At 33.9% G+C, this 72,089-nt stretch overlaps 2 protein-coding genes across 3 annotated transcripts; one reads left to right on the top strand and one right to left on the bottom strand.

The window, feature by feature from the left end:
* Positions 1 to 2,482: 2,482 nt before the first annotated feature.
* Positions 2,483 to 7,115, bottom strand: LOC132044427 (trihelix transcription factor PTL-like). Of its 2 annotated transcripts, XR_009412182.1 has the most exons (3): positions 6,422 to 7,115; positions 4,504 to 5,419; positions 2,483 to 2,652 (listed from the first exon to the last, which is right to left on the bottom strand). XR_009412182.1 is itself a non-coding variant. In XM_059434904.1 (2 exons), exons 1-2 carry the CDS (start codon positions 6,865 to 6,867, stop codon positions 4,582 to 4,584), a joined length of 1,284 nt encoding a protein of 427 aa, XP_059290887.1. In that variant the 5' UTR covers positions 6,868 to 7,114; the 3' UTR covers positions 4,379 to 4,581. The 2 variants fall into 2 exon arrangements, 1 of the variants encoding a protein (XP_059290887.1); XM_059434904.1 differs by lacking the exon at positions 2,483 to 2,652 and having other exon boundaries at positions 4,379 to 5,419; positions 6,422 to 7,114.
* A 29,480-nt stretch (positions 7,116 to 36,595) lies between these two features.
* On the top strand, positions 36,596 to 37,404 carry LOC132044443 (ethylene-responsive transcription factor ERF024-like). Its single transcript, XM_059434919.1, has one exon. The coding sequence runs from the start codon at positions 36,660 to 36,662 to the stop codon at positions 37,224 to 37,226; it is 567 nt and encodes a 188-aa protein (XP_059290902.1). The 5' UTR covers positions 36,596 to 36,659; the 3' UTR covers positions 37,227 to 37,404.
* The last annotated feature ends 34,685 nt before the right edge of the window (positions 37,405 to 72,089 follow it).

A 72,089-nucleotide genomic window follows, 5' to 3' on the forward strand; every position in this document is an offset into this window, starting at 1 on the left:
CCACAATTTATTCTCTATTTGTTTCTTGTTTCATGAAATATATTATCTTCTTTCAAAGTTTTCTAAATTCTCCAAGACAATTTACCCTCAGTCCAAACAAGTTATTAAACCAGTCTTTACACAAATGTGAAACGATTGAAAAAAAAAAAAAAAAAAAAAAAACAAGAAATTTTATGCATGGTGATGCCATTGATTTGACAAGTAACTGAGAAGACAAAGTACTGGTACATGTCTAGTTTTCACCTCTTTATCCAAATTGGAAAATCTGACCATGTTTATATTTTGAAGGAGGTTTCATCTCTGACCTTAAATATGGCAACACAATTTTCAGACTTTTACAAGCGCTGCACAGCTAGTTCGAAAATTTAAAAAAAAATGAAGGATCCATACTATGAATGTGTAAAAATTTACTGCACTGACTTGAATGTCTAAAAATTTACTGCACTGACTTTTACATCAAACCATATCAACTTATCATAGTTAAGCGATTTAATTGATTGCACTGAATATGTATTAATATTCGTGTTGTATGCATGATCTTTCTACATGAACTCAGACAGTTGTCATGAGATGGATAAGATTCTTTTATCCTTAATCAAAGGTATCAAAATTGAGTCCTGGGTATGAAAATTCTGGTACAGAGTGTCTTTCACTTTAATAGGTTTTACACGACATGAATCCGAATTAGTGGTGGGCCTCAATGCAAGTAGAACACGGGATGAGAAACCCCCAAACATACTTAGACAGTTATTTTGCTCTTACAATTGTTTAAGAAACATATTTAGTTATTGCATAAAAGCTGATTAGAAGATAAGTCTGATCTTTATATATACAGCGAAATACTCAACTCCCAAACCCTCTTTCTGATTGGGAATAAAAGAAGAAAGTAAAATAATTTGAATTCATGTCTGATTTCGTCTTTCTAAAATAAGAAAAATAAAACTGCATAAAGGACAAATGTGAAGAGGACTTAAAGTTTTAGTTCATGCATATGATAGAGTCAGTGTACTCAGATCCTATATATATATATATATATATATATATATATATATATATATCTCGCATTGGTAGGATAATAGAACTACGATTATAAGAAATCATGTTACTCACAAGAAATTAGATATTTTCCAATAGATTATTGTCTCATTTAGTACGTATTGGTCTGTCAAACCAATGTGTAGAAATGTTTATGATCGTTTGCAAAATTAAATAAAATACATATGATATGTGTTTCACCGCTATGAAGTCCACAGAATTAGGGGTAAATTCGTTACCAGAATCACCTCTTACAAAAAAAGGAACCAAATTCTTTCAGCATGTTCAACTTAGCAAACAAAAAGAAATAGTATACAAGACATTGATAAATGAAGAACACATCTGATGATTTAATTATATGATTAGCAAAGCGGCCAATTAGAAGCCAGGAGGAAACGAACAAATTAAAGAGAAGATAATGAAGAAAAATTAAGCACCTCAGACCAACATATGGAGAAAGAAATCTCAAAAGAATATCTGGAAATAATTAAAGATATTAATAGACCCAAATCTAAACTCCTAGGATCAGTTAACTTCAATCCCTCTAAATTCCACACAAAAGTTAGCTAGCATCCTCAATGAAATACTAAAAATACCATAGTCAAATTTAAACCACTTACCTTTCAAGAAACTTTTAATCTCTTGAACTGAATGTCAAAACTACAATAAGTCGTCAACATCTCCCATTAAGTAGACAGCTAAAACAGCCCATCATCAATTGTTTCATGAAAATTTGATACATGTCTTGATGTTTCACAATATGATAATCTCCCTTCTTCATTCTTCTGGAAATTATAATAACAAGAGCTCAATGAATTCATGTCCTTTTCTTCTTGCTGCAAAAGAACATTGAACCATTTTTATCATTGATATTATTACTGCTCTTCATGAGTTTATCTTCTCCATTTAATTTATGCAATGCATTAATTAAAGCAGCGTCACGCGCTTCAATCCCTGCTCTCTCATTAGCCCAAAATTTCTGCTCTTTTTCTATCCTAATCGCCTGTTTTTTCCTCCATTCGTCTTCCCTTAAAATCCTCTCTTGTTCCTTATCTTCAATTATCTTCATCATTTTTTCTAACCGAACTTCTTGTTTTTCCATTAATTTCTTCATTCGTATATCCCCAAAGTCTCTTATCTTAGCTTTCCAACTCCTTTTCCCCCTTCTCTTATTCTTTCTCTTTCCTTTTGAATCACTTTCCATATTACTATCATCGACGAATTAGTTAAAACCAAACAGTAGGATCTAGTAGCTCAGTTAGTTAGCTATCAAACTTTTTTCTTGTTGGTGAGGGTTCGAATCCCACATTTTAATCCCCTTTCCCATTTCCCCTTTAAAAAAAATAAAAATAAAAAATTAAAATAAAAACAATATTGTTCGGGCTTTTCTTTTTAAAATCAAATCAGTAGTCGGTGTTTTTTCTCGATTCGATTCAAATTATCAATTTGATGCGGTTTGTCGGTTTCCTTTGTGCAACCTAGATAAATAGTGAAGGAAACTATTGCGTACAGAGTTTCTGAGTAGTATTAAGACGTGGCAGAATTAGCTCGAACTGTCTTTTAGTATTACTGAATTTACTGATAGCGTTTCTGATCAGTCTTCTTGTGGCCAGCACACTGCCACAATATGCATGGAGAGTAAAAATAAAGAAGCTTCCCCAGGCCACTCACAAGAACCAGAAATGGCAAATCTGATCAACCAGTTTCCACATTTTATTCTCTATATGTTTCTTGTTTCATGAAATATATTATCTTCTTTTAATGTTTTCTAAATTCTCCAAGACAATTTACCCTCAGTCCAAACAAGTTATTAAACCAGTCTATATACAAATTTTAAACGACTAAAATAAATAAAAATAAAAACAAGAAATTTTATGCATGGTGATGCCATTGATTTGACAAGTAACTGAGAAAACAAAGTACTGGTACATGTCTAGTTTTCACCTCTTTATCCAAATTGGAAAATCTGACCATGTTTATATTTTGAAGGAGGTTTCATCTCTGACCTTAAATATGGCAACCCAATTTTCAGACTTTTACAAGCCCTGCACAGCTAGTTCGAAAATTTAAAAAAAATGAAGGATCCATACCATGAATGTGTAAAAATTTACTGCACTGACTTTTACGTCAAGCCATATCAACTTATCATAGTTAAGCGGTTTAATTGATTGAACTGAATATGTATCAATATTCGTGTTGTATGCATGATCTTTCTATATGAACTCAAACAGTTGTCGTGAGATGGATAAGATTCTTTTATCCTTGTCGTGAGATGGATAAGATCTGACGCAGTGTCTTTATCAGACTTTTAAGGCTAGTTCGAAAATTTAAAAAAAATGAAGGATCCATCATGAATGGTTGAGTCAAGCCATATCAACTATCATAGTTAAGCGGTTTAATTGATTGGAATATGTATCAATATTCGTGTTGTATGCATGATCTTTCTTTCACTTTAATAGGTTTTACTTAATCGTATCACGAATCAAAATTAGTGGTTTTGGGCCGAATCAAAATTAATGCAAGTAGAACACGGGATGAGAAACCCCCAAACATACTTAGACAGTCAATTGTTTAAGAAACGTATTTAGTTATTGCATAAAAGCAGATTAGAATATAAGTCTGATCTTTATATATACAGCGAGATACTCAACTCCCAAACCCTCTTTCTGATTGGGAATAAAAGAAGAAAGTAAAATAATTTGAATTCATGTCTTATTTAGTCTTTCTAAAATAAGAAAAATAAAACTGCATAAAGGACTAATGTGAAGAGGGCTTAAAATTTTAGTTCATGCATATGATAGAGTCAGTGTACTCAGATCCCTTGCTAACCACTTAAATAAATAAAAAATTCTCTCTCTCTCTCTCCCTCTCTCTCTCTCTCTCTCTCTCTCTCTATATATATATATATATATATATATATCTGGCATTGGTTGGATAATAGAACTACGATTATAAGAAATCATGGTACTTACAAGAAATTAGATATTTTCCAATAGATTATTGTCTCATTAAGTACGTACTGGTCTGTCAAACCAATGTGTTTCACCGCTATGAAGTCAATAGAATTAGGGCTAAATTCGTTACCAGAATCACCTCGTACAAAAAAGGAACCAAATTCTTTCAGCATGTTCAACTCAGCAAACAAAAAGAAATATTATACAAGACATTGATAAATAGAGAACACATCTGATGATTTAATTAGATGATTAGCAAAGCGGCCAATTAGAAGCCAGGAGGAAACGAACAAATTAAAGAGAAGATAATGAAGAAAAATTAGGCACATCAGACCAACATATGGAGAAATTAAGAAATCTCAAAAGAATATCTGGAAATTATTAAAGATATTAATAGACCCAAATCTAAACTCCAAGGATCAGTTAACTTCAATCCCTCTAAATTCCACACAAAAGTTAGCTAGCATCCTCAATAAAATACTAAAAATACCATAGTCAAATTTAAACCACTTACCTTTCAAGAAACTTTTAATCTCTTGTGCTGAATGTCAAAACTACAATAAGTCGTCAACATCTCCCATTAAGTAGATAGCTAAAACAGCCCATCATCAATTGTTTCATGAACATTTGATACATGTCTTGATGTTTCACAATATGATAATCTCCCTTCTTCATTCTTCTGGAAATTATAATAACATGAGCTCAATGAATTCATGTCCTTTTGCTTCTTGCTGCAAAAGAACATTGAACCATTTTTATCATTGATATTATTACTGCTCTTCATGAGTTTATCTTCTCCATTTAATTTATGCAATGCATCAATTAAAGCAGCATCACGCGCTTCAATCCATGCTCTCTCATTAGCCCAAAATTTCTGCTCTTTTTCTATCCTAATTGCCTGTTTTTTCCTCCATTCGTCTTCCCTTAAAATCCTCTCTTGTTCCTTATCTTCAATTGTCTTCATCATTTTTTCTAACCAAACTTCTTGTTTTTCCATTAATTTCTTCATTTGTATATCCACAAAGTCTCTTATCTTAGCTTTCCAACTCCTTTTCCCCCTTCTCTTATTCTTCCTCTTTCCTTTTGAATCATTTTCCATATTACTATCGTCAGACGAATTAGTAGCATCAGAATCAGAAGAATCGGAGAGACTGTAGATAAGACTGTCGGAGAGCTTAGGACCCTGATGATGATGAAAATTATGACCTTCTTGATGGTAATGTAAGGTGGTATTAACATGGTTGATTTCTGAGATTGTGTTGCTTGTTTTACCATAGAGAGCTTCAAGCTGTCTAAAGTATCTATAATGCTTGCCATCTTGTCTTCCAGCTTTCCCTTCTTTAGTCTTCTTGTAGTATTTGTACAAGTTCTCAAATTTCTCCTTGCACTTCTTTCCTCTCCTTTGATATCCATATTCATCAGACATAATCCTAAGATTGCAAGAAACACAGAAGAAATGAATTAGCAAGATTATAGAGTATTAAGGTACTTAATACTTCTGCATTAGGTAGGTTGTCTACATCACACCTCTTAAGGTGCACCGGTGCACCAGACCCTTTTTTAATGTACTTAATACTTCCTCTGTCTTATCCTATTTGAAGGTGTTTAACTGAACGCAAAGTTTAATTAAGAAATAAATAAAGACTTTTCACACATACTAAAGTAGTATACCCTTAAATGTTATAAACTGGATCATTATATTTCTCTTAGAGGTCTTCACAAAAAATCAAAAATCAAACAAAACCTTAAAAAACTGTTTGATCCGGATTGATTGGTTTCATTCCTTTTAGAACACATTAAAAAAGAAAAAGCACTGTCATATAAAATGAAACACTTATGTGTGTAGTAGGAAAGGAACCCTAGTTTAAATGGCCAAATTGTCCAACTTCAAGTGATATTGATGGAAGCAGCATATAGACACTTGGCCTTCCAAAAGATCCTACCATTTTTTTAAGCCAAAAGGAAATAAAAAATATGGTCTTGAATTAATAGGCCTACTCATTCTCAACTTATGTGCGGATGATCAGAGAGCATAACTGACGAAATAAAGATGAAAATAACACCTGATTCTCCAACTGAACTTCAATGTACTGTCACTTTCTTACACAAAAATAGTAACCAATTAATTCACTGATGAGGTTGCTTACAAATGCTGCCTATCCAGAAAACCCTCACACAAAAGAAACTTATGTTTCTGAACAATTTGAAAATTGGGTATTCCTCATACTTAGTAATATAGGAGTAATTAAGTAATAACTCAAAGCGTACGTAGTCTATAATAACTTAAGCTTTTAGAAATTGTCACACAATTTGTGTATGGAAAGTACATATACACTGGACTCTTTATTAGTGATTAAAAGCCTTAAAAAGATAAACAGACGGATAGATAGAGAGATAGGGGTGAATTAGGTTTAAGCATTTGCGAGAGGTACCTAGAGACTTCATCCCAAAGAGGACCTTTCTGATTAGCTTCCTTGAATTTTGAATCAAGTCTTGATCTAACTTCAAGAAGTGTAAGTGTCTCTTGCCTTGGCCACCGCCCATTTCCACCATCACCGCCATGTGAGCCACCAGCACCCTCCACCTCCAACGCGCTTAACGTGCACCCACCACCACCACCACTACTGACACTAGCTCTAGTAGTGGCAGCTGCCATGGTGCTGGAATCGCAAAGAAACTCGTGATGATGATGAGGAGGAGGAGGAGGAAAGTTGTCATGTTGTGGGACGGTGGTAGTAGTACTAGGCATTACCATCTCGAAGTGTTGGTGCTGACCGCATAAATAATCTGGTGTTAGATGTGGTGGAACGGTAGCAAATAGAGGCCTTCCATTCATGTACTGCGTTAGATCCATCATACCATACTGATGATCATCCATTTCCGAAAAAAATACGTAATTAAAAAGTTGAAGCTTAACAAGACAAGCAAGAGATGGAAGAAAAAGAGTCAAAATTAGTGAACTTTTAAAGTCAATTCTTTTTTTTTTTTTTTTTTTTTAAAAGTTACTTAGGATTTGGAACGGTAGGGAGGAAAAGAGGAGATCGATGATGAAAGAAGCGGCTGACCCGGATCGTGTCCTTATAGGAAAAAAGAAAACTTTGAGTATTTGAGTTTATATAAAAAGAAACTTGTAAGGAATATATATGGACCCGTTTCTCCCTGTTCACGGCAGCTGCAATGTAAAAGCTTCTTCACTCTTTTTTTCTGTCGCTCTCTGGAGACTAGATGTACATGAATATGTATTACTCCATCCGTCCCAATTTATGTGATTAGTGACTGAGCACGGAGTTTAAAAATAAAGAAAGACTTTTGAATCTTAAAGTGTAAAACAAGTCAAATATATTTGTGTGGTTATAGAGCATCTCGTTAAGCGTAAAAGGTACTTCCTCTGTTCACTTTTACTTGTCCACTATGGAATTTGCACACCCCTTAAGAAATAATAAATGAAATGATTCATTTACTATGATACTCATATTAATTGGTGCATATTTTTAATGAATTGGAAAGATGATTTGAAATGAATAATTAATACTATGGGTAAAATGGGAAAAAAGAAATCATCTTTTCTTGATATGCTAAAAGTGACAAGTAAAAGTGAAAAAAATCTATTTTTGAAATACTGAACAAGTAAAAGTGAACGGATGGAGTAAAGTTAAAGTTAAATTGTTGCCAAATAAGGAAATGCGTCATTCTTTTTGGAAATGAGTAAAAAGGAAAATATGTCATATAAATTGGGACAGAGAAAATAATAAATCATAGATAAATTCAGCATTTGTCCATCTCCAATTTTTGTTTTCCTATTATTAATAAAGAAAAAGAAATCCAGGAAAATGGTTAGGGTTTTGGGGCTAGCTGATGATCAAGTGAAGGTAAGTCAAGATCCTTTATTTTATATAGTTAAGCCTTAGGGGGCTGCTTGGACATGATTTGAAATCATGAGATAAAATGATGTTTGAACATGCAATTTAAAAGTCGTTTGGACATGGTTTGAAACCACGTTTGAACATGCAATTTGAATTTCTTAAGTTGTATTTTTTCTTATAGACATAAAAACCCCACAAGTTGTGAAAACTATCAAAATATTCTCAATTCATATACAATCTTACTAAATGAGAAAGTCATAGTTTATAACAAAATTAATACGCTACTAGAAGGCCTTTCTAAAAAATACAACATCAATTGATCAAACTTTAGTTCAATAAAAAAGAAAATTTAACATGAATAGTAATGTAACTACTCTTTAATATAATCCTCCCACACGGTAGACATAAATAAAGGTTGGTAAAATGGTTGGTGGGAGTAATTGTTAAAAGTATCTACCAACTTATGGGTCTTTTTTTACAAAATATAAACTTATGGGTCAAGTTTTATATTTAAAATTTTTGAAATCATGTTTTGAAATCCCAAATCATGCCTTTTTGGATGATTTGGGGTTTCAAACCATGGTGTGAAACCATGAGATGAAATACATGTCCAAACACTGATTTCAACTCATGGTTTCAAACCGTGGTTTCAAATCGCATGCCCAAACGCCTTTTAAGTTGTATCTTTTCTTATGGACATAAAAACCCCACAAGTTGTGAAAACCATCAAAAAAAATTCAATTCTTATACAATCTTACCAAATGAGCAAGTCATAGTTCATAACAAAATTAATACGCTACTAGAAGGCCTTTCTAAAAAATACAACATCAATTGATCAAATTTTAGTTCAATAAAATGGAAAATTGAACATAAGTTGTAATGTAACTACTCTTTAATATAATCCTCCAACATGGTTGGTAAGAGTAACTTTGTTATAAATATACTACCAACTTGTAGATCTTTTAATTTTTGATATAAATGGTATCGGTAAATATATTTACCAACTTATGAATTTTTTTTTACAAAATATAAACTTATGAGTCAACTTTTACATTTAGAAAATTTGAAATCTCAAATCATGCCTTTTTGGATGATTTGAAATTTTATCTTATGAGATGAAATCGCATGTCCAAACGCCTACTTAATTACGTTGGTAGTATCCTTGTAATCTTGTATATTATCACACAAAAGAGGACAACAAAACTAAGGGGAAAAAGCATATGCATGTTACCTTTTACGTATAGTGTCTTTTCAATACCAACATCCTACATGGAATATTTAGAGTCGCGTTATTTAAAGAGTATTTAGTGCATTATACATATTTTAGTTTAAAATCACAAGATTAAAAAGTCTCTTTTATTTTCTTAAACTCTCAATTAAACTGCAACACATAAAATGAATTTGAGGAAAGAATTATATATAGTACCACTATACTTTCCTCCGTCTGATTTTATGTGGTAGAGTTTACCATACAAATAAGATTTTGACGCACAAATTAAGTACGCAAGTAATTAACGAACCAAAATTGTCCATTGAATCGGCAATTAATATAATTTAGTGGTGGAAAAAATTTCACATATTCTTTTATATGATACCAAGTTTCTCACGCCCTAAATCTGGGTACCCGGTGTCTTAGTTGACCCCGAGCTTACCATTTGTAGCTCATGAAGTCTAGGCATACATACCAACAATCTGGTCCGGCAAGGCCAATCCGTAAACTAATCATAACATCTCAGGCCGACAAGGCCGAACTCTGAATAATATGTGAATAGCAATCATCTCAATGAAATGGGATCATCCCAACATATATATATATATATATATCTAAACGGGCCGACAAGGCCACCATGTACGCCTACAAACAACAACCCAAAACAAGATATATATACAAGGGCTGATGAGGACGATATATTTTTTTTGGACGATAAGATTAAATTGTTTACATGGTGATAATCTTGTTGAACTATAAAAACAAGGGCAAAGGTGCAAATATATCCCTCAATTTTACGATTTAGAGCAGATATACCCCTCATACAAAAGTAGTGTATATATATATACCCTTGTTATTACAAAATGGTGCAAATATACCTTTGCCTTACAAAATAGTGCAAATATACCCTTTTCGTTGATGGGATTTTAAAAAAAAAATTATTTAGGTTATTTTTTAATTTAAAAAATGTCACATGGCTTTAAAAAAAAGTCTACCTATTTTCTTTTAGTAGCCATATTTTTCTAAAGCCACATGGTAATTTTTTTCTGGTGTGTCGGGTCTAGTTTGTTTTAAAAAATATTTTCGTGACTTTAAAAAAATAAGTCTACCCATTTTTTTAAAATGAACTAGACTCGACCCACCAGAAAAAAAATTACTATGTGGCTTTAGAAAAGTATCTCTACTAAAAAAAATGGGTAGACTTTTTTTTAAAGTCATGTGGCATTTTTTGTAATTAAAAAATAACCTACATGATTATTTTTTTAAAATTCCGTCTGCGAAAAGGGTATATTTGCGTCATTTTGTAATGGCGGAGATATATATACACCACTTTTATAACGAGAGATATAAATACTTTAAATCGTAAAGTTGAGGGGTATATTTGCACCTTTGCCCTAAAAACAAAAAATATGTCACCTAAATTGAAACAGGGACCACTGGTTAGTACTATGATACTTTGATGTACTTTATTGATCTACATAATGCCCTTCTTTCCCTTTGATTTACACATTTGATGTCGATTACACTTTTAATTTACCTTTTTTTGGGGTATTGCCTTTAATTTACACTGCTGTTACTGTTAGCCGGTCACGTAAAACATCAACAATAAACTTTCTTAACAATATATCTAGTACCTCTATTTTTGTTTTTGCTTACCTTCTAGTAGGAACATACAGGTATGCAGACATAGTACAAACTAATAGATCTAAAGTAAGTCAAGCAAAATAAACGAGAGGCCAATGTTAGGATTTTGCCCTGATTTTCTTACCATATTTGAGTTTTACTTTTCTAGAAGGAAAGTTAAAGTATAACCATAATAGCTTTACCTTTTCTGAAAGGAAAATATAATTCTCTTTCATATTTGACTAGTCCTTTTCTTGGAGAAAAAGGTTTTGGACCTCTATAAATTGAAGAATGCCTCTCATACAACAAAACACAATAGCATCCACAATGTAGTCACTAAATAGTCTTGTTTATGGGGAGATTATTCTCTCCATAGTTTTTAGTGCTTTCTTTTAAATTAGGTCTTTTTAATATGTAGGTCACTTGACCAAACCATCTTATAATATTATGTTTTTTAGTATATTTTCTTTGTTATCCGATTTATCATCGTTCAAGGTTTGCAAACTTTTAGCTTCCGCATGATGCCCTGATTTTTTCGATCTCAACAAATGTTATCAGAGCCAATGGTTGAAAGAGATTGAAGACAGGTTCAATGCAGATTCAAATCAAGCTGCAACGCCAATTTCATGATAATGAAGATTTTATCCGGACAACTACATGTGGAGAAGAAGTTTCAACCATATTTTAACATTCCTCGTGTATCATTAAAAATAAAAACAAAATATTTTTTTAAACCATTTTTAACCAATAATATTTTTAACATATTTTTAACCATGGCAAGCAGCAGTGATGGAGATTATGTGAAGAAGAGGGATCAAGTTTTGTCAAGAAAATCCAGGCCAAAAGGGGAGATTTGTTAGGGTTTTGCCCGGATTTTCTTACCATATTTGAGTTTTACTTTTCTAGAAGGAAAGTTAAAGTATAACCATAATAGCTTTACTTTTCCTGAAAGGAAAATATAATTCTCTTCCATATTTGGCTAGTCCTTTTCTTAGAGAAAAAGGTTTTGGACCTCTATAAATTGAAGAGTCTCTCTCATACAACAAAACACAATAGCATTCACAATGTAGTCACTAAAGAGTCTTGCTTATGGGGAGATTATTCTCTCCATAGTTTTTAATGCTTTCTTTTAAATTAAGTTTTTTAATATGTAGGTTACTTGACCAAACCATATTATAATATTACGCTTTTTAGTATATTTTCTTTGTTGTCTGATTTATCATCGTTCAAGGTTTGCAAACTATTAGCTTCCGCATGACGCCCTGATTTTTTCGATCCCGACAGCCAAATGCTCCCAACGTTTGACCGAAATTCCAACTACACACCAAATAATTTTAAAATGGAATTATTTACTCCCCGGGCACTGATGTGGCAGGGAAAGAATATCACACTCTCTCAAAGAAAGCGAGAAGCCCAAAAAATGTTAAAAAATTATTTTTATAATACTTTTCTATAAACCAAATATATTTTTTGTTATATTTGTTTCTCTCTCTTTATTATCACCTCGCCACCACCTCCTCCGCCACCATTATAACCGGTGACACCACCTCCTTCACCACAGATCTTTTCTCCAAATCTGCTCAGTTTTCGTGCTATACCGGCGTTGCTCCGGCGAAATCCGTTGAATCAATACCGTGACTGTCTTACCATTACTTTATCTCATCTTCTCTGACAAATCTCTTAGCGTTTTCAGACGACAAGCATTAAAATCGATTGTTTCTTGTTTGATGTTGCTCTCACTTGTATATATGTTGTGGTCTTGGTTATTTTCAGGTTTAGCTAAAAAAGTAATCCGACGATTGCCAGAAAATAAGTACTCGGCAACAATTGCTCGTTTCACAGTCGTTCCGGCATTGACTGTTGCTCAGTTTTTGCTACTTTTCTCTCTCTGATTAATTGTTATGGATGATTAATTGATTAAATATTTTCAATTGAACATTGGAATTGCAACTGGAAAATCAATTGAACATTGAAATTGGAGAGGCAAAGAAACAACCGATGGAAAAATCAAACCTTCAACAACTTTAATGCCCGAAATATCAACTATTCTAAAAAAATTCAACCTACTATGTCTCCATTTCCAACTCTTTCTTAATACCCATTTCATCTTCATCGGCAAAATCGATTCTTTTCAAGGTGAATCAGATGGGTTTGTTAGCAGATACACAGAACTTGTCGCTATTTTCCATTTCGCCTCTTTCAAGCTTCCTAAAAGTTTGAATTTTACCATTATTTTAATAGTGGAAAAAAGTTCTGAAATTGTTTTAATGGTGGAAAAACGGTGGAAGATGATGGGAAGAAGAAGAATGAGGGAAAAAGTAATAAAAACTAAATTTAAAGGGAAAATACATGTGTCAAATCTGGGTTGGCGTTGTATGTCACAACATATATTAAATCTAGGTATAGTGTTTCAGGGAGCAAATTATTCCACTTTTAAAATGACTAGGGAGGTCATAGGACGCATGTAAAGGTTTGGTGTGTAGTTGAGATTTCGGTCAAACGTTGGGGGCTCATTTGGCCATTTTCTCCAAAATAAACTATAGCAATATGAGTACCTCTATCAATAAACTTTCTTGTTTTCAAATTTATATTAGGGAAAACGTCAATTTTTCTCTTAAACTACTTGAGATGAGATAGTTATCTTTCTTAGTTTTTAGCACAAAATACATTTATCAGTAATGAAGTAGCTAGCTAAAAATGTCCTCCCACTAACGGTTGCTCCTACTCGAATGGAAAATGACCAATTTTGCTCCTAAACTATTTGAAATGGGACAATTTGAGATTCCTTACAGTTCAGTCAATGTCATTCCCAAAAATTGGGAACTAATTAAAAAATTGGGTCGCTAGTCATATTTAAGAGAATATAAATCAATCCTAACAAGTTCTTTCATTTGTTTTGGGGTTGAGTGATGAATATTGAACTGGTAATAATTATCGTTCTTGATTGAAAATCATCACGAATTAATTCAACTTTCAGCTTGAAAAAGTACTTTTCTTTCTGTTGTCAATTGATAATATGATATATACGATCATCACATTCCACAAAATTAGATCGAATATCCAATGGACGTACGCTAAAAAGCGAATAATAAAATATGAATTTAATGCAAACTCGCACTTATCTAGAATCATAAAAGTTCAAACAGTTATTGTACCAAGGCAACGAGTAAAGGAGAAACAAATAGAGTACCAACTATAGCAAAACAAGTTAAGAATAAGTGAGAGTTACAAAAAGAAGAGCCATTCTTCACTGCTCGAAATATGCGACTACAAATTAAGACCTCCAAATAACATCTCTACAGAAGAATCACAACCAAATATCAAAATTCTACCCGTGGACATTAGCAAGACAAATTAATATATATATATATATGACTTGTGACTGTCGATTAGAAAGTAAAAAAGGCAGTGCCCACTTGCTAGAAGAATCCAAACCGTCCAAAATCCACGGCGGATCAAAAGTACCTACCACCTAAGTTTACTACTCCAAGCTACCTTTGTCTCCCTCTTATCAGACACATGAATGGAAACAGAGATGGATCCAGAATTTTGAATTTATAAATTTAGAATCTAAAAAAAGCAATTTACTAAGTTCTAAATGAGTTATTTCTAATTATTAAGCGAATTTCTTAACATCAATTACAAGTATTGGCTAAAGCTATATGATTTTGCTGAATTTGTAACTAGAATTCTAGCTTCGCAAGTTAAGTACTCCGAGCTACCTTTGCTCATCTATGTGTTTGTGAGTCTGATGTTCAATTTTCAACGATTGTATGCAGATGAGGACAAATGGTAGTACTGGTAGAACAGAGAAACGTCTCTGATGACTTGTGGTTGAAGAGAAAGGGTCTTTACATTACATCCATGCAATTGAATGATGTAGTGATAAATATGTGGATAATGTACTTGCTGATCAGATCCTGCAGCACTCCTCTTATCTTCTTCATGCATGGCATGCATGCCTATGATCAATAACGGTGTCAGAATTTTTATCAAGAGGTATTAAAATATAAAGAAAAAATAACTAAAAAGATAAGAGAAGTCAACATATAGTATATATGCATGCATTTATAAAATATATTGTATTTTTTACCTATCTATGCAGTGTTTCCACTAAGGGATGCCAATTGACACCGCGGGCAAAGAGTGGCTCCTCAACTGCCTACGATATATGACTAGTTTAATATATTACCAAATTATATATTACCAAACGTGAAACAATTTACTTAGTATTATCAACATGTAATTTCAGATTTTGTAACAAATCATTTACCATAATATTTTGCAGGTTATTTCTATCAATCTAGGACGCATGCTATGAAATTATTTATAATTAACTTTTAAATGATCTGATAGTATGTACTATGTATATATTTTTTAAACTCTTTCCGAAAACGTTTGTCAGTCAAAGACGGTTTTTGGGACACTTATACGTCCATTCTTTTGTATGCATGCCCAAAAGCCCGTGTGCCTAGTTTTCGAGGCCCTTCATCTTGTAAGAAGTTATAAGTCGAAATTGATAACGTTTTCAGGTTATCCATAACCCTACGAGTCCAAATATATCATTGCCTTTCAGATTTGCCGTCAAATTGTCCTTCAAAGTTTCAAATTTTCACTAAACAATACTATCACTAAACTTTTTTTTTTTTTAGACAAGAGTAAAAAACACACCTCAACTATCACTTTTTTTTTTTTTTTTTTTTTTTGTGTTTCATACCTCAACTATCCGAAGTGAGATTTTCCTATCTAAACTATCACCAGATAGTTAGCAAAACACACCTGAACGCTAACTAGACTAAATATTTGACCTCAAACACCAAAATGCGCATGAAGCATAATTTTCTCAAAAAATTTCGTCTATTTGGCATATGTAACAGCTATATATAAGCTGACTCATTATTTTTTTTTATTTTTCAACTAATTCTTTAAAACCCTAAGCTCTCCCCCTACTTCTTCATGATTTCTCAACCATTTTTCTTCATTTCTTCTTCTCTTGTGCAGATTTTCTCATTTATTTCTTCTTCATTATCAGCCTTGTTCTTCATTTTCATCTTCTGTAAGAGCTAATCAGATTTCTCCATTTTGTTTAATTTCATCTTCTTCATTGGTCATATTTTCTGGTCAAAATGAGGAAGAACATTGTCTTTTGCAAATGTGGGCAGATTATCCACGTGAAATTAACTTTTAACCTGACAATTAGTTTTGCCAAGGTAGAATTATTTATTCACCTGAAGTGCCACGTGGCACGATTTTTAAACAAAAAAAGAGAGTGTAGTACACGCACCATCATATATAAGTCGAGGTGTGTTTTGCTAACTCTTTGGTGATAATTTAGATAGGAAAGTCTCACTTTGGATAGTTCAAATATGAAACACAAAAAAAAGTAGGGGTGGGTGTTCGGTTCTTCGGTTCGGTTTTATCAGACTTTGGTTCAGCTATTTCGATTTCGATTTTTTGAAGGTGGACACCGAACATCGAACCAAACTAGTGTGGTTCGATTTTTTCGGTTTCAGTTTTTTGAAGTTCAGTTCGGTTCGGTTTCGATTTTTTCAATTCGTTTTTTTTTTATATGATATTAGAAGCAATTCCATTTACACTAATTCATATTCTCAAAAGCAACATAAAACTGATAAATTGAAATCAAAATCAAACAAACAGGATACACAAGAACAAAAAATTATAACCATGATATAGGATTACTAGGTGTTATATACATACAGTAAGAATAACTAAGAAAACACATAAAGGACATACATTAATCCTAAAGACACATCCTAGTCACCTTCCTTTGTTAAGGATATTTGATTTTCTCAACTGAAGTGGAAAATTAGGGATACAAAAGCAAAAGAGGGCTTGTTACAATTGGGTCTTTTTTGGGCTTAAACTTAATGGGCCTGGACTATTTTAATTTTTTTGGATAATGTATTAAATTTTGATTCAAACCGAAACACCGAAGAACCGAACTCTAAAAACCGAACACCAAAGTTTTTGAAAACGTAACCCATAAAGTGTTCGAGTTTGTTGAAATATTCCGATAGACCTCCGCTCGAAAATTTTTATTAACTAATATTATACCACTGAGCAGCGAGCTTAGCGAATTTTTTATTAATAATGAAAATAATGAAATCAATTACAAAATGAATAACTACGCTTTGCAAGAGTAAAAAACTATAATCAACCTAAGAGTATGTCAACTCTAAGTTCATTTCACAGAATATAGTCCTACCAAGTAATGGCAACATAATTAAAATGACTAAGAAAAAATTAGTTCGAGTAGCTTTTACATCAATACAACTCCTAATTTCTCCAAGCTCTCACCAAATGTGAGAGAATATACTTGTCAAGAAGAGAATAAACTACGGTGGGCGTTCGGTTCTTCGGTTCGATTTTATCAAACTTTGGTTCGGCTATTTCGGTTTTAATTTTTTGAAGGTAGACACCGAACACGGAACCCAACTAGTTCAGTTCGATTCTTTCGGTTTCGATTTTTTGAAGTTCAGTTCGATTTTCGATTTTTGATATTTATGCCAGCCCTAAAAAGAAGTGATTGTTGAAGTGTGTTTTTAATCCTTATCTCTTTTTTTTCTTTTTTTTTTCTCATAAAGCTTTTTCAATAAAATCAAATCCCACAACCGCGGGCAGCCCAACCCTCACTCAGTCCTCCCCTCCTCCCTCACCTTTTCTCCATATTTATGAGTTGAAGTTGAAATGAAATTTAAAATATTATAGTACAGAGATGGTGCTCTGAAAATAACAATAAAGTTGCATAATTGAGGGCCCACTACCTGACATTGAAAGTCGATATATAGATCAAAAAGGGTAAGACTTTTGAAAGCAGTGGGAGGTGGCTATGTTGTTTTTGCATAATAGGAAAGTATACCCTACTCACTTAGCTGGCTATTATCGCGTCCTCGTTTTCTATATTATTTAATTCAACGGAACAATGGATCGTTTTCTCCTTCAACTTTCGAGCAATTTTTTTTTTTTTTTAGGTTGTTGTAATCCTAACGTACATGTTATTCAGAAACTCACTTGACCAGTACTTTCAAAGGTTTAACATCATTGTTAAATTTTAAGGTTCGGATATACAGTGACTGCCATGGTAAGCGCGGGTTTTTGTAAAGAAAAATGTTTGGCTTAGGGGAAGTACAATTTGAAAAAATTCAGAGAGATTGAACCGGTTGTGTCTATAAATAGTGGTGAAGTAAAGCAGTTTAAAGAAGAATTATATACAGCTCAGTAAAAGGGGAGATAATATCTTAACTAATTAACTAATTATGTGAAGCTAATAACTAATTACATGACTCATTAACTAACTTGTACAAAGACTGTTTTGGCCTCTATACTTAAGTGACTCCTTCTTTATTATTCTCAACATTCCCCCTCCAGCTAGGAACTGAAAAAATGTTTTGAATTCCTAGCTTGGAGCATAGATAGTGATGTTGTAGTGGACTGAGACCTTTGGCCAACAAATTAGCAGGTTGATCTTGTGTTGGAATATACTTGGTACTCACCAAGCCTTGTGTTATTTTCTCCCTTATAAAGTGACAGTCGATCTCAATATGCTTAGTCCTTTCGCGTTAAACTGGATTTGCTGCAATCTGTATATATTGCAGACTTGCTATCAGTGAAGATGTTGATTGGCAATTTGACTTCAACTCCCAATTCCTTCACAGTCCTAGCACCAGATGATCTCAGTAACTGTTATTGCTGCACTTCTATATTCAAACTCGGCTGAGCTTCTGGATATAGTTGGTTGTTTCTTTGATTTCTATGACACCAATGAATCTCCTAGCTTTACTAAGTAGCCTCACACAGATTTCCTTGAGTAAGGGAATGATGCCCAATCAGCATCACAGTATGCAGATATAATTGTGTTTGGACTGCTTGACAACAATATGCCTTGTCCAGGCTGATTTTTAATGTACTTTACTATCCTTAAAGCAGCCTCCATATGAGATGCTTTTGGTTGTTGTAGAAACTGTCTTAGATTTAACTCCAAATGCTATATCTGGTCTTGTCATTGTAAGATAGAGTAACTTACCAATTAGCCTCTGATAGGCTCCTTGATCAGTCAAGGGATCATGAATTTTTTCAGACTCTGCTTTGTAGTTAACTTGCTGTTGGTGTCTATTGGAGTAACTGCTAGTTTTGCACCACTTAGCCCAGCTTCAGATATCAACTCCAAAGTATACTTCCTCTGATGCATCAATATTTTTTTTCTGACCTTGCAAACTCAGTCCCTAAGAAGTACTTAAGTTCTCCTAGGTACTTCATTTTAAATGCTAGTTGTAAGTTTCTTTTGGTTTCTTTAATGACCTTCAGAGAACCACCAGTAATGAGCATGTCATCCACGTAAATCAACACAACAACCATACCATCTGCAGTCTTCTTGATAAACAAGGAGTGATCCAGTTCACTTTGATTGAACTGTAATTTCATCAGTGCTTCAAATAATTTTGCATTGCACTGTCTTGGGGCTTGTTTCAGCCCATATAGAGATTTAATGAGACTGCATACATGATTCACCCCTTGGCTCTTAAATCCCAGTGGAAGCTCCATATAAATCTCATCATAAAGATCTCCTTGGAGAAAAGCATTATACACATCCATTTGGTGTATATGCCATTATTTCTGAGCAGCTAAGGAAAGAACAATTCTCACGCGCTTTTCATTTTGACAACTGGTGAGAAGGTTTCTTGGTAATCTATCCCTTCTTGTTGACTATACCCCTTAGCAACTAGTCTTGCTTTGAGTCTCTCAATTTCCCCTGTAGATTTGTACTTAATCTTGTATATCCATTTGCATCCAATTGGTTTCTTCCCATCTGGTAGAGGTACAAATTTACAAGTATTGTATTGCTTTCTAGAGCATCTATCTTATTCTGCATTGCTTTTTTCCATCTTGGATCTGCAACTGCTTCTGAGAAGTTCTTTAGTTCTGTAATAGCTGACATCTTTGTTAAGTAAGCTTGATATTTAGGTGTCAACTTTTCATGGGACAGATATTTTGAAACTGCATATGGGATCTCTTGGATGTTTAAAGAGACAAAATCCTTCATCCAAATTGGTGGCTTTCTTTCCCTGCTTGTTCTTCTATGATCAACCTCATTATGTTGAGTTGGTTAATCTATATGATTATTTATATCAGGTTGAAGAATGACCTCTTGGATGATTGGATCTACAGGTGGATCTGCAGCCATGTGATCATTGTTGTTTTCTTGATCTGCCTGAATATCTTAGAACATTTCTTGAAATTTTTTTAGTTCTGGTTCAATTGCTTGTCCTTCTATCTCATTGGCTGAGTTTTCCACACCTTCATGATTGAGTAAGTGTGGTATATTTATAATTAACTCTGAACTGTACATTTGCTATATTTGTGAATCAACATTGTCCATTTGTAGTTTTGTGATAGGAAAAATAGGTGAGGTTTTTTGCTTCTGCACTTTGAATGGAAATACATCCTCCATGAATACTATATCTCTGTTCACAAAAAACAAATGATTAGTGAGATCATATAAAAGATATCCTTTTGAGTTTCGGCATATCCCATGAGGATAGCTGGTTTGGACCTTGGCTTTAGTTTATCCTGTTATTGCACTATTTTAGCAAAACATGTACATCTATGACTCTTAAGTGAGCTAAGGAAGGTAGTCTATTATACAGTTTTTCATAAGGGGTTTTGTCATTGAGTACAGTACTTGGAAACCTATTAATTATGTAGACATCAGCTTGGACACAAACACCCTAGAACCTTATTGGAATATTAGCCTGAAACCTAATTACTCTTGTAACCTGAAGAATGTGTCTGTGCTTTCTCTCAACAACTCTATTTAGATGAGGGGAATAGGCACAAGACCTTTGATGAATGATTCCTAATTTTTTTGTTACACCTTGTATTTTTGTACGTGAAATCTATTAGGCATTAGTGGTTTAAGTGTAAACCTGGAGGACTTCCTAGGATATGTGAGATGGTATGCACCTATCTCATGGTTACGAGGGTTTAAGTTCATATAATAAGCTATGGAAGACTCTGGGACCAAGCAAATCAAAGAAAATAAGCTTGTCGAAATTTTTTTTTAAAAAAATGGCAGAATCAAGGATAGAATTCTGGGTCAACTTTGGAGGGGTATATCTTCATGTATATTAGGAGTTTTAAGGTGTTTCAAAATTCTAAAATGAAGTTCGTTGAGTCTAGTTTCCAATGCAACAACCTGCTCGTCGATAGGACATAGGAGTAGAGAATTATGGACGTTACAAGTTAGGCTGACATAGCAGAAACAACACTGTTACAGTACTGCCGACTTTTAGCTACTATAAAAGGGTTAAAAACCCTATTTTTCTCCATCATAAACTTCTAAAAATTTCCAGAAAATTCAGCAAGCAAGAGACTCTTATACCACATAAAAGGTGAGGATTTTGAGTAAATTTCAAGTTATGACGTATTAACAAGGTCCGAACAACGTGTAGTCTCGATTATAATTTCATTCTGCGTTGGAGTTGGCTTGAAAACAAAGTAAATATTGAAGATCTTGCTACTCTAGTAAATATAAGGTATGAATCATTGAATCTCTCTCTTTATTAACGTTGATTTAGGAATATTTACGAGAATAAAATTTATAGCTTGTTGTGTTGATGTTGTTGGCTTATGGATTGAGGTTTGAAGAGAGTTTGGATGAAAATATACATATTTATCTTGTAGAATATTGAGGATATTGTTGTTGATGTTGTTGGTATTGTTTGGGAGTTGTGTTGGTATTTGGAGGAAGTAGATGATATAGGGGAGATGCTGCCCAAATTTTTGTAATCCAAATTAGTCTTCAATAATTAGTGCTTATAAGTTGATGGAAATATGATGAAAGTATGATTAAAGATGTATTTCTCGATATATAGGTTCGGGTGAAGGGCAAGCATCGGTGTAAGGAATTCTTTAAGTGGTGGCTTGACGGATAAGGTATGTAAGGTGTTCGTTTCCCTCTTTCTTTGGCACGAATCCATCTAGAATATAAACACAAGCGTTCCATAACAAATCCACTCTGGTCCCATGCTTTGTATTTCAAATCTTAATGTCTTGTTATTTTATTGATTCTTAAAATATTATTTTACTTATCATCATCGATTACTTCTTTGGACTCGATACGAATTCCATAAGCTATTCGGAGGCTACCGACTTTATGTCACTCCGAAAGGCCAAGGTCAGATCATTGACTACTTATACATGGTATATACATATATATAAATGTATTGCACTATTTTACTACACCGTGCCGCACTATAGTCAGCCGGGCATGGCGCGTAAATGCGCACACCACTGCAGTGAGCATGTTATGATATTGCCCCGGACTCGGGAGGCCCGGACGCGGGCTAATGATGATAACACCGAGCCTTAATGGCCGCGCATGATTATACACATATAACACCGAGCCTTACGGCCGGGCATGGATACTATCTGTTACGTGTGTGTGTATATATATATATATATATATATAAGCATACCGATGATTTTATCATGCATTGTATTTTGTGCTACTTCCAGATGTTGCTTTTCTTTTGTCCTTATTAATGTTACATTGTATCTTAATTATGTTGTTACTCTCTCGCCTTACATACTCGGTACTTTTATCGTACCGACGTCCCATTGCACGGACGCCGCATTTCGTGGCCGCAGTGCTCGACGGTAGTTATCGAGGAGCAACCGCAGAGGATTTTCCGCCTTTAGCGGTGTTAGCGGTGCCACTACTCCGGCTTGCTATCTTTTGTACCTTTCTGTTAGTATAATATATGTTCATATGTATACTCTTAGAGGCTCATGGATATAGTGGAATATGTAAATATTATGTATGGCCTTGTCAGCCTTGTTTTTGGTTCTTGATCTTTTTCTAATAGCCTTGCCGGCTTTATGATATACGTTATGTTGTGGCGACCTTGTCGGTCCGCCTATGTACATATGTGCTGAATTATCGGATATTTCTATGTTGGGCCTTTTCTGCGTGCGCAGTGATTTCTGAGTTATGGTATGTGATGTTCAAAGTAACTATTAAGTCCGGTGGTTTTCGACCTACGGGTCGGAGCCCATCATACTCCTCATTAGGGGTGTGACAGTTTTAAACAAATTATTACAGACTAAGTTCACAAACTCAGTGCCATTATCAGACCTTACTATCCTTATTACTCTATCAAACAATGTTTTCACGTATGTTAAAAACTGTTGAATAATAATGTAGGTGTTAGATTTCAATTCAAGTAGAAATATCTAGGTCATTCTTGAATAACCATCTACTACAATTAAAAAATATTTATGACCATCATATGTAGGCACTTTGTAAGGCCCCCAAATATCCATATGGACCAATTTAAATATAGAAGAACTCTTTGTATTGCTAATAGGAAAACCCAATCTTATTTGCTTTGCACATGGACAAATGGTACATTTTTTCAAACTATCATTTATAGCCTCATTGCTTACTTGCAGTATTTTCTTTAGAACAGTAGAGGACATATGTCCATATCTTTTATGCCAAAGAGCTATATCAGACTTAGAAATAGAAACAAATGCATATTTAAATTTTTTGCTATCAAAGAACAAAGAATACTATCTTGATGACTTGGCAGTATGTATAATCCTACTTCTTGTCTACCAATCTCCTTCACCTTCCCAGTGTAGAGATCCTAAAAAATAAAGAAGTCATAAAAGAAGGAAGTTGAGCAAGTTAACTCCTTAGTTAGTTTTGCTATAGAGAGCAAATTGAACTTGAATTGAGGTAAGTGAAAAGTACTGAAGTCAGTTAGTTTGCTAGTACCTATGTGTGTAACTAATGCAACATCACCATTTGGTAAGAAAACTCTTTTAGACAATTTTGGTGTGTTTATAGAATATTTATCTAACAGATTTATGTCAGAAATCATATGATTAGTGGCACCAGTATCCACTATCCATTCTTTATTAGTTTCAGTTGCTATTAAGGCAGCACAGTCTATGTTGGACTTAGCAGCTATTGAACTATAAAAGATACCTTAGCAGTTAGCCAAAATGTACGATTTCGTATCTTGTTCAAATTGCAGACATGTTGATATTGATCCTTAGTGGTGTGTTAAGAATCTAATTGAGCCTTTTGACTGTGACTAAGTTGATTCAAGCTTGGTCCTGCTACATGTCCTGAGCCTTATGCATATGCTTGATTATCCACACCTTTAGTTTGCCCATGTTGTAGGTGACTTTCATGATTAGAATTGTTAGACCAAACATTGTAAGCAGTGCTGTTATTGCTATTATATCTAGGATTGTTTACCATTATTTCCATTGTAGCCATTGTTCTGGCCCACTTTCTTGCTGAACTTAAAGCCTGATGGGTATTCTACAAGCTTGTAACATGTTTCCTTGATATGACCTTTCAATTTTCAGAACTCACATTGTAAATTGTAGTTTTTCTTGAACTTTGGATTACCCCCATTTCTTGAATACAAAGTAGTATCCACTGATCCTTGAACCCCAGTTCTTGTGTACATAGCCTCTTCATAAGAACCTTGTCCAATAGCTGGATTAGCACCTAAAATTTCTAGATTGGGAACCACTGATTTTTGGCTCTCATCACTGACAATCATGGAATATGCTTAGTTAATAGAGGGTAAAGGGATCACTAACAAGATTTGACTCCTAGCTTGCATGTAAGACTCATTCAACTTCTGCAAATGCAACACATAATCTTTGGACTTTGGACAATCACAAGTAGGAGCAGGAATAATGGCTTCAAATTCTTCCCACATAGTCTTCATTTTTGAAAAGTAGGTAGACACAAACGCAGCTTCCTGATCGCAAGTAGCAATTTCTTTTCAGCAAGTTATATGACTTAGAACTATCTATCTTTGTAAACATTTCAAGAAGTTCATTCCACATTACTTGTGCACACGTTGCATACATAATACCACTAAGAATACTACTTGACATTGCATTCATAACCCATGACAACACAATTGCAATTACCCTCTCTCATCTATCCCCTAAAGAAGCAGTAAACTTATTTTTTGCCCCTGAACCATCTACAATTCCTAATTTGTTACGACCTAGCAATGCCATTTTCATGGAATTGTGCCAAATTGCATATTTTTCGATACCTGTTAATTGGAATGAGATTATCTAAATGTCGCTAACATCATCAGGGGAGAGGAACAACATATGATTGTAATCGATTTCCATTATGCTGAAGAACCAGATGCATTTTCTGCAGTTTCTTAATTCCCAGAACTGGCATTCAATCCATTGTCTAGATTTCCTGTCATGTTACAGGTAAGTTTGTAGGTAACAATTCAAGAATTCAAATTTTTCCCAAAAACAGTATGAACCACTGTTAATCAACTAACAACTTGAGTGGAAGATTTAGAAGCACAATTTGAACATGATTGCTAGTTCAAAGTGCTCTGATACCATGAAGTAAAGTGGTTTAAAGAAGAATAAACTCCATATCAGAATGAAGAAGAAAGGAAGAGTTATTGAAGAAGAAGAAAAATGAATGTATAGCATCGGTTTGTTTACAAATGAGGGTGATATACCCTTATATACAGCTAATTTGAAAAATAAATTAACTAATTATGTGAATTTAATAACTAATTACGTGAATTTAATAACTAATTACATGACTCATTAACTAACTTGTACAAAGACTGTTTTGCCCTCTATACTTAAGTGACTCCTTTATTATTCTCAACAAGTTGGAATTCTTTCATCTTTAATCATAAATTTCAAGTTCGAAGGGCTTTAGTCTTCTTAGTGGACTCACTTGGCATGAATTCGAAGTAGATGGGGTAGTGAATTTCAATTACCGGATAATTGAAAGAAGAATTGATCATGTCTATGACGAATGACTTGTTTCAAAAGGATTCACTTCATTCACTTCCTCAACACCAATTAGCTATTGGTTAATCTAATTTGCGATATGAAACATTTACATTGGAAGATCTAGAGAATGAACACTAACTAATTCAGAGGGGCTATTGGTTAATCTAATTTGCGATATGAAACATTTACATTGGAAGATCTAGAGAATGAACACTAACTAATTCAGAGGCAAAAAAGAAAAAAGAATATTGCATTCCTTCATGGAACGTATTATATTGACCTCTTGGATTAAATTTTTGTTGTAAGAAGCTAAGTATCTGGGCGTTTTTTTATTCAAGTTGCAGACTGGAATATCATCGCATATAAATGGATTTTCATGAAAGTTTGTTTGTTCATTATTTTTAGAAGAAATTGGAGGACCTTGTCTGCCATCTACAGCTTAATCAAGAGCCTTATCCTTCTTAATATAATGACAATGATAAGGATCATTGACCAAACATAAAAAGATACCTTCTTAGTACCAGTAGTAACTCTTTATCAACAAACAAACAGTATGTTAAATATTAAAATATTTTAATCTTAAACAAAAGCAGTTATTCAAGATTGTGCTATACAGGCCTAATACTTTGACAGGTGTATATCACACATGTTTGTGGGTCCAAATTCACGTGAGACTAACAATTTCTAAATATGTAGGACCCTCAAAATCAAGACTCCGCTAAACATGCTGCTACCAATCAAACAATGAGTATGTTCATATTTTTTAAAAGGTTTATAGCTAATAAACAATGAAAAAAACTTATAGCTAATAAATAAACCTAGTTCTTATGGATGGATGTGATGATTCGGATTCATCGAGAGATATTTCCTAGGACCCTCTCGTACAAATTACATGATGGATTAAGATTAAGACCCCATCAATTCATAATAAAAGTTGATTCTCTAATTATTTTTTCAGAGGAAGCTGAATAATTACTAAAATTAAAAGATGGTTCACAGTCATTATTATTGAAATGCGAATTTGAAGTGAATCAAAAAATTCTATTATAGTATAAATGCTTTACCAATTTTAGTGAACTTATCCTTTACGAATTCAACATGTGCAACTTCGGTACCAAATGATTTAGAGAAAGAAAAAAATATATGGCCAAAGGAAGATTTGATTGCTGGCCTGAATTAAAGCAGCCGCAACAAAAAGTGGTTGCCTATACCCACCTTTCAAGTGAACTTTCTTGGTGAAGTGTAATTGATTGTATTTTAAAGTTGTCTTATCGTTGATATGGGAATGATCAGTTGTCATCCCAAAGAGGAAAAAAGAGAAAGAAAAAGAAAAAGAAAAAGAAAAAGAGGCTTAATCATGATACTTAAGAACTAATGTTAGGAGATTTTTCTTAATTTTTTAATGCAAGTAGTTGCGAAAATGTAAAGCACCTTTTTTTGAATCAACAAATCGGGGTGATTGCAGAGTAATCTCACGATTAGGGCAAATAATTATTTGGTCTCTTATTTCATGGTATGTATATCAGAGGCGTATGGATAGTATACTTAGCACTTAGCAGGTTGGATTGAACCTAGCGTTTTTAACAGAAAGCACAAATATATATGTGAAAAAATATTAAAATTTTAATAATATTATATTTTGAAGTTTGAACCCATAATTACAAATAGGATATGAGTTCAGTGGTAAGAAAGCAAAGATTAAATCATTAAATTTAAATTCCGGATACGCTTCTATGTAAGTAGGGATCAAACGGAGAGCTCAACTATTCTTCACCTCTAGAAGATGAGTTCTATGAAAGGGAAATGTCAAAGGAGTGAGAGCGGTGCAAGTCGTAAATTAAACCCGTGCATTACAATTTAAATTATTACCTCTTAATTATTGAACCATCTCATTACGGTTTGAAATTGGGGAGAATCAGGATTTAATAATAGGGAAGTTTACAGTTTTAGCCAAGAGGCTAAAACTATTTATTCCCCCTAGTCTTAAGAACTTGGTTTAGCTGGCGCCAGTGTATACTCAGTGGGGTACGTAGGATTTCTGATAAGCGGTGTCGGCATTTAAAGAAGTGGGCAAATGAACAAATCACGGTAACAACATCATATTAAGAAAATAAAAAACACAATTGAAATAATATGAATAAAGCATACTCAAGTACTCCCTCCGTTTGCTTTTACTTGTCCGATATTTTAAAAATGTTTTTTCAATTTATTTGTTCATTTGCTAAAATTAAGAGACATTTTTTTTTTCAATTTTAAACCCTTGTCATGTAATTATTTCTCATAATTTATTAGAATACTAGTAAAAAGTTAGATTTCCAAATCCAAATTAATATGTACAACTTAGTAAAATAAGTACTTAGAAACTTTTCATTGTGGAAGCCCCCAAAGAACTGAAAATATTTAAACAAAAGGACAAAATGTATGCAATCCACGAGGTTTCGAACTCCTGACAACGGTTCAATTAACCGCACACCAGACCAGGCAAACTAGATGTTCTCTTTGTTTAGCTGTGTCAGCTTATATTATTTGTACGGATTTTTTAAATTTTTTCATACTAATTAAATATGCATATTTAGTAAATTTTTCCGGCGAAGTGGTGTCGGATGACACCCCAGAGCCTACGTGCATCCGCCCCTGTGTATACTCAATGTACAATAAGTATATAATTATTATATAATCAGTGTTTATTATATAAATACTGATTAAACACAAATTACACTGTGACTATACTGGGTAAATTTTGTAAAACATAAAGATTGGGTTTATTTTTTAAATGAGCCACTTTGTGTTGTTGTGTAGAGTAAAAAGGACAATTTGCACGAATAAGGGGTGATATTTAATTTTTGCCCTCTCAAATTGCTGGTTTTTTATTTTTGTCCTTCGCCTAAATACCCCAAGGTTATTGGTTTGAACCCTAGCACCGTAAAAAAAAAAATTCCCAAGGTAGAATTTCATATCAAAATTAGGCCTATTAAAAAAAAATCTGCCTTGCAAAATTTTGCAAAGCAAACATCTGTCTTAAGGCTGAGTACTTTTCATGCGCATTCGAACCTTTAACCCGATGATTGCGCGATCTAGATTTAGGGGTAGAGGTTGGTTAGATGATTTGGATTTGTTACTCTGTACTGGTGTTATAGAAATATACGAATGTCAAAAAACAAACTTTTGAAGGCCTGAAATTTTTCCCTAAAGTTACTGTATGGCCCTTCTCGTCAGGACACTTGCAAAGTGCGGAAGAAATTGCACTGTTTGCTCTTCAAATGGACTGGTCTTTGATTTTGGCCGTTGCAACAGAACTTCATGACTAATGAGGCATAAGTTGTTTTAGAAACCGAAGTGGTATGAGGCATAACTTGTGAAATATTAGAATGCAAATTATAAACTTATGTCCGCGATAAGTTTAATTGCTATAAGGGACAAAACTTAAGGATCAACACAAAATAGGGCCAGAAGTGCAAATGACACTCATTCAGTTGGAACCAACCAGACAACTACAAAATGTGAGCCCATTTAGGTGGGCTTTATTGCTAGTCTAGTTAGAAATGGGAAATTTGCACGATTGTGCTTAGGGATAATTATGGGACGTAACTAACTACTACTATCTAATTATATTTAGTAGCTACAATTTCAATTAATTACATTCCATAGCTAATAGTTGTATCTTAATGACACTTAATAACTATTAAAATAAAATAAAGTAAAAAAGAAAAAGGAAGGAAAGAAAAAAGCACTGGATATGTCCATTCTTTGACTCTCTCTCTCTACTTACCCACCTTCTTCTTCTTCTTCTTCAACTATCTTCTCTCTCTAAAAATCTCCATTTTCTTTCTCTGTACTTACTTACCCTCTTCTTCTTCTTCTTCTTCAACTATCTTCTCTCTCTAAAAATCTCTATTTCCTTTATCTCTCCAAAAAAACACACCCGTTTTCTTTCTCTCTCTAAAGACACACACAACAATTCTTTCATTTTTAGTTATTTTTATGTGTATTTTGTTGAATATCTTCTTCCATATTTTAGTTGTTTTTTGATTTTTGATTTCTAACATTGTTAGGGTTCTTGAACAAACTTCGATTTCGTTTTTATGGCGGAATTGTTAGTGATGATGACGATGAAGGATAACAGCGGCGGTTGTTGGTGACGGCGATGTTTTCATAGATCTGGTGGCGTCGGTGTCAGATCTGGGCGGAAATAGTCAGATCTGGTCGGAACTAATGGTTGATGTTGTTGTATTCATGAATAAGACGATTGTATTCACTTTTTCGAGTTTTTTTTGTTAATATTTTAGATTGTATTCATTTTTTTTAGGGTGTGTTTGTTAATTTTTAGAGTATATATGTTTTTATGTATTCAGTTTTACTCGTTGTATTCATGAATACAACGAGCCCGTTTATGAATACAAATAGTCATTTCATGAATACAATGAAAAAAAAAATCGCTCTATTCATGAATACAGCGGAAAGATAAAACGAATACAGCAAAAAAAAAAAAAGTAGCTATTCCATGTAAATATTGAAAATGTACCTATGGCTAATTTTAAACTCCCAAAATGTAGTCATTTATGTAAAATCCCCTTGTGCTTATTCGGGGATGGTCTTTAATATTTGTCCCTCAAATTGCTGGTCTTTGATTTTTGTCCTTGGCCTAAAATACCCCGAAGTTCTAGGTTCGAACCCCGGCTCAGTAAAAAAAAATCCGCAAGGAAAAATTTCGTAGCAAAATTAGGCTTATTCGAGAAAAAGTTAGGCATGAAGGTAGAATTTACCTTAAGGCATAAATACATTCTGCCTTATAAGACAGAATTTTCGCGAAGCCTTGCTTTGCGATATTATTTTTATTTTTGACTAAGCGGGGGTTCGAACCTAGAATCTTGAGATATTTTCGGCCACTTTTTTAAGCGAAGGATAAAAATTAAAGACCAGTGCCTTTGACGGCCACTCCATGCAAAAAAATGGTGAGAAATTTGGACACAATTGCAATTTTTCCACATCATTGCAAGTATATCTAGTAGACCACTACAGGCTAAAGAACGGCCCATATGAACTTAAGGCCCAGCTGCATTCTGAAGTGGGTAATAGACTTTGGGTCATTGGCACTTTAGTCCCTATTTTGTGCTGGTCTTCAATTTTTGTCCCTCATAACAAGTAATTTTTTTGCAGGGCAAAGTTTATATTTTCGTATAATAATATATCACAAGTTATACCCTGCACCCTTGAAAAGCTTATACCCTGCTAGGCATAAATTAAATTTTGAAAGACAAAAATCAAAGACTAGCCCATTTGAAGGGAAAACCGCACAAATTTCTTCAATAGACTTTGCTGCATTTTGATTCTCGAGTCAATCTCACAATTTGGCCTGTTGGAGAATAGCAATTTCAATTTTACTAATCAATTTTAAAAATACTTTTGCCAATATTAGATCAGTAATTTGTGTTTAACCAAGGTTCTAAAAGTGCTTCTGGAAAAAAACTATACTATTATTCAACTTCTGCTACAACTCAAACATACTAATTTTTCCTAAAGGAATTTCAAAACACCCCAACTCTCTAAAATAAACACTTTATTTTATTAAGGAAAACACTTTTCAATTTTAACTTTTCAAAAGCTTGACCAAACATTCTATAAGGTGTTTGATATATTAATCAAACCGAATTGGTTGTGAATAGATACGCTTGATTAAAAAGCTTCAAATTGGTTTTTAAACCACACATATATTCTAAAAACACTGATCATATCTAAACATACCCAGTAGGCGTTTGGACATGCGGTTTGAAACCATGAGATGAAACCAGCATTTGGACATGCATTTTATCTCATGGTTTGAAACCCCAAATCATCCAAAAAGGCATGATTTGGGGTTTCAAACCATGGTTTCAAAAAGCTTAAATATAAAATTTGACCCATAAGTTTATATCTTGTAAAAAGAGACCCATAAGTTGGTAGATATTTTTAACAATTACTCCCACCAACCATTTACCAACCTCATTAACTTCCACCAACCTTTATTTATGTCTACCAACCTTTATTTATGTCTACCAACCTCATTACTATTCATTTTAAATTTTCGTTTTTATTGAATTAAAGTTTGATCGATTGATGTTGTATTTTTTAGAAAGGCCTTCTAGTAGCATATTAATTTTGTTATGAGCTATGACTTGCTCATTTGGTAAGATTGTATAAGAATTGGGAATGTTTTGATAGTTTTCACAACTTGTGGGGTTTTTATGTCTATAAGAGAAGATACAACTTAAGATATCCAAATTGCATGTTCAAACATCATTTGAAACCATGGTTTCAAACCATGTCCAAACGGCTCCCTAGTCTGGGAAGAAAAAAAGGAAAGTAAAAAAGAAAAAGAAGTACAGTTTAGGTTTATAAAAGAAATAGTGACATTTTTAGTAGTTGAGTGAAGGTGTAAAATAAGGTTGAGATGTTACCGTCATCACGTGACTTCTATTAACCTAATAAAAAGGGTGAAAATAGTGCGGTATGCTCTCATTAGTGGTTCTGTATACAATATAAAGATAGATATTGACATGAAGTTTTTTTCATTGCAACTAGTCGGGAAACGTCGCACACGGCAGCGGCAACAGGCCTGCATAAACGTTTAGTACTACTATTATACACGGCATTTTGCTTAGGGTTGGAAAACAGGGGTAATTGTGTGTTCAAAATTCAACACCCATCTCTTTCTTAAGGTTCAAAATTTCTACTACTAGAGTTTTCAGTACTACGATTTGATTAATTTGTTGCATCATGTAATCATGCCACTTTATGAACCTTATTTTTCTCTTTTGTTTCTTGGCTGTTACTTATTGACTGTGACAAAGGTGAAATTTTAGGCTTAATTCATTTACGTGACATATTTTATTTTTTAATCTGTCAAAAAATAATGGTACATTTCTTGATTTAAAATTAATTAATGAATATAGAAAATTCATGTTTTGACAATGTTTGTGACATTTTTAACCACAAGTTTCACATAAATTGATATCAAGAAGGTGTTACAATTTGAGGAATCAAACAGTTTTTTTTTTTCCTAAGATTTTCAAACTGTTATAGTACTTTAACTTGTTATACTTTCTGCGATCCATTTTACTTGTCATGTTTTTTTGTTTACTTTCCTTAAGAAAACATTAACTAGAAGGGGAATTTGACTAAATTATCCTTATGTATTCTTTTGATCTCAATTTAATGTTACTCTCTTTTTCAACACATTAATCTCTGTCACATTTGTTGAGTAAGGATAAAGGTGGATACTGATAGTTAATTATATCTTGATTTTCTAAAATGAAAACTATTTTTATTCATCTATTTTTAGTAAGAATGACAAGTAAAGTAAAACGGATGGAGCAACATGTTAAATTTTTAATATTTGCCAAATTACTTAAAAGTAGTTTTATTGTGTAAATTGTTTTACACTGTCTGAATAGAACTTAAATTTTTATGTTTTTTTTTTTAATTTTATTTTAATCCATCCAACTCTATTAAGAGTGGATGCCATTTTTAGTATAGAATCAAAATGTACAGACCTGAAGAGGAAGGCCTCCCTGCACCTACTATGAGTGGATTATATACATTAATGACAATGCAAAACTTGTTTTATATTGGGCAATTTGCACGATTGCCCTTCTTTGGGGGTGGTCTTTAATTTTTGTCCTTCGCCTAAAATACCTCGAGGTTTTGGGTTCGAACGTCGGCTTAGTCATAAAAATTTAAAAAAAATCGCAAGGCAAGGCTTCGCGAAAAGTCTGCCTTATGCGGCAGACTTTGCCTTAAGGCATAACTAAAAGTCTACTGGATACGGCAGACTTTGCCTTATAAAGCAGACTTTTATTTATGCCTTAAGGCAACATCTGTTGCATAAGGCAGATTTTAATTATGCCTTAAGGCAAAGTCTGTCGCATAAGGTAGACTTTTTGCAAAGCCTTGCCTCACGATTTTTTTTTTTTTTTTTTACTGAGCGATGGTTCAAACCCAGAACCTCGGGGCATTTTCGGCAGAGTTCTGAGTTCGAGCCCCAGCTTAGTCATAAAAATTTAAAAAAAGTTGCAAGGCAAGGTTTCGCGAAAAGCCTGTCTTATTCGCGAAAAGTCTTACCTTATGCGGCAGACTTTGCCTTAAGAGATAACTAAAAGTCTGCCGTATCCTTATAAAGCAGACTTTAGTTATGCCTTAAGGCAACATCTGTCGCATAAGGCAGATTTTAGTTATGCCTCAAGGCAAACTTTGCCGCATAAGGCCGAGCTTTTGCAAAGCCTTGCCTTGCGAAATTATTATTTTTTTGACTGAGCGAGGGTTCGAACCTAGAACCTCGGGGTATTTTCGGCCACCTTTTTAAGCGAAGGACAAAAATTAAAGACCAGTAATTTGAGGGGCAAAAATTAAAGACCGATGCCTTTGAACGGCAATCCACGCAAAAAAATTGTTTTATATTATCAGTGGATTATAACATGTGATAGTTGGTTATTTACCATCTATACCAGATAATCATAATATATTTATAAAGAGATTTATCTATATTTACATATTAAATAATAAATAATTTAATTATAAAGATATCATTTACATAATCAGTACACAAAACTTAAAATCATAACACAAAGTTACAGCCATATGGAATATAAATTAACTCTGTATTTCGAGTACAATATTCACCATCTTGTGAGCACATATTGCAAGTCATTGATGAAGTGAAAACATTTCTTTTTTCAAATGTATCTGTTAAAAGATTTTTTGGACAATATTTGGTTGAAATAAGTAAAAAAGAATTATAAAGTAATTGAGTTTAAAAAATAAAAAGAAAATTTGAACTTTGAAGTGGTGCTCGAACACGCATTTCACTTGAAAAGAAAGCTAATTTTAATAGTAAAATCAATATTATCTCATCATTTTAGATATTGATCATTCTACAGCTCCAAAATTTTCTATTTCAAGTTGATTGCATGCAATATCATTTCAATATTTGTAAATAAGATTTAAAATGTGTATTAGTTTGACAAGACACTAAATTTAATGAGTGAGAATTTTGAATCTTTTAGTTTAAACTAAAAATGTGTATAATGTATCAAACTGTCCTTTGAGAGCCCAAGACTTTTGTAACCCAAAAATAAATTTTTGGAACCAAAATAACCCATTAAAAAAAAAAAAAATAGGCTTCACGCACAGAATATGTGCATAAAAGGACCAAAGTGTACATTTACACTTAAGTTCTTTTACGCACAGATTCTGTGCGTAAAAGCACTGAAATCCAAATTTCTTTGTTCTTTAAAAATCACTCAAAATTAAGTTTTTTTCCGTACTTTGACCGAAGATTAGTCATGTTTCTAAACTCCAGAATATAAATATTTTATATAGAACTTAATATCTTTTTTAGCGTACAATAATGTCGGCTCATTACATCAGGTATACATATATGTTTGGATTGTCGTTTTAGGGGTTGTAAAGTGCTCCGAAGTAAGTTTGGAAACTTGTTATCTTAGGTTTTTTTCGTACTTTTGACCGAAGATTAGTCACGTTTCAAAACGTCGGAATATAAATATTTTATATAGAACTTAATATCTTTTTTAGCGTATAATAATGTCGGCTCATTACATCAGGTATACATATATGTTTGGATCGTCGTTTTAGGGGTTGTAAAGTGCCTCAAAGTAAGTTTGGAAACTTGTTATCTTTAAGTTCTTTTTCGTAACCATATGTCGAAAATAACCATATCAACACCTAAAAAAAATATTAAGTTTTATATAAAATATTTATATTCCGACGTTTTGAAACGTGACTAATCTTCGGTCAAAGTACGAAAAAAATCCTAAAGATAACAAGTTTCTAAACTTACTTCGGAGCACTTTACAACCCCTAAAACGACGATCCAAACATATATGTATACCTGATGTAATGAGTCGCATTATTGTACGCTAAAAAAATATTAAATTCTATATAAAATATTTATATTCCGACATTTTGAAACGTGACTAATCTTCGGTCAAAGTACGAAAAAAACCTAAAGATAACAAGTTTCCAAACTTATTTCGGAGCACTTTACAACCCCTAAAACGACGATCCAAACATATATGTATACCTGATGTAATGAGCCGACATTATTGTACGCTAAAAAAAATATTAAGTTGTATATAAAATATTTATATATCTTCGGTCAAAGTACGAAAAAAAACTTAAAGATAACAAGTTTCCAAACTTACTTCGAGGCACTTTACAACCCCTAAAACGACGATCCAAACATATATGTATACCTGATGTAATGAGCCGACATTATTGTACGCTAAAAAAGATATTAAGTTCTATATAAAATATTTATATTCTGGAGTTTAGAAACGTGACTAATCTTCGGTCAAGGTACGAAAAAAAAACTTAATTTTGAGTGATTTTCAAAGAGCAAAGGGTGGATTTCAGTGCTTTTACGCACAGAATCGTAATGCGTAAAAGAACTTCAGTGTAAATGTACACTTTGGTCCTTTTATGCACATATTCTGTGCGTGAAGCCTATTTTGATTCTAAAAATTTATTTTTGGGTTACAAAAGTCTTGGCCCGTCCTTTGATGACTTTAACCATGACACTTATAAGAATTAACAATTAAAGAGTTAGCACTAAATATAGAAAAACATTCTTTCTTAACGAAGACGCATAAATAGAAAAAGAGGGAGTAGTTACAAATAATGTATGTCCAAACACTTGTAAAATAATCAACTGAGACATCTGATTTGCCTAATTTTGAGTACATGAATGCTATGATTTTGACATCATAGAGAGACAACGTCGTATCAACATCTCACAGTCTATGACATTCTTCCCCCAGCACTATAAGCAATAGTACTGTTACATCTAATCTTTTTCAATTACTTATAAATGGTCACTGTTCTAATTAACACTCCTAATTGTGCGCGGGTTTTTTTTTTTTATCTTTCCAACCCTTATGTCTATCCAGCACATTTCTGGCTTACAACCAAAAATCAAAATCCTCGCAGTTCATTCCCAACTGGTTTGCACTTTTCTCCATTTTTTTGGCTGCTCAAGGCTTATACCCTCTTTCCATAAATGGCTGCCATAATCCGGTGGAATCTTACACTCAAACCGAAGTACCACTACCAAGTACTACTACCATCAACTGATCATCATACAATATCCAGATGTCCAGTTCTGGGGCGAACAGTAGTGGCGGAGCCAGTAATTCTAATTCAGGGAGACACCCAGTGTACAAAGGAATAAGGAAAAGGAAGAGTAGCGGAAAATGGGTGTCCGAAATTCGAGAGCCGCGGTCCCCCAATAGGATTTGGCTTGGCACATTTCCCACCCCGGAAATGGCGGCGGTCGCTTATGACGTGGCAGCACTGGCCCTGAAAGGCCAGGATGCCGAGCTCAACTTCCCGAACTCGGCGTCCTCGTTGCCCGTCCCGGAAACCAACTCGTCCCGGGATATCCAGGCGGCTGCGGCCTGTGCAGCCGCAGCACTTGGGGCAGCCGGGGACGCACTGGCTGCCCGTAATATTAGACCAGTTTCCAGAGAGGCAGAGAATAATCAGTTGATGCCTGGGAATAATAATGATGAGTATTTTATGGATGAAGATTTGATATTTGATATGCCTAATGTGATTATGAATATGGCTGAAGGTATGCTACTTAGTCCTCCACGTCTCAACCTTCCTGATGATGACGACACTACTGGTGCAGATCAAAATCTCTGGAATTATCCCTAGTTCCATGCATCTCAACAAATCTTAGTTTCATATATAATGACAAGTTTTAGTGTTTGCATGATTTTAAATAAGAGGGAAATGACTTAATTAATAACCTCAGCTTCGAAGGCTCCAGAAAAAAGATCAATGGGATGGATTTGTATTTGCATGTTTTTCTAGTACTGTTTGTAAATTAAAGGGTTTTTACTGTTTTAATTTAAGCTTTGCCAATTGCCACTGAAAAGTGCTTTTGCTATATATGGTAACATATATTAGTCTCTGTGTGACGCACTTCTCTTTTTAGTATGTATAAAAAAGAATGTTATAATTTATTTAGAAATAATATAGCTTTAAATTTTACATTACCTTTATGAGATGATTTATGGCTACATGAATGTTATATCTTGCTTTTTAGTTTACACGTTTTAAAAGTATTTCTTGTTTTCTTAAATTTCGTATTCACTCAAATACTACCATATAAATTAGGATAGGGTAAACAATAAACAGTTTCAAAGAAAGCAGCCTTGTCATTAGAACAAATGTTTTTACAATATAGCCTTGCAATTATCCAATAGTACAAACTTCTAATTAGCTTAAAGACGAAGTTCACTATGATATCAATATATCTAGTACTAATTTGAGTAACTTCTTTCTCTAGTTGTTTCCTATTGTTTGTATCCATTGTGTTATTACTATACTATATGGAATATGAACTTATAACTAGCACTTTAAAAGAAAGGCGGTTAACAAGGTTTTATTGGAGTTAGAAAGGGAAAATTCTTTTTAAAGTGGTTTGAAATGTGAACTGATAAGGCATCAAATTAAAAGAATTAGCAGCAAAACAAAATTAAAGATTCTTGATGTTAGGTAGAGCAGGATAATCAAATTGGAAAAGCTAATTAGTCAATTAGAATCATTAAAACGTTGACCTAGCTAGTGTTTCATCCAACCAATCATGTTATATAATCCCCTTTCTAATTAATGAGAGCGATGGTAGGGGAGTAAGACGGACAGGGTCGTTTGAGAAGGGAATCAAATGTTTTTACGCCTTTTTATGAAAAAAGAGTTTAACTTATAGTAGATGATAATTTTTTTTTAATAATATTATGAAGTTACCTGAGGATAACTATATGTATTGCTCATAATATGTAGAATTAATCTATGTTGTTCAGATACTTCGAAAATTATCACTAATTGTGTTTCAGATCCTTTAAAAATTAGGCATTTTTTAAGATCCGATATGAGTGACAATAATTTTTTAAGGATCCGAATAACATAATTAACACATACATAGAAAATAAAACAGACAACCTACTATAACAAAAGTTAAAATTACATTGTTAGTTTGTAATAATTTTTCAAATTAACAGTGTCTATAAGTTAAAAGATACTACTGTAAATTACTGGTAAGGACCGCAACATTTTTCTTTTTCTACAAGACAAGATACTGGAAATATTGTCAAATTTTAATATTCGTATATTGTACTTTTATCTGACGATCAACTTCAAGCTAGATTATGACGCCTTATATCTATAATCTATGCAGTATACGCTAATATAATAAGATCGCCGAATTTGAAAATTAAATACATAAAATCGAGTTTAATTATTTCCCTACTCTTTGTTGACACTTGAATTCTTATAGGATGTAACTTATATATATACCGATAGCGCTCCTTATCATGATTTTTTTCATTCCTACTCTTTGTTGACACGTCAATTCTTATAGGATGTAACTTAAATATACCGACAGCGCTCCTTATCAGGATATTTCCCATTTTCAAGATTTAAACACGAAACTTTTGGTTAAGAATTCAAAATTTACATATAGGATAAAGTGCAAAATTATCAACGCTAATGTCCCAGTACTGTTACATTGAGCAAATACGGAACACATACGAATTGTTTATGGTTGCACAAGTTGTTGAACCTTGATTAGTGGAACTCCTTACAGAAAACGATCGAGGCGAAATCAAAAGAATTAAGCACCAAATATTATATTGGCAAAATATGTACATCTTTAACAAAATTGCAGAAAAGAATTTGGAGAGTGAATCTGGTTCCAATTTGTTACTATGTCAAAGACCACTTTCTGAAGACAGCTTTACAGTTCAAAATTATGTTGTTTCCCACCTGTGTCTGTTTTTCGCTGACATGAAATGTGTACAATTAGTTCAGTTGCTATTCTCTCAAGATATATTAAAAATATTCTAACAGAGAGCATTTCCACCACTGCCAAGTTCTTCTTCTTCTTCTACAAATTAATCACATGCGTTGAAATGAGAAAGATTTCAATGTTGCCAAACTATCAACTTAATAATGTTAAAAAACTTTTACACTGTTAATACAGAAAACATAAATTCAAGAGAAAGGTTAAAGTAATTCCAAGAGCGCTAGCTTGGAGGAGAGTCACACAGACGATTTCAGGATTTTATGTGTACGTGTGTTTGAAATTTTAGCCCTTTTAAATAACCGATTTACACATATTAAATGAATATCTTAGGATACATACCGAATTTACACCTGAGATATTGAATTCAGCCAAACCTGTCGGAACTCTAACTCCGCCGCTAATTAAAGAGAGAGACGTTTTACCTCTTTGTGTTGTTTTCTGAAAAAATCTCTTACACCCCTACTAAAATTTCTCATAATGCTTTTACGGGTAGAAACTATAATTATGACCAATGTGTGTTGTTAGCTTAAAGTAGAGTTGCTAATTTGCCACAAAAGTTCATTATAGCTTATTATTATCAGATTCTTACTGCAGTGCAGTGAAACTGTAAGGCAAAGTCAATGCTTTAACTACTCAAAATGGAAAGACTTAAAAATACAAATTAATGGAGAACAGGTATAAGTTGACAAGAAAGAATACTACTATAGGGAATATACATGACTTCAATTAATTTAGTGCAAAGTCCCAACAAAGTCCATCAGCAAACTATATACTAGTAATAGAAAGAAATAGTGATATTGTCAAGATAGTGATAATTAGGGATTAAGCAAAAGTATTAAGCACGACAAAGGTCTAATAATCACCTTCATTGACTGTGTCTCATCACTTACCAGTGTGTGTTTTATGTAGATGATTCCACTATTCATCCACAATTGTGATATGAGAATATTATAAAATGAATCTGATTAGTAAAACAATTGGGTTTGGAAAAGACACCAATACTGGAAACCTGCAGATAGCGAAAGAAAATAACCACCATCAAAGAGTGTGGTGTAATAAATAAAATTCTTCAATTTTTAATTACTCCCTTCGTTCACTTTTAATTGTCCACTTTTGATTTTGTACGTCCCTTAAGAATTAATAAATAAAGTATGTATTTTACGATATTATCCATATTACTTGATGTATAGTCTCAATAAACTTGGGAGATGATTTGAAAATGAGTAATTAATGTTAAAGGTAAAACAAGAAAAAAAGTTTGTCTTTCTCTTGATATGCTAAAGTGAATAAGTAAAAGTGAAAATTTATTTTTTAGTATAGTGGACAAATAAAAGTGAACGGAGGGAGTATATATTTTGTATTCGAACCTTAGGAATGAAAAAAATCCTTGTACTACTAAAAATAGAGATTTTTCCCACCGACATTCAGTGGGAAATTTGTCTTTATAAAACATGATTTTTCACTGAATCAGCTCAGTGGAAAAATGCATGATGGGAAATAGGTTCCCTTGAAACGCCGGAAAACTTCCTAATCTTTCTGTGTAAAAACACTATTATATAGGTTTTTCCCTCCAACATTCAGTGAAAATAACCACTAAATATTTTTCATTGAGAAAAAAGTTATTTTTAGTAGTGAGGAGTGGTTTCCTCTTTAATAGACTTTATATGACATGACTTTAAATTAATCGAGGATCAAAACGATACCAAATAAGAAATAGAAAAAAAGAAAGAAAATAAACAATAACTAGCAATGAAGGAATGTTAGCCCCCCCATCATTCAGTTGCATTCTTTAGTTTCTTTGGAAATTTGTTCTCTCATCTTTGTCTCCGTACTCTGGGCACATCACTGGCTCACTCGGGAGTGACACGTTCTGCACTCACTTCTAGAGTCTGCAACTTAAATGACTCAAAAAATGGTTTTTGAGACCAAAATAACACAATACAAAAAAAAAGTAACCAAACCACCTTTTGTGCACTAAATTAGTATGTAATAGGACTAAATTGCAATTTTACAGTTTAGTCCTATTGCGCACTAAATTAGTGCGCAGTAGAGTCATCTTTTTTTTTTTCTGCAATCTTAAAGTTCCCAAATTGTAAATTTTTTACATACTTTGATCAAAGATTAGTTATGTTTCAAAACTCCGAAATATCAATATTTTATATAGAACTTGATATCTTTTTTTGCGGACAATAATGTCGGCTCATTACATCAAGTGTACCTAAACGTTAAGATCGTCGTTTTAGGGGTTGTAAAGTGTCTCGAAGTAAGTTTTGTTTGTTTGAATCTTGTTATCTTTAGATTTAAGTGTTTTATTTTATAAGGTGTTAATTTAAGTGTTTTATTATTTAGTCAAGACATTATTTTATTTTGAATGGACAAAAATAAATATTATATTCAAAAATAATTCATCCAATACGAGAGGTTCAAAATAATTCATTGCAATAACCAAATAATACATCATTATTTACAATAACAAAATATTTTAAACAATACATCAAGTACAAGACGCTCTTCCACGACGAGAGGTACTTGCACCACCACGGCCTTGTAGGCTACACAAACACTTATCATGGCCAAACTCCTTACATGTAGAGCACCTGCGAGAGTATGTCCTATCATTGACATCAATTTGATTGTGAATCCGAGTTCATTCTTTAACCTGGATTCTACGGATATATTCCTTATTAGCAACCATTGAAAATGGTTCGTTTGGTCAATAAGCTTGATCACCAAATGGGTAGAAGTGGCTGGCAAACATAGAAGTGGCCAGCATACGCTTTAAGGTAACTTTTAACGCTGTATTCCGATGCCACATAACTTGATACCGTTTTTCCCATTGACTTGAATCACTTGACGGCATGAGAACACGACATGTGGTATGTTTGCCACTTACCACAATTACATGTTCTCGTGCCCTCATAAACGGTATGTAAGTTTCCTCCCCGACCTTCATAATAACCTGTCCTGACTTCATACACACGTTCAGCCAGGTTATACTCGGTCATCTCGTGCAGCTCACATTTTTTCCTGTGATGCTCCATCATTATTTTCGGTTTTGGCATCCATCTCCCCCCCTCTGCTAATATGGCTTTGGCATGCTTTGTTCTTGTCACAAACCGTTCACAACTTGCATGAAAGTCATTTTCACCATTGCAGTAATGGGTAGTCCCCGAGCATATTTTAGCAAACCATTGAATGACTCCGAGCTTTTTGTTGTAAGCATCCCCCATCTCTTGCCTTCATCAGCATGTAGTGTCCATTTTTCAACTTCGATTTTCTTCAACCAAGTATATGCTTTTGGACTCACTACCTTGATCGTCTCTATCCTTGCAAGCCATTTTTTTTTGTTGATGCTCCATCGCAACTGCCCACATCAATTTATTGAGTGTCTTTGTTTCCAAACTTCATTTGAAAATTTACCTTAATATGCCTTAAACAATAGCGATGGTAAGCAAATGGAGGCTGCCACCTCTCCAAAGTAGACATACTGTGCATTATGCCTTGATGTCGATCAGATAGCATGCATATGCCCATACGATCCTTAATAATATGTCAAAAACATTCCCCATGTCTAGTTGTTCTCGTTAGTGGCAATTACGAAAGCAAGAGGGAATATCGACCCATTGGCATCCACTCCTACTGCAATCAGTAGCTTGGTGACGTATACACCATATACATGTGCCATCTATGGATATATTTGTGACGATGAGCAAAACCATCAATACATGGTTTGAATGTCCAAAACACAAAGTTGAATTCGGGCAGAAGCCTCCACTCTACAACAGTACCAGCATTGAATTTTTGTAGAGCTGCCATATACCTCAGGCAATGTCTGGAAAGAGCCCTCCCAATTTCCATAAATCATCTCAAACGCACACCTACTCCCAAGATATCCCTTTCTCATGCTTATCCTTTTATGATATACTGTCTTAACGTTTCTAATGCAGTCTTTGATGGGGATCCTGCACAAGTTTAAACAAACAACATTTAGCAATGATAATTTAATTGATGTAAGAATTATAATGAACTAGGTCGAATAGGTTACCTTGGGGTTTCGGCAACGTCTTTAAGTAGCACTTGAGCAATCATATTTATATCTAAATTAAAATGATCTGCTCGATTCTCTCCCATATTACAAGTGTGATGTTGGTGGAATTTTGTGATAACCCACATACCATCGGGCTTAAAAATTTCCCGAAGCATCCATTGACAGCATTAATACTATCATCTACAAACTAGTCTCCATACTTTTCATACTTTTCTGGTTGAATCATCAACCCTATACTTCCTCATTCCCTTGTAACTATAAATTTTGACTACCCTTTGCAATGCCTTTTTTTATTCGAAGATCATGCCTCTTTCAAAGTAGCAATAATCTTTTATAATATCGGTCGGTTCTTTCCACATTTTTTGGCAACTTTGATCATCTCTTTTGGTGAAGACAAAGGCATCAGTATGACCTTGGAGATTGTCACATATGGAATATTGTCAGTCTGCCACTGCATTGGGCTTTCGGGATTTGGGTTTTCCGGCATCGGACTTGCATCATTTCTATTAAATTTGCTTGCTGCATACCAGATTGAACATCGACCTCTTCATTTTCATCATCATCATCGGTTACTTTTGCATTATTCGGTTTGCTATCACCTGATGATGTCTCACAATAATTTGGACAATCATGCCCATCTAAGAAAGGCATCTTTCTACATGAAAAATAACATATTTTAATACCAACATCAAATATATATGAACTATTTAATATCAAGGTAATCAACCTACCGATATTGATCTATATTGTCATGGTTTGGAGAAAGATCAACTCCACTGAACTGAAAGTTTTGCCCAAAATCAACATTTGGTACCACTGACGAGTTTTGTGAATAATTTTCACTATAAGTTTGATTAAATTGTTGGTTTGGAGAAAGATCAACTCCACCGAACTGAGAGTTTTCCCCAAGATTACTCATATCAGATGTATAACCCCAACAAAGATACCAAAAATGGATGTTTAGCAAAAAATAAAAAAAATAAACACGTGCTACTACACAAAATAATAATTTAAAAATTGATATTTACCAATTTTCAGTAGTGTAAGTTTGATTAAATTGCTGGCTTAGAGTTTCCAGCGGCACTTGACCACGTAAGATGTCTCCATAAGAACTAAATTCCCAATAAGTGTTATCATGAGTGGGCTGGACTTGTGGGACTTCTTGAGGTATCTTCTCAATATACATTTCAAGAACATAAATGGCGACTAAATCCCTATATTCTTCAGGCGCCCTCAAATACTCCCTCAAAGAGTCATCACCATTGATATTCCACAAACCATAAAACACCAAACCTTATGAAACGGTTTGTGGATATCTGCCTATTACAGATAATCCATACTGAATGGGATTAGTTTTCATTTTTTTTTTTAAAGTAACTGACTAATGTTTCGTAGTTCAACGTTGTTGGAAACTTTACATGGGCTTATGGTTTGATACTATAACGAACGGTATTATTGTCATCAAGTATATCTCCATCCCAGAATAGAGAAACATTAACAGTTGAAGATGGAGAAGACATTTTTTCTCTAAAGTTTGGTTTTTCTCAAGAACTTAAAAGACTTAAACTTATGAAATGGATGAGTTTTTACCTCATCCAACATTCATATTAAATAGGAAAAATTTGAGCGCAAAAGTGAACATTTAAAAAACGTGGGATTAACCTCTATTGCGCATGAACCACTGGGTAATACTTTTGTGCATGAAAATGTTGCGCAATAGGATAAGATTCCTGAAATAATGCAGCATTGTGTTATCAAATCAAGCATAATGTGTCATAAAAAGCGATCAAATAATGGAGCATTGTATTGTCAAATCAAGCATAGTGTGTCGTAAATGGCTCATATAGCGTATTTTAAATGTTGTGCAATATAAGAAAGCGTTCAGATAATGCATGGTGTTGTCAAGTCAAGCATAGTGTGTCATAAAATCAAATAATGGAGCATCATGTTAAATCAAGTATAGTGTGTCATCTATGGCTCATATATTGCGCATTTAAATGTTGTGCAATATAAGAAAGCGTTCAGATAATGCAGCATGGTGTTGTCAAGTCAAGCATAGTGTGTCATAAAAAGCGATCAAATAATGCAGCATTGTATTGTCACATCAAGCATAGTGTGTCATAAAAAAAAGGTCAAATAATAGAGCATTGTGTTGTCAAATCAAGCATAGTGTGTCATCTATGGCTCATATATTGCGCATTTAAATGTTGTGCAATATAAGAAAGCGTTCAAATAATGCAGCATGGTGTTGTCAAATCAAGCATATGGTGTTGTCAAATCAAGCATAGTATGTCATAAAAAACGGTCAAATAATGCAGCATTGTGTTGTCACATCAAGTATAGTGTGTCATCTATGGCTCGTATATTGCGCATTTAAACGTTGCGCAATATAAGTTAATGTCATAAAAAGCGGTCAAATAATGCAGCATTGTGTGATCAAATCAAACATAGTGTGCCATAAAAAGAGAACAAATAATCAACCATTGTGTTGTCAAATCAAGCATAGTGTGTCATCTATGGCCCATATATTTTGCATTTAAATGTTGCGCAATATAAGTTAGTGTCATTCTAAAAACTCATATTTTGCGCAATATAAGTTGGTGTTGTCAAATCAAGGAGTAATATATAACATGATTGACGAACAACTAGTATTTACATTAAAACGAGTTATCATGTCATTCTATACCCAATTTGTTGATATTGGTTCTATTACATGTTTTACCCCAGCAGACATATTCGAAGCAATGGGTAGGATATGGGAACTAGATGATGATTTTAAATACTCAAATAACCCGAATAACAGATTCAATCGAGAACAAAATAATACAATAAGAGAGGAGTGGGATTGGCGTGTCAGCGAGGCTGCAGCACTTGAACAAAACTTAAGGTCATTAGGGCTTAAACGCCCAAAAAAATATGCTATATCAATGCATCGTGACACTTCATAAGAGTTGAATTTTGCTCTTAACCGTTTTTGCGAAGAGAACGATCGGATGAAAATGCGTTGCCTAAGGGTAGAATATGATCAACATAGTTACGTAAGATTCAGATCCAAGTGGGATTCAGACTGTGAGATGTCCGATGAAGATTAATATTTTTTAAGAACAAAGTAAGTAGGTAGGGTCATAATGACCATCCCCCGAGGGTACTTGGGGGTTTGCAACTATATAAGTAGCCTTTCATTTGTTAGTAGACTATAACATATTCAATGTCGAGTAGAAGAAATGTAGATTGGTCTTTATTCCTTCCAAATGATTCGAATAGCAGTGGTGTGATAGTTCAAATCATAGCAGTTATTCCAGTGAAACAAGTTTTCTTGATAACAATGATTTTAAACTAGACGATTTGAAACCCCAGCTTCTTATAGAGCGTAATGATGATTTTTGCAGCGTGAAATATTCAGATCCACAAGAATATTTTTGCGGGTTACACCGAGAATGGACATATCGGCATGCCGAATCAGAACGTCTTGTTCGTGACTTGGAAAATCTAATGCTCAAATCCCAACAAGGTACTCAATAACCATGCCTCGAATAGGTCCAGAAACTTGCGAGCTTGCGGTACAAAGGATTAGAAAAGAAAACAACAGAATGCTAGCAAGACGTTATAGATTTTACATGCTAAAGTTGGCCGAAAAACAAGCATCATCAACAAGTAGAGAATTAACATCTACAGAAAAAAGATATGTCTTAAGAAACCCAAAATGTTGTTCTGAGGACGATATTGAGGACTTCTATTCTGATGATGATTAGGGGTTATTTTGGTTCACTCTCTTAGATTTTGGGTCATTTAAGTTTCGGACTTATGCGGTTAATTTGTATTTTTAGTTATGATGAAGTCATCAATTTGAATATTTTTAGTATGTTTTTAATTTGCTTTGATTCTTATAGTCTATTATTAATTTATATAATCTTCTTAGAGTTAATAATACATAAAAATTTCAACAATTCACAATTTAAAAATAAATAAAAAATACAAATAAATTGGTACATAAAGGGTGCGGATTACATAGTAAATGAAAACGTGCAACTAATAAAAACAAAGTACATAAAAATAACAAATTAAATAGAAAATACATAGAAAAACAAAATACATAGAAATATTAAACTTAATAAATAGAATACATAGAAATAATAAACAACAGCAACATAGCAGAAACAATCTTCCAAAATTTCAGTTTTTCTTTCAAAGCATTTTTCTCGTGTTGAGTGTCTCTAAAGTTAGCTTTGAAAAAACTTTGTTTTTCTTTGGATTGTAGCAAGACCTCCAAAAGGTCAATTTTTTCTTGAGCTTCTATAAGCTTAAACCGCAAGTCAAACTTCACGGTATCTCTAGTGATACGTGAGGTCGGGGTATCTCTATCAATAGGAGGCTTTTTAATCTTTGTCGCCATCGTTTTATCCACAGGAATGCTATCTTCCCAACGAAAATTTTGCAACCGCCCATATTCTATAAACATTACAAGAAAATCAGTTTTTAAAGTAAAATATGTAGATAATGTGAAAAAAAATTAAACCCAAAAACAATTGTGAAAGCACTTACTTCGGGCACTTCACAATGCCAAAAACGACGCCTTGGGTTATCTAGAGTCTTTGATGTTCTTAGCTTACAATAATGACCACATTCACAAACATCGAGTTTTATAGCAAAGTTTGACGTTTCAGAGCTTTGAGACATGATTTTAGGAGGGGCTAAAGTATGTTGAAAGAGTGAAAATAGAATAGGTGAAGAAGAGTAACTTGAAAAAATGAAACTGGAAGGGTTTTTATTAAACACCTATTGCACACTAATTTAGTGCGCAAAGGGTAATTTGGTTAGTCTTTTTTTTTACTGGGTTATTTTAGTACCCGAACTCACTTTGTATGTCCCTTAAGAATTAATAAATGAAGTATGTATTTTACCATATTACCCATATTAATTGATGTATAGTCTCAATAAACTTGGGAGATGATTTGAAAATGAGTAATTAATGTTAAGGGCAGTGGCGGAGCCACACTATGCTAAGCGTGTTCATCCGAACCCCCTCGGTGGAAAAAAAAAAAAAAATTATTTTTTTTATATATAAGGTTAAAATTAGGCCTCTTTTTTATGTTATATATAGTAGATGTTGAATGTTGAACCCCCTTAGGGTTCTTCGTATGTTTACTTTTTTATATTTTGAACCCCCTCGGCGGAAATTCTGGCTCCGCCACTGGTTAAGGGTAAAACAAGAAAAAAAGTTTGTCTACCTCTTGATATGCTAAAGCGGATAAGTAAAAGTGAAAATTTATTTTTAGTATAGTGGACAAGTAAAAGTGAACGGAGGGAGTATATATTTTGAATTCAAACCTAAGGAATTAAAAAAATCCTGGTACTACTAAAAATAGAGATTTTTCCCACTGACCTTCAGTGAGAAATTTATGCTATAAAATATGATTTTCCACTGAACCAGCTCAGTGGAAAAACGCATGATGGGAAATAGGTTTCCTTGAAACGCCGGAAAATTTCCTAATTTTTCTGTACAAAAACACTATTATATAAGTTTTTCCTACCGACATTCAGTGAAAGTAACCACTAAATATTTTTTCAGTGAGAAAAAAGTTATTTTTAGTAGTGAGGAGTGGTTTCCTCTTTAATGGACTTGATACGACATGGCTTTAAATTAATCGAGGATCAAAACGATACCAAATAAGAAATAGAAAAAAAAGAAAGAAAATAAACAATAACTAGCAATGAATGAATGTTAGCCCCCCCATCATTCAGTTGCATTCTTTAGTTTCTTTTGGAAATTTGTTGTCTCATCTTTGTCTCGGTACTCTGGGCACATTACTGGCTCACTCGGGAGTGACACGTTCTGTACTCACTTCTAATAGTACTATCTTTCCATTCAAATACTTGTCTTTTTCACTTCGAAAATTCAACCAAATGTTGTCAAAAAGGTCTAGTATCACATGGTGTGGTTCAAGGGTGTCAAATCGATTGGTTACATTGGATTTAGACGGGTCAAAATAGATTGAGATTAATTGTGTCAAGATGAACTAAATAATGAATCAATATTCAACCTATCCAACTTTTACATAATTTTGTTTTTGTTTTTTGTTTTGTAATTTATGTAATTACATAATAAAATTATTTTTTTGTCAAGGTTCCTTGTGAGACAATTGAATTCTAAAAGAAAATGGACTAAATTCAGAAGGTAAAAATGGGGCTAAGCTAAAAATCGACGGGTCATTACTATTACAAACTTAAGCTGGTCGAACAAATCAAGTTGTCACGGGCTAATTTCGTAATTTTGTCACCCTTAATGTGTACTAAAATTTAAGCTATACATGCTGGTACTAGTAGCGTAAAAAGCTTTTTACACTATCAGTAAATTTTAACATGTGTTAGCAAAGTCAGTTACCATTTTTACCAAATTTTTTTTTTTTTTCTTACCTAATATCGACATTCGTATCGTGACCCGACTAAATTTGAATTACCAATTATTGTTTATTGAAAATGATTATCTATAATTATTTAATAAGTGTATATATATATATATATATATATATATATATATATATATATATATATATATATATAAATTAAGCTCGTGTTCTGATCATGCTATTCTTGGTGGGAGACTAATTAAGGGAAAAGGGATGCAAGAGGAAATTACATAACAGAGTTTAGGGTTCTTTTTAGGCCAAACTCATCGACAGATATCTATGGTCGTCCACTTTTTTCAATTGAACACCTCAACTTAGGAATGTTCTATTGAGCACTTAGACTATCCGAATTTTGCTCAAATTGTTTTAAAAAGGACATACTTTTCTTCTTTATTTTCACATGCATATGTCGAATATTCTAATTAGTTTGAGATTAAGGGTTGTTGATTAACATATATTCACTGTATCAAATTATTGCAGATCTAAAATAAATAGTTTTACTATCACGTTTTTTAATAGTTTATTGTATTAAAAGCATGAACTTCCTACTTTAAAAGTTAAATTATGAAATTATCCTTTCTAAATACCCTTTTATATAAGATTTAAACACCTTCGCTACATACTCTTTCACCAAAAGTTACAACCATTCATCACACAGACATTTTATCATCACCATTCATTTCCTTGGTTTCTCTTTTCACCAAAGGTTGCAACCACTGCTACCGTGGCAGTCTTGCAGCAACAAGAAGATGAAACACTATACCCTACTTTTAATAATTAAAAAGTGACGCCTCTTAACAGCCTCTTATTCCCAAGCCAACACTTCAAACTCTATACCCATTTCAACGGTCATCAAATTTCGGCTAACTCCCATTATCAGTCTTCAGCTTCGCCCAGGATGAGAGGAAAGTGAATCCTAATTAATTGTAGTAGTGTTTGACTACCATATCATCTCTTCAGTTTCATATAAATGAAAGTTGTCGTTCTTTCCAAAAACTATTAGAAAATTAATTTTTTTACTCCCTCCGGTTAAAACAGAGTGTCAAATTAGCATTTATTTTTTAGTTAAAAAAGAGTGTCCGCTCATCAAATCAAGAAATAATTAAATTCATTTTTCAAGATTTTTGTCCATATTAAGTCTTTAAGTGACCAAAACTCAATATCTATTTAATTAGGGGTAATTTCATCAATTTATTTATTTTTGCCTTGGAGTTAAATTTCTTAAGGTGTGTGTAATTGGCTAAGTGGACACTCTTTCTCAACCGGAGGGGAGTATTCTAATTAAAGGACAATTTCTAACAGATAGACGTTCCTTTGCGTCTATATTATATATACATATATATAGGTATATATTATAGCCGAGTAGATTTATTGTAAGATTTGAAAAATATACACATGAATCATTTCCTCTGAGATTTACATCTTCTTTGTTATGATAAAGGCATATATCTGTATAATGTTATTTTCTGCTATCAACTTAGCCATGTTGTTAAAGGCTTGTAGCCATGCGTATTATATAATGTTGGCTTTTTGCTATTAAATTTGCCATCAGTTGATGAAAAGTAAGCAATAATGCATGAAATTATACCTTGCCTGTTTGTTTATTTGATATAAACACAATAAATGCGTATGACCAATAGTTAAGAAACGCAATATCCTTTGTGTTGGAAGGTTATATTTAGTAATGGAGTTGCTGTTTAGGTTAAGTTATCCGTATATTTGCGTAATTTAGTATTTGTCTGGAATAAATTTTCAAGTCTTGTTGTTTGTTTGGAAACTTCTAGAATTTGATGTTTGTTTGGAATAAATTTCTTTTGATAATTATCTTTTATTTAAATATTTACTATTGCATGCATCCAATGTAAGTTTGCTTTGCATTCTTTTAACAGGTTACTTTGATTACCCAGACACAATATTAGAAATACTTCTACTTTTGGCTATTAGAATTATTTCAATATAATTGAAATAATAATCGTTACTTCCACTACAAGATGCTGATATTTCTTAACATTATTTTATATTTCAAACAAGAATGTTAATCATAATAGAAAGTACATAACTTATCTTATATTATTAATACTATACTATTTTTTTCGTCTTCCTATCTATTTGAGGTTCAATCAAAGTAGAAATATCAATGTCAGCAATAAGAATCTTGGTCATGATAGAGAAACCGAAAAGATTGAAAGTGACATACGGCAGGATTATCACACATATAAAGAAGTATTAGGTATGTGTGTTTTAAAATTATAAGTAATATAGTTATAAATAGTTTTTAATACCATAATTTAATCGTTTGCCTTTGTCGATGTTTAATTATTTTGAATTCAAGTATTAATTATGTCCCAATGTATGTTATTCTTTTAACAAAAAACGAAGACTATTTTCTATCCTTTTCGAGAACTTGCAACCCTTTAATTTCTATTGTATGTATAACTCAAACATATACTTTGGTATGAGATTAAACTCTTATCATATAATAAAATTGTGATCATAAACGTGAGGTGGTGATCCATGTCATTTTTTCATTAATCCAGGTTTTATAAAATTGAAAATTAGAGGGTACATCGTTTAATTACTAATTTTAAATACCAAATTAATAAAAAATGACCCATACACCTTACCACCAAAATTTAATTTGGAGGTTTCATATATGAACTTGAAAATGCATGGATGAGTCAATTTGGATATTCTTTTACATTCTATATTCGATGGCGCAATTTACAATATATTTGTGGCCATTTACGATAGTTGAATGGCGATAGGTATTGTATAACTCAAACATATACTTTGGTATGAGATTAAACTCTTATCATATAATAAAATTGTGATCATAAACGTGAGGTGGTGACCAAAATTGAAAAAAGGTACTATTACTAAAGAAACAGTTCTTTCTCCCCAAAATTTAACTTTCATGAACTTGAAAATGAGCAATTTACAATATATAAATTTGAAATCTTCAATCAAAGATAAATTTAATCTCAAAGTTAATCCTGAATATCCCATCAAATATATACAAAAATTGATAGCCCATCAAATTTGGTATTATTTTATCCCACCCAGAAGGTGGAATAAGTTAGTCCAATGATTATAATCTCAAAATGACCCCTTAATTAATACTTCTCTACTATTTTAAATGTTGATGTATTAGTTGACATTATTGATTGGATCTTGTGTTGAGTTGTCGTATTGTAGATCCTACATATTAACAAAGGATTGAAGAGGAAATTTCATGAATGCTCAGCGGGTTCACAACAAGATGATGATACCAAAAAAGAAAATTGGCATGTTTTAAACCAGATGGAGACGTTAAAAAATGCCAAAGATAGTAGGACCCTTCTTTCCTTTTTCATTGTCTTCTGTTTCTCTAATAATGCTCAATTTTACGGTTGCATTTTTGAAAGGATGTCAATGTCGACTAGAAGACACCTGCTTATGACAGTTTAAACGAACGAATGAAAAGAACATACACAAGGAATATCATCTATAAGAAAGTATTAGGTGAGATACGTTTAAATAGATATTTGTACCTCACAAAATCAAAATAATAAATCGCATATATCTAATTGAACTTTGATAGTTCTTATTTCTAGGTTCAAACGATATCAAAATCATCTAGATATCGGCAAGCAAATTAGAATACAACAATCCACACTGATCATTTACAGAAACTTGTGCTTTATTCGTTCGTGCATAATTATTTACTCAACTCTATTTTAATAATATTGATTTTATTTTATAAAAATGTATATTACATGAGCTAATATACACGCATGAATATCAATGTTGTTTGACCAAAATATCCTTCACATATTGAACGACCTTTATACCCTTTTAAGTTGAAATTTTATCTAAAAGATAATTTCATATAGAATAATATTGTAATATTAATCTTTGTTGTAATATACTAGGACTTCAAATTCAATTGAAATCCTAGGAATCCTATACCAACGTATTTAATTTGAGTTATTCAGAGACAAGGACTCCTAACTTACTCATTATTCATGTAACTGATTTCAACCAAAACAACTATTTCTTCAATTTTTGTTTCAATAAAAACTTAAATATAATAACTGAAATCAAGAAAACATTATAATTTCTTGGCATTATTCTTCATTTATTAGTAGTACTTTTCCACCCTATCTTCTTACTGGGTATGGTGATCTCATACAATCTTTAAATTACACCAAATAAAATGAATGATATAGAAATGTGTTAGTGGAGTTAATTTAAAAAAATATTTTTCTTAGTAATGATTTTCAATATATAATGAAAATAAATACACTATATGGTCATAAGCTAGCTCAATTCCTAATGTTGGATTATTTTAGTCCTAACATTTTCTCCGGACCCTGCTAAAGCGCGAAATGTTTGTGCACCAGGCTGACTTTTTAAAAAAAAATATATATATATTTTTTCACATAGATAAAAATATAAGGGAAAATGGTTCAAAACACACTCAAACTATGGTCAAAATTGCCATAACACACCTCAACTTTGCGGGGGTCCTATGACCCCCCTAGACTTATTTTTTATGTATTATTTATGCTTTTATGCGGTAACCTGGACAAGCAAGTGAAGCTACTCTCCTTCCGCGCGTAAGAGAAGCTATAAACTAAATGGACCAGTCTATATTTGCCACACGGCCGTCCAAATAACATTTTTAGTTCCCCAAATCCAATATCAAATCCCCACAACGGCTATAACTTGTTCTCTTCTTCCACATTGAGTTCTTCCCCAAATTTTGTGGTAAATTTCTTCTCTTTATGTTTCAATTCTTACCCAAGATTGGATTCTTACAATTTCTTTCGCCAAATTTCTGTTTAAAAATTAGGGTAAGCTATGGAAGAAACAAGATTGGATTTGAATAAGCTTTGTATGGACAATGAAGATCCAATGTTCAATGCCAAGGTGCGATGTAATCATGGTCTCTTGCTCCCATTGAAGACTTCCTGGTCCGACAACAATCCTTGAAGAAGATATTGGTCTTGCCCCTACTATGGTTTGAAGAAGTGTAATTTTTTTCAATGGAGGGATCTTTCCAAAGTTGATGAAAGATTGAAGTACATTATTCCAAAGTTGGTGAACAAAATGAAGGAGATGCACGAAGAATTAGCTTCAAAAGAGAAGAAAATTAAAGAGATGGAAGAAGGATGTGGAAGTTCGAAACTGCTGAGATGTTGAAGGAGATTGTGATGGAAGAACAATCTGCCTCAAGTGATAAGAAAATGAAGGAGATGGAAGAACAATCAAGTGTGATTAATCTGTCCGAAATTGAAAATTCAAAAGAGATAAAATAGAAAAAGAAGGGGATCAACAACTTTAGCTCTAATTTGATTTTCACATTTTGTATCTTGTTTTGTTTTGCTAGTTGGATCAGTTGGTTAATGCGAGGATATGCAAAGACTTGTCATGACCAATTGCCATAGTGGTTCTTGTATGTTTGAATTGAATACTTTAGTTTTGTGCTTAATGTAAGGTAGGAAGAGCTTGGAAAAATGTCTTTTGTGTTGTGATTAATGTTAGTTAGGAACTACTTTTCCCTTTTCTTTTGTCTTGTCGTTAATGTATATTAGGAAGTCCTTTTTAGTTTTCTTTTGTTTTGTGTTTAATGTAAGTTCGAAGTTGATGAATGAAATCCCTTTAATTTAGAAAGCAAAGGTGTTATATGTGCATCAACATAAACTTTACTTAAATTGAAAACACGGAGACCTAATCTAATCTAATCTATTTCTATGATCTCCTGCTTTTTTTCAACAAGGAAGGCTATCCGGTCGCTAGCAGCGTCACAGGCCTTGAAACACAATACATCCCCTGTTCTCAATCCGTTAGCATCTATAAATTCTTTCCATCCTTGATAGAGGCGCGTATGAGCACCAAATTTGTAGTTCATGTTCTACGCACCTCTTTCAAAAATTACAGCAGCTTCACGGTCATCTTCTAGGAGAAATTCAAGAATGCTACTTGGAAGGATCTGCTAAGAAACATGTGATTACTAAAACTAAAATAACAATTGAAAATGACAAATAAATTAGATGAACACTTACGAAATCATCATTTTCGACGTATGATTTGGTCAATTTTTTCTCAAAATAAGCTACCATTTTCGAATTAAGGCTCATGTTAGAGGCTGCCTAGAATGTTATTTGATAGTATTAGAGTGTGAGTGAGAAGTAGATTGGAAGACCTATATGATTTGTGAGTGTGACTTGTGAGTGAAAGCCTATATTTATAATGCGTTTTGCATTAAATTACCCACTAGTTACCCCCCCCCCCCCAACTACCTTAGTTCTTGTTGACCACCTTTAAATCCGGTCAAAAGCTTGAACACATTTAGTGAGCAACATTAATTTCGTTCAATGCTTGACCAGATTTCACTTGGTCCATAAACTGCACATTTTGGACGTTAAACATGTGCACCAACATAGATTGCACATTCTGGACATTAAACATGTGCACCAACAATTTCAAAAAGAAACAGAACTTCCTAATAGAAACAGACCTTGGTATATATAAACAATTGCACTAATATAAGTTTGTACAAAAGTAGTGCATCACATTCATGATGATGCAACATTCAAGTGCGATAGCATAATGTCACAAAACAAGCACCTAAACCACAACTATTTTAGTTTGTTTATCAAAAAACTGCAAAAACTGCCAACTACTTTAGCTTGTTCTAGCAACTACCAACATATTAACACTACTTCCACTACAAAAAAAAAATAGCGTTTAGCGACGGACATATTCCGTCGCTAATCAGCATATATCTGTCGCTAAACATGTGTTGCGACGGATTAGCGACGGAATGTCATCTGTTACGATTTTGCGCGTTGCTAACCTCTTAGCGAAGAAAAAATGAAATCCGTAGCAAACTTAGCGACAGAGTAGCGACGTATGAGATCTGTTCCACATTATAACAACGGAATATTTTGTCGCTATTGTTATGAATTCCGTGACTAATTTCATATTTCATTTCGTCATTTTAGTAAATTAGCGAGGAAAACCTTTGTCGCTAATTCATCACAAAGTATTTGAATTATTTATGCCCTGCATTTAGCGACAATACAATGTTTGTCGCAGTCCGTAGCCTACTGTTTTCCCTCTAGCAACGACCAAAATCCATCGCAAATTTGTCACAAATATTTTTCTTCTAAAATTCTTTTTATTTATTTATTTATTTTAAATACACCTGTTGAAACATACTAAATATAAGTTAATAAATACCCTTAAAAATAACTGACATTCACATAAAATAATATTATAAAAAAGATTCAAAATAGATAGCGAAATCCTAATCATTAAGTCCAAAACACTGACAACACCAAGCTATCAACTACCAAAAGAACCCACATCCATCAAGTATTGTTAGTGTATAATTTTGTTCTTTCCAACAAAAAAATAGATAACATAAAAAACTAATGCATGGGTTAAGGACTACGATCATCATCAGAAACTAAAGGATCAACATCGCCAACGTTAGCAGTAGTAGTAGGAGGCGCTATGGGTGTCACAACTGATGGTTTGTCAATAGGAGTATTTGGATGATGTGATGGTGAAGAAATCACTCTGCGTGCCTTCTCAATAAATAAAGGAAGCAAACGATCAGTCAGTGTAGGAATCAATCGCATCACTAACTCCTCCATATTTTCTGTCGGTGCTAATTGAGAAGTTGAAGGTGATGCTAATGCTGAAGCATTAAAGCCAGAATTGACGCTAAGATTCAGCCCATAATAACTTCGTGCTTGAGATCTAAGACCATATATTCTTCTCTTCCTTGTTCCCCCAGCAGCTTCGTAATATGCTTCACATTGATCAATATTAGAATGAGACAATGATTTTTCCCATAATATTTCTTGATATCTTTCTTGTAATAAGTAGTGAAATTAAAACATCAAGAATACTAACCATTCAATTTTACCAAATAAAAAGAGAAATGAATTCCAAAGATAAGGGAGCAGATATTTATCCATTTTTCGTTGGAAGTCTCATTATGACCAACAAAAAGAGTTTCATACAACTTGGATATAAGTGATCATATATATTTGTCTCATAGTCAAGTAACAAAACATGAAAATAAAGACAATTAGAGTTCCTAAACAACACATAAAAGGACAATTTCAGGCTATTTCTTACTGAGTTAAGTCATTACTGATACTGCTTTTCAGTTCTTCCTATCTACTAGACTCTGTTTATATCAGGCAAAAGTAAATCTTAATTGACCGGCATCAATAGGATGCAAAGGCTATACAAAAACTGGTAGGGGTGGGCATTCGGTATTCGGTTCGGTATTTTAAAAGTTCGAGTTTGGTAAGTCGGTAATCGGTAGTTGAAAGAAGATACCAAATACCGAACCAAAAAACTTTAATTTGGTAATTCGATAAACGGTAAATCAAACTTCGATTCGGTTCGGTATTCGGTAATACCGTTTCGATGTGCAGCTTCATAAATAAAAGTAAAATTGATATACCTAACAAAAAGAAAATTATGCATAAAGCACATTCATAAGGGGACCAAGCAAAGATCCTTATCAACAATTCAACATGCGGAACAAGGCAAGAATAATGAGCCATTCAAGCAGTCCTAACAACTTTGTATAAATAGGCATACAACTTCAAAACTCATTCACTCACTGTCCATTCTCACATGAACAAGCAGTCTACAGTCAAGATTTGCCTAATCCATTGCAGGTTACTCTTTAACTTCTTTACACAATACCATTAAAACACAATAAGGGAATTATAAGTATCTGAAGGAGCATATTCAAATCTAACTTATAAAGTGAAGTGAGGGAGTTGGTATTGCTAAGGATTTCCTTGCAGTAAGTTGATATTCAGAGAGGTTCTTACATGAGGATACAACAGAAGATCGTCTTTAAGAATTGGGACTAAGGAAGGACTAAGGTCTATCTGGTGATCAAATATATAGAGGCTCTCTGTAGAACCTACTTATGGACTAGTGGATTTGAAACTAGCAACAAAGCTTTGGTAGCTTGGGAACAATTGTGTTTACCAAGATCAGCTGGTGGTTTGAATATTTTACACGTTCAAACTTGGAACAAGGCAGCCATTTGTAAACTCATGTTGGATGCTTAGGAAGATATTCAAGTCTACAACTACTCTAGAGGCAACAGGGCTAAATTTTCAGCAATTGCAACATGTCCAGAATTTCTCATTCAAAGAGTGTTATCTCGCCGAGGGGACAAGTACCAAAAAGTGCCTTGGAGGAGGGCGATATGCAATAATGGTGGGGCACCTAAATGGATATTCATATTGTATCTGGCTATACAGGGAAGGCTACACACACGGGACAGACTAGTGAAGTGGGGCATTACCACTGAAGAGCAGTGCTCTTTGTGTCAAAGTGAGCGTGAGACCATTGATCATCTATTTTTTCAATGCTCCTACTCAGCTGGGATATGGTCTAGACTGCTAAAATGGCAGGGGTGGCAAAGGGTGGCTAGTAAATGGACAGATGAAGTCGCTTGGTTAATTGAATATGCAAATGGGAAACAGGCTTCACATGAGGTATATCGAGTTGTTCTAGCTTGCTGCATTTACTCCATATGGATAGAGCGCAACCAAAGAATATTTCAAGCAAAGCAAAGAAGTGCAGAAGTTGTTTCGAGAACTACCATCCAAAATGTTGTCTACAGGGCATGTCTGCAACCAAAGCTAGCAAAAAGAGTGGAAGAGCTTAACTACTATCCTTAGCCTTAGCTTGTTGATTTAGGCATAAACTAGTTTTGTTTCTGTTGATTACTGACCCTGGGACTATGTCCAGGTGCCAGGTTTCCTTAAAGATATGTGTACAGTTTCCTATTTGGTAAATAATACAAGTTAGTTACCAAAAAAATATATTAAACATCTTTTCCTATAACCTTATGTTCTACATGATTCTCTCTCAACAAATTAAGAAGCTATTTCTGAAACTGATTTCCTTATACTATCATCAACAGTATGTTAAGATTAACTTTAGAATTCTTTGAAGATGGAATCTAAAATTAGAGTTCTTTAATAACCAAAAGATATAATTCAAGATATATCATTAAACTCAAGTCCATATGAAGGAGAGTATAATTGTATATTTTTCTACTAACCATTTTTTTTTTTTTTGCAGGTTCTAGTGGATCTGATTACATATGGGATGGTTTGATACAGTGCTCGACAAAGAATTCTGGTTTTCATAGTATTGGACACAAGATTGGCACACAAATAAGAAAATATTGTCTGCATATTTGCAGCCCGAATTTTGACTACAACTCATTTAAGGCAACTGAGGGATATGGCTTTGATAAAAAGTAGATTCCTTACGATGGAATGAAAGCTTCTATTTCTACAAGATGTTTTGTCTTCCCTATTAAGGAAATAAGTAATACTGAAAATTTGCCACTTCTTTTTTGTCCTAACAATTAAAAGAAGGATCTTTTTGGAATAGGTATTGAGTTAGCATTTATCATCCATAAATCTTTTGGAATAGGTAATTCCATCAAATAACATCTCAAAATTACTATGATGAGCATACCTGTGAACAACAAATATTTCAAAAAAGTAGCTTTAACGGACAATATGTATCATATATATGTATTAAATTAAAAAGTGCGAGTAAATTAAAGAGACATGGGTGGTCATAAACCTGAGTGCCTGAAAATGGCCCCCTTAGCGAAATCTCATTGTGACATAATTATTCATGATTCCAAAATTCAATTTGGCTGCTAGCTTCTACTGTTACAATCATTACAAGGGCAATTCATCAAACAAAGGCAAATATAATAGCTTGGAATTGTGATTACACATAGGTGACCTCAAATTGAATCCATTTATCAAGAGGGAAAAACATCAGATGTTTTTTCTATTAAAAGTGCAGAGAGAGAGAGAGTTGTGTGGGAGAGAAATTTACATCTGCTAGGTGAACTTCACCACCAGAACTTTGGAAGTGTTGTACAGATATGGTGCTGCTACTGGAAATGCAGAGAAATATGGAAATAACACAAGTCACAAAAGCAGTTCCTTGGTCATTTTTTGATCAACAAATGCTAACTATCATTTCATTATTCAAGTTCTTAGTTTTTATAGTTATTTTCTTAGCAATTTGTAGTATCAACTAAAGTCGTCATATAAGGCTTAAGTTTTTCATTAGTTTAATTCTGAAATTATAAAATTTTGAACTTACATGGACAGCTCGGGCACGCTCATCAATAAAAGATTCTCTATTATGATCATGTGTATCAAACCAAGATGTTTTCCTGCCATGTTGTAATCTAAAGGATTGTGTTTCCTCCATACAATAAGGACATGCTAACTTGCCCGCAGTACTCCATCCTGATAACATAGAATATGCTGGGAAGTCACTGATTGTCCACATCAAAGCTGCCCTCAGTTGAAAGTTTTGCTTTTTCGAGATGTCAAATGCTTCTACACCTGTCTCCCACAACAAGGTCAATTCCTTTATTAGAGGTTGCAGATAAACATCAATTTTATGTTTGTGATTGTTTTGCCCAGGAACAATGACAGTTAGGAACATATATGCCTCTTTCATGTACATTCCTGGAGGCAAATTGTATGGGGTGACAATCACTGGCCACAAAGAGTATTTCCTCCCAGATTGACGAAATGGTTGGAAACCATCAGTACATAACCCCAACCTTACATTCCTTGGTTCAGCAGCTAAAAAAGAATGAGTTTTATTGAAGTTCTTCCAAGCCTCAGAGTCTGATGGATGACGCATTACCCCATCCTCTTGTGTATGCTCATGGTGCCATCTCATGTCGTCAGCTGTAGCATGGGATGCATATAATCTTTTCAATCTAGGAGTCAAAGGAAAATAATACATTTTCTTGTAAGGGACCAATTTCCTCTTACGAGAGCCGACACGACGCTTATACCTCTAGTTGCCACAAAATTTACAAGATGTAATGTGTTCATCATCACCCCAATACAACATACATCCTGAATCACAACAATCAATCTTTTCAACTGGCAAACCCAAACTACGCACTAGTTTCTTAGTCTGATAATAGCTATCAAGCACTTTGTTATCTTCAGGTAAAGCCTCTTTCAACAATTGTATCATTTGGTTATAACCTCTCTGTGACAAAGTATTCTCCATTTGAATATTTAACATTCTGGAGACTACTGCAAGTTGAGAGAGAGAAGAACCGGGATATAATTTTTCATCAACAGCTTGTAGCAAATCGTAAAATCTTTGGGACTCGGGATTAGGCTCCTCCTCCATTGAAGGATTAGGCTCCTCCTCCATTGAAGGTTCATAAGGATGAGAAGAATCAGCTTCAATATTGCTATAAGATTGCGAACTTGTACCCTGACCAAAGTTGGGACCAGCTGCATCCAAGACCATTTGTCAGTATGGATTATCGAATCCCAATTCAGGCTGAGAACTACCGTGCAAATCATTACCAGAAGCTATCTCACCGATCACATCTTTTTCCCCTTGATACTCTTAAACAAAATAGTCCTTAACAAATCCAAAATTAAAAAGGTGATATTAAACGATTTCAAAATCCATGTATTTAATGTTGTGACATTTTTTACATGGACATCTAACCTTGTTACTGCTCAAGTAATTTCGTTGAGAAAGTGCAAACTGGATAAAATTATCCATACCGGTTACAAAGCTAGAGTTTATACCCCCTCAGCCATCCAACCTATCGTACATCCAATCACGCTCTAGATTATTCATGTTCCTATTAATGTTGACATAAACAAAGCAATCAAATTAAAGTTCTGTCTTCATATCATTAATACAACCAGAATGACCTTTAAATGGAAGAACAAGCTGAAATACCTTAGTGAAAAAGAACATATCATTCACCTTTTAGTTAAAAAAAATGAGAAACTGAAACAAAATATATTGTTCACTTTTCTTCATAATAATGGTGAATAGAAGCTTTAACTAAAAGCACAAAAGAAACTTTTCACCTTAATCACCTCAAATTCCAACCTCCAGTTTCCCAAAATAAGAACTTCAAACTAGTAAGCTATAATAAATCCCAGAATACAACAAGTATAATCCAGCGGATTAGGTTACTCACTGAAAATTACTAGATTATCACATTGTCCAAGACTACGCAAATACGTATAAGTTACAGTGACTACCTAAGTTTCTCTTCATCAAAAAATTGACTACCTGTGTTTCTTTGCAAACTAATTAGCTAAAAAAAAATGTCATATAAGAAAAAATCCATAAAAAAAATGCAACCTTTACAAAACAATAATCACTACAATTTCAACCAAAATACAAAACAAGGGGAAAGAAGCAGCAGCTAGCAGAATGTGTAGTTTCCGAGCTATGACTAAATAAAAAACTAAGCTTTTTACATTTAAAAAAAATTAGTTAAACAAGGGAATTAATTAGTTGACATGCATGATTCTTTTGGAAACCTTAACCTTCCCCCTGGTGAATTATTTTGCACTTGCTATACAATGGAAAACTACAACATGAAGAAACGATCAATCACAGATCTAATTGAAACACAAAATTTCAGCAAAAGCAAACTAAGATTCTAGCACCAATGAAATTCTTTTTCCCCAATTTTAATTCTGACAAAAAAAAAACTTTCAATTTACAACCACACTAGAATTAACCAAACATAGTAAAATTTTAAAAGAGAATGAATTCTTACCAGTCAAGAAAAAGGGCTTAGAAAATAAACAAAGAACAAGAGAAGAAAGTACCGCAAAATCTTAAAATATTCAATCAACGCCCCTATCATACCAATATTTGGATGTGAATAAGCTGAGTTTTAAGAATTGAGTAAGAAACCCAGTTCACTAACACTGATTTCAAATCACAGAATATAAAGAATGTTGAGTTCTTCAAGCTTTTTCTCGACATGCAATGAATTAAAACAAACTTTAAGCACCAAATAATATTACCCTACAAGGTTTAGCACAAACAAAGGGCGAATTTCCATTTTCATCGGATTTTGGCCCAAATAGAGATTCCCAACACTTAATCTTCAAATAAATTATAAACCCAACAGTTTTCAAGACACCCAACTTCGGTTTTAGCACAAAAACACTTAACGACGCTCTGTCCTTTAGATAATAAGCTGTCCTTTAGATAATAAGCAAAAAACCACAAATTTCTTAACTTCTATTTCAGATTTAATGTCAGAAAACACAAAGAAAGAGATAAAGAAGAAAGAAATTGCCCATAAAACATAGAAAAAACAAAACATACCTGTCCTTTAGATAAAAGATGCAGCAGAAGAAGAGAAAAACACAATAGAAACCCTAGATTCACATTATTTTGATCTAAATTCACAATTTCGCACACTGTCTCTCTCTATATTGTGCTCTCTCTCTCTCTCTCTCTCTCTCTCTCTCTCTCTCTCTGTAACGACCCATTTGGTCGTTTAGCACTTTTAGGCATAATATTCCTCTCTCTCTCTCTCGGTTATTTAATTGACGAGTTTTAGTCCTCATTTGACATCGAATGTTCTAAAGGAGGGGAGAATGTCACACTCCTCTCTCTTGTATTAAAACAAGAAAGAATGAGTTAAGAAGGTTCAAGGAAAGTTAATCGAGTTAGTAAGAATATCGTTATAAATATGGTTGTCTTAAGTATCTCGAGGTGACCGGTAACCTAAAGGATTTGAAATCGCGTTATGAGTATGTATATGAGGTAATGTGAGTGACCTTTTAAAGTATTTGAGATTATTAGTAATGATATAGAAGATGGACAAAAGATAGGAATATACTTTTCGATTGAGTTTAAGTCGAAGCTTTGTGAGTTCTACGTATGGTTATTGTGATTCTACGGACCCTTCGAGACATGTATATGAATTGTTATGGATGTAAATGACTGTGTATATGTATGTATAAGAGGTTACATGAGGTTGGAAGAGGATTAGAAGTTAAACGAAATGAATCGGAACAATTTTAGTAAAATCTCGGACTCAATTTTAGCCTATATTGTAGGAGGCATATCTCCTAGTATATGAGGAGTTTTAAGGTGTTTCAAAGCCTAAAATTAAGTTCATCGAGTCTAGTTTGCAACAACAAACAGCTCGTCAAAATGATATCGGGGTAAGGAGATATGGATGATTCAAGTCGGGCTGAGTATTAAGACTATCTCAAGATACAAAGTAGAGACTTTAACTTCCGATTTCGTTTGAAGTCACAATTTATCTACAAATTTTGTTTGGTATAGAAGCATTAATGGAAATTAGGAACTACTTAATCGTGGTGTTAAGTTAAAATTAGTGGCAACAATGAGCCAATATGAACATTAACATGACATGTCCAAAAGATGACTCAAAGTCATCTTAAATAAGAACTATGGGAGACATACAACATATACATTTAAATGTGATTCATCCACTACACTTACATTATATTGTGGACAACCAAATTGAAAGAAAGGAGTATGGAATTCAGCCAAGTGACTGAAAATAAGGCATCCATGTGAGGCATGCATTTGAATATTTAAGCATCTACTACTTTATGAAAGTATACATTGTTTTAGGAGGACATAACATGGTGGAGGGATCATTTCACATTAAATATTGCTTATTCATCTTGGCATAATTACAATGGACAAAGGGTGGTGTATGAATCATTCACCACACATACAATTGTCTTGTAAACAATTGAAAAGAAAGAAGAAAGGAGAAACAAGAAGGTGAGGCTTGGCCACACTTGGCCTAAAGTTGTAGAAAAAAATGGAATTTTAAGTGTAAAGTTAATGGAATGAATCATGCCATAAGTGGAGCATGTGACCAACTTGTAGGCATCAAAGTTGAACCAAATAATGACCAAGAAATCAGCCATCCAATTCTTTTCAACAACACAACACAAAGAAAGAAAACCTAGAGAGGGAAAGAGGGAGCAGTCGGCCAAGGGGCTGATTTTTGAGCCCTTTGAGTCTTGATCCAAAAATTATTTTCCAAGGTGTTTCAACCCTTTAGAAGGTCCCTAAAACGTGAAGATAGTCTTTGGAGCAACAAGAACCATTTCTATCTCAAGTCACAAACTCTAGCCAAGTAGAGAAGTCAAGTTGTCAAGGTAAGATCTAACTTTCTTTTCATGTATTAAGGATGATGTAGATGTGTGAATATAAGTTGTATGCATGAAATAAGGTGTGTTGATTTGGAACATGATAGTAGTTATGGGGGGGTTATATGTGTTGATGTTGAAGTATGGTTGTAACTTGACGAACATGAAGCATGCATAAAATCGCTTAAAGTTGGTGTTGGAATGTTAGTTGGCCGTAGGGAATTGCTTTGGTGGAATTAATGGACTGATTTTCTTTAATAAATATGGTTGTTACTATCATAGATCTCATGGTAAAAAGAATGAAAAGAATTGGAAGGTTAAAGGTGAAGTTATGTTAGTATGAAAATGGTTGAATCTATGATTTTATGTGAGTGATGTTGAAGCATGGTAGCGTGTGTGGTATTTTGTGAAGAAGTTAGTGAACTATTTTTACTTGATATTTTGATTGTTATTATCATGAATTTTATGATGGAAATGAGGTGTTTAATGGTTGGAGTTGAAACTAAAATCATTAGTGAGTTGTTATAAGGATTATAGAAATGACGATATAGCGTAGTTGCGTATGAATTGATGTTGTACTTGTAAGGTGTGGATAGCTGGTCATAATTTACTGAAATTATATGAAAAGAAGACATGAAATGATGTATAAAAATCCCCGTTTGCAAGAATTCGAACATTATTATGTTGTCGGTTAGGGACCGTTTTTGGACATGTTGTGGTAGTGGACTGTTTTGGACTTGTGTTTTATTAAGTTGGAAAGAATAATTATAAGTTAAGTATACATCATATTGTATGTTGGATGGGCTGTTATAAGTTGTTACATGCCGTTAAGCTACAAACTAATAAAAGTAACTTGAGAATGTCAATGATGTGGAATCGTTATTGCATGTTATGAATGTGGTACTGTTTAGAATATTGTGTGGGCTTGTCGGATTGGTATTGAACACATAATTATTGATGTTGTATTGGTAGTATGTGGTTGGTTTAGATACAAGAGAAAACATCGCCTAAACATCTAGAAAGGAGTTACTAACGTTAGAATACGTTTGAATCTCTCCCGTATTAACCATAGTTGTTGGCGTCTTAATAGAGGTTGAAGTATTATTGGGTAGCGTACACATATTGTGTGTGAATAAGCACTAAAGACCTTGTCCGATCGGAAGCACTTCAGAAGGAAAAAGCTTTGGCATGGGAGTTCGTGACAACTGGTCGGCATTGAGGTAGGTTACGGTTTACCTTATGGTGAGACTTTGATTAGCGAAGCGTATGTTTAGATGATATTGTCGGAGAATGCATATAAACCTGCGGGTATCAAGTTGGGTTAGATATTTTCTTAGGTTGGACCTTGTTGTATGATTTGGGGGCTACACATCCCGTTGTGTTGTTGACTTATCTTGATCTATTTTTTTTGTGCTCGTTGCCACTTGAGACATTGAGTATACGTGACTAATGATATATCATGGCTATGATATTGCGGTGCTTTACTTGATTGATATGGAGATGAGAATGGTGATTCCATCGTGGCTTTTTGTGTAGCCTTATTGCTGATATTACTTGTATTCCATGTGCGGTACCGTTTCGGATTGAATTGGTTTTAACATTACATTTCATCATACTCATATGCATTTCCATGATACATTGATATATGCATGGTTATGGCACTAATGATGATATGTGAGAGAGTGTAGCCTCCGAGGTCTTTGCCGGAGAGGGTAAAAGAGAGATAGTGTTTGCCCGAGGTTTCTTGCCGGGAACGATGGAGTGTCCGATGCCCGAGGTCTTTGCCGGGATCGTGAGAGTGTGCTCGTGATCCGAGGTTATATTCGGAGCGAGTGGTACATGGACTTCGCGGGTCCCCCATGGGTCATGATCGCGAGACGTGGAGTTAAGCTCCGTCCGGGGACATGTTGTACAAAACGCATATGCATTGCACTCATCCTACATACATTATTGCATTGCATTATATCTTGGTTCCCGTTGATTGTTGTGATACTACTGTGATGTCTTGATTCGGATTGATTATACTAAGACTTGGCACAATTGGGTTTAGATGCTATAACATAAAAGATGACTTGTTCGTGGATATGGATTCATATTGACTTGTACTTGTTGGTTTATATGTTTTTCTTGCTTGTTGTCTTTATATACGTTATCTAGTCTTAGTCGGCCTATGATACCTACCGATTTTGTTGTTTGTCTTGACCTACACTTGCTGCATTCTTTTATGAATCGCAGTACAGTACCGAGATCGATTTCTATTCTTCGTGGCTAATATTCGAGGATTTCTGATTCGAGTCCTTCAGGATGAGCATGAGGACGATCGATGCCGATGACTCTTTTTTTTTTCCTTATGTCTTGTTTCATTCTGGGACATGATCTTTTAGGCCACTATGTATTATTATGATTCAGACTTATAGTATTTAGTTAGATGCTCTTGTATGACCGACCGACACGGGGTTGGATTCTCATTATTTCTATATTTCTTTATATTATTATCGTGAGACTTACGTTATTTTATCTTCTTCCGCTTTATTTATATATTTTTGATTGTTGGAATAAGGGTTCGCCTACCGAGGTGGGAAAGGTAGGTGCCCGCACGACTTAGTGAAAATAGGTCGTGACACTCTCTCTGCGTTAGGTGTGTTTGAAGTGAGAGGAAATAAATGTCTGCCCTAGGATATATCTTTTTTTTAATACTTAACGACGGAATAGCGACGGATTTTATATTCTGTCGCTAAATAGTACATTGAATTCTTTTAATAATTAATATTGCGACGAATTTTTCGGTTGCTGCGAATAGATATTTTTTGGAGAAAAATTAAAAGGTCTAGCATCGGATTTTTCGTTGCTAAATCCGTCACTACATAAAAATAAAATTTGTCGCGCCTCTTCTGTTGCTAAATCTGTAGTGAAATTTAAGGCGCCAAAATTTCGTGCTAATAATTAGTGACGGAATTCAGTTTTCGTTGCTAATCCGTCGCTATATAATGAGATAAAATTTTAGTTACTTTTCTCGAGACAAAATGAGCATTCTGTAGCTAATCCGTCGTTAATTAGCGACAGAAAATGGTCTGTCGCTAATATTCCGTCACTAAACGCTGGTTTTTTAGTAGTGTTCCATGGATCCTTTGTTTGTGAGTTCTGGGTTGCTGTCACTTTTTTCCTTTTCTTTACCCTCATCTCTTCAAGCTGGCTTGATGTCAATACTGCTTTGCCCTTCCACCTTACTCCAGTCCTTGCTTTGTGACCAAGGTCCCCAGTAACATTAGCTGACCTTATATATTTTTTTGGAGCAGCATCAATTATCCTACTACTTGGCAAGCCATGCTGCAGACAAAGCAAAATAGTTGTTTATATTTGGTAAACTCACTTGCAACAAATATACCCATTCCAACAAATATTTCAGCACTTACATTGTATGTTGTAAATCCATTTTTTGCTACAAATATACCCATTCCAACAGTCCTAGGCCTTTTACAAGGGGCAGTTCTTCTTCTTTCATTGTTAGCAGGTGTTGCACTAGAAGCTTGAGAGGTTTTTCTTGGTCTTCCCCTACTCACATTAGCCTGACAAGCAGCAGGTGCAACACTAGAAGCTTGAGAGATTTTTCTTGGCTTCCCCTCCTCACATTAGACTGAGAAGCAGCAGGTTGAACAGGTGCATTGGGTGCAACAGGTGCAACATAACTTGTTGCATTTTCAAACCATTTAGAAGTAATGGTTGTCCTCCTTGTTCCCATACCTCTTGTTGGTGCTTGAGAAGTACTTCTTGGCATTGCACTTGCTCTGGCTGGTACATTAGAAGTTTCTGGCATTGCACTTGCTCTTGCTGGTGCATCAGAAGTTAATGGATTCCTTGGCCTTCCCCTATAATGGATTTTTCCTTGGCCTTCCCCTAGTTTTCTTGGTGCTTCAGAAGTTGGAGTTGACTTTCTTCGCCTTCCCCTAGCTCTTGTTGGTGCTTCAGAATTTGGAGTTAGCTTTCTTGGCCTTCCCTTAGCTCTTGCAGGTGCAGTACTTGATTCAGCAAAGTCACTTGGTCCATTACCAAAGCTTGGTTGAGATGTTGCAGCAGTATGTGGTCCATTACCAAAGCTTGTTCTACCAGAATCCTACCAAAAACAGTAGTGTCAAATTCAAACCATTACCATAACAAATATAAAAAACAGAGTGTAATTTAAAAGTTCATACCTTCAAAGGACAGCCTCTTTTGTTATGGTTTTTACCATGACAAATGCTACAAGTCATGTCAACTCCTTTTAATATCTTCTTGACTCGTGGCTTTCTTCTTCTAACGCCTTTTTTTGGCACATAGGCTTTACAACTGGTGGTGCAACATAGGGGTTATTGGACTCAGGCCATATTTTCATATTGGTAACTAGTTGAAGAAAATGACAGTAAGTCTTCAAGTAAGTCTCCTTACTATAGCAGCTATCAACAAACTCAATGGGTTCATACTTCTTATATAATATGGCAGCAAGGGCATGTGGACATGGAATTTCCTTGAGCATCCAAGCCCTATAGCTGCAAGTTCTATTTCTTAACTCAACAGTATGTTGATATGGACCATCACTAATTTCAAACCCTCTCTCACCATTGAAATCAATATTACATTCCATTGACTTCTTTATGTTGATTTCTAGTACCCTCGGTGCCATTGGAGATATATTGGTTAACCATGTTTTTGGAAATTGACTCAACTGACCTATTCTAGTCATTGTCATCACTCTAATCTCTTCAAGTATAATGATAATGGTTGTATGCCTTGGTCCTAATATCCAAGCATTGAATCTCTCAGACATATTATTGTCCACACTATCACACTTAATGTCAGTTCTAAAGTACAGTTTACACCAAGTTTTAGGTGGGTAGTACAGTGAATCTGCAATAATATCCTTACCATGCTTGGCAGTACTAAGTCGTTTCATTTTGTCCAGATTTATCTTCATCTCTCCCTCAAAGGTGCTTTTTGCACACTTCCAATTGGTTCCTTCTTCAAGACCTCTCCATCCTTTTGCCCGAGTTGGCTGGGATGTGTCTTGCACACTTCCCGTGCTCCACCAAAGGGTAACAATTCTTTCATACCGATTGAAGCCCCTACAAATTTTGAAAAACCATTATGAATGGACGAAACTAAATGAAGAAAAATAAAAGTGATTCTCATACCTTTTGCATGTCGATATCACTTTGTGTAGTTGCTGCCATCTCCCAATCCCAAATCGACTATCAACAATTTCAAAAACCATGTCCAAGTGTTCTTATTCTCATATTCCACTATAGCCCAAGCAATAGCCAACATTTGATTATTAGCATCTTTAGCAACAGCAACCAATATTTGTCCTTTGGTTATTCCCTTTAAGAAACAACCATCCAAATCAATACATTTTCTACAGCCACCTAAAAAACATTTTTTCAAAGCATCAAAGCAAATATAAAAACTTTCAAACACCAAGCTACCACTTTCACCAGAGTCATCAGCCTTAACAACACAAGTACTCCCAGGATTAGTCCTCAACATTTCATCCCTATAGTCAAATATTCTTCCAAACTCTAACATGATCACCCATGATTTCTTGGAGTACTTTAGCTCTAGCTCTCCGGTAGTGATTTTTTTAACGTGTATGTTAAGTTCTTCCCTAATCAGCTATTTGAAACTTGAAAAATGCTAATGTTTGGTCATTCGAATTCTATTCTTGTAATGCTTAGACAAGTACTTAGCATTGCACATGTAATTTACGTAGTCTTGACACACCTATGTTTAGGATTGTAGGTTTTGATCATGAAATCATTAGTCTTCTTGTCAAGACTTGCATATAACGACCATGGGTAGCCATCCCTACACCTCACCCTAACCTTTTTAGGCTCATTGACAAATTTCTCTAACTGCACACCCCTTTGAAGTGCATATTTTGTAATAACATCCCTAAACTCATTCACATCCTCAAAAACCATCCCCAACTCCCACATCACTTTTTCAATAGTTTTGTCAACAATTATCCTTCTCCTAGCCCTCCTAGACCCTGACTCATCATCTGTATCTAATTCTACACTATATGCATCAGAACTGATACCTTTCAAGCTTGTATCAGGAGTAGCAGTTTCATCAAAGCCCAGATCTGGACCAACTTCACCAATAGGAATTTCTCCAGGGTTATTTGGTATCCTTTCTTTTCTTTTCCTCCTATAATATGACCTCCTTTCAGCCCCCAAACTTATGCACTCTTCATGAACATCATCA

Source organism: Lycium ferocissimum, unplaced genomic scaffold (assembly GCF_029784015.1).
Source record: "Lycium ferocissimum isolate CSIRO_LF1 unplaced genomic scaffold, AGI_CSIRO_Lferr_CH_V1 ctg45, whole genome shotgun sequence".
Lineage (NCBI taxonomy): Eukaryota > Viridiplantae > Streptophyta > Magnoliopsida > Solanales > Solanaceae > Lycium > Lycium ferocissimum.

Excerpts from the sequence above, each read along its gene's own strand:
- LOC132044427 (XM_059434904.1), bottom strand. The coding sequence starts at position 6,867 with ATGGATGATCATCAGTATGGTATGATGGATCTAACGCAGTACATGAAT. Across the intron at positions 5,420-6,421 it reads CTTTGGGATGAAGTCTCTAG|GATTATGTCTGATGAATATG; the intron begins GTACCTCTCGCA and ends TTGCAATCTTAG.
- LOC132044443 (XM_059434919.1), top strand. The coding sequence starts at position 36,660 with ATGTCCAGTTCTGGGGCGAACAGTAGTGGCGGAGCCAGTAATTCTAAT.